General features: G+C 46.9%; 1 protein-coding gene and 1 long non-coding RNA gene across 6 annotated transcripts; one reads left to right on the top strand and one right to left on the bottom strand.

The window, feature by feature from the left end:
- Nucleotides 1–19,873: 19,873 nt before the first annotated feature.
- LOC142905400 (uncharacterized) lies at nt 19,874–28,150 on the bottom strand. Of its 4 annotated transcripts, none has more exons than XR_012929554.1 (5): nt 27,897–28,150; nt 25,040–25,120; nt 23,172–23,227; nt 22,720–22,836; nt 19,874–20,984 (listed from the first exon to the last, which is right to left on the bottom strand). It is a non-coding gene; the product is annotated as an uncharacterized LOC142905400 (long non-coding RNA). The 4 variants fall into 4 exon arrangements; XR_012929553.1 differs by having other exon boundaries at nt 19,874–20,829; XR_012929555.1 differs by having other exon boundaries at nt 19,874–20,829; nt 25,040–25,116.
- Nucleotides 28,151–28,948: 798 nt separating this feature from the next.
- LOC142905399 (uncharacterized) lies at nt 28,949–44,628 on the top strand. 2 transcript variants are annotated; one of them, XM_076051954.1, is made up of 11 exons: nt 28,949–29,108; nt 33,862–34,035; nt 36,185–36,326; nt 36,765–36,868; nt 37,432–37,585; nt 38,423–38,553; nt 39,313–39,517; nt 40,437–40,576; nt 41,134–41,338; nt 42,257–42,396; nt 43,162–44,628. In XM_076051954.1, the coding sequence occupies exons 1-11, from the start codon at nt 29,099–29,101 to the stop codon at nt 43,539–43,541; spliced, it is 1,785 nt and encodes a 594-aa protein (XP_075908069.1). In that variant the 5' UTR covers nt 28,949–29,098; the 3' UTR covers nt 43,542–44,628. The 2 variants fall into 2 exon arrangements, with proteins under 2 accessions (XP_075908069.1, XP_075908068.1); XM_076051953.1 differs by lacking the exon at nt 28,949–29,108 and adding an exon at nt 31,325–31,665.
- Nucleotides 44,629–67,519: the final 22,891 nt, after the last annotated feature.

Genomic DNA, 67,519 nt, shown 5'->3' with positions numbered 1-67,519 from the left:
CAACCGGTAAGATGGTTATAAACTGAGCAATCATTGGAAGGACATTATTAACCAGGTAAAGTCTTAACTGACTGTGATGTTTCCATCCTACCTGCCGATGTCAGCTGTTATTTCAGACTCTCTGAGTACATCACCAGGTTAAATGTCTTCACATTAACGGGCTAAGTGTTTCACTAACACAGCTACCATTGCCCCTCTCCCTCGATGTGGCGGGAGCTCTCGTTTTTTAACAGACTATAACTGGCTGTTATGTATCCGTGTATGTGTCTCTCTCTATGTTTGTGTCTCTCTGTTTGTCTCTCTGTGTGTATCTCTCTCTTTATTGCGTCTCTGTGTATCTCTCTTTGTGTCTCTCTGTCTCTCCCTCTGCGTCTCTGTGTGTCTCTCTGTGTGGGGGTTGTCTCTGTGTGTCTCTCTCTGTGGTTGTCTGTCTCTCTGTGTGTCTCTCTTTTTGTGTCTCTCTGTTTGTGTCTCTCTGTGTCTCTCTCTCTCTGTATGTGTCTCTATGTGTGTCTCTCTCTCTGTGTCTCTGTGTGTGTATCTCTCTCTCTGTGTGTCTCTGTGTGAGTATCTCTCTGTGGGGGTTGTCTCTCTGTGTGTGTGTCTCTCTGTGTGTGTCTCTGTGTGTGTCTCCGTATGTTTCTCTCTCTGTGTGGGTCTCTCTCTCTAAGTGGGTCACTCTCTCTGTCCCTCTCTATGTGTTTGTGTCTCTTTATGTGTGTCTCCCTCTCTGTGTATCTTTGTGTGTGTCTCTCTCTATGTGGATGTCTCTCTCTGTTTGTGGGTTGTCCCTCTGTGTGTATCTCTCTGTGTGTGTCTCTCTCCATGTGTATCTCTCTCGTTGATATGCTGGTCTCTCCTCGTAGTTGCTCCTGCCCGGCTCTGACATTGACATGCTAATCTTCTCATTGGCACAACCCCCGGTTGCTGGAGCCGTCTCACATTGACATGCTAATCACCTACATTTACATACAAATTCCATCTCTAGCTCCGGCCACGCACCCTTGGGTGAAGCCCACCTAGAGCCTATATAACCTCTTGTTGCAGCAGCTCTTTCTCATGCGTCAGCAGTTCTGCGGGGGCTGCTGCCCCCTGCCTCCTCCGTATCATTCATACTGCTACCCGACTGCTCTGTCGGGTTTGGGCTAACGCCTCCTGACTCCTCGTCCCCCTGTGCTCCCGCCTTTGTGGATGCTTGCGTAGGCATGCCTCAACCGGTAGGGCCGACGGCTTTACGTTTATGCACACTCTACGTACCCAGGCGCTACGCGGGTTCACTGGCGGCGTGCTGCGGTGAGCGTGCTCGCGAAGCACGACTCCGTCCCGCACGTGAACAACCGGGTACGCCGACGCGTGACTCCGCTCTGATTTAAAGGGGCCTTTAAACAGCCGCGCATATACGCGCACACCCGGCGCTTAGCTCTCTACCTCGCTATAGACAGCAGCCGCGCATGCACGTGACCGCAAAATAGTCGCACAGGTACGCGAGCGTTAAGCACCACCAAAAACAGTCGCGTAGGCGCGCGCACGCTGAACACTCCGCCTCGTAGTAAACAACCGCGCATGCACGCGAACACCAAGCACGCTCCCCCCTCCTCTTCACACTCACAAAGACCATACGACACAGTTTATCCCCCTACTAGTCATTTTATTTACCGCGAGTAACCCGTTTAACTACGCGTGATTGTGAGTCAGCAGGCCCCCCTAGCCTATCCTTCGGGAAACCTAGGCTCAATTCACCCTGCCTATAGCTCCACTTTCTACCCTCGAATAAATAACCCAAACTTACCTCTCTCTCTCTTACTCACGCTTACTTCCACTCTGCTGCGCTGGAAGCTGTAGAAGGGCGATCCGTAGAGGATTGAGCCTGGCTGCGCTGAAGCTCGTCACACAGACGACTCGAACGGCTGACTCCAATGCTCCGTGGACCGCGATGATTTTTGAAGAACTCTGGTCCCGCTACCCTAAGCCTCCGCGCATTTATCCACCCTAAAGGCATTCCGTTGCTCTCGCGCTTGCCCACCCGTGCTCTTTAATATTCGGATTCATGACCTTACCTAGAACAAAAGGCATTCAGATGCTTCCGCACCCATGCCTGCCCTGTCCATTCAGAGGCCGAGTTATTCTCGTCTCTTTCACATTCGGATCCGAAATCTTACCTGTAACAAAAGCGTTCCGCTGTTCCCACACCCCGTGCTGCCTTGTCCATTCAGATTTCGGAATGCTCCTGTCCCGTTGTTATTGGGGTCCTAATTCTACCTATAACAAAGGCGTATCGCTGTTCCCACGCCCCGTGCCGTGTGTGTGATTTCATCCGCGGTGGCTTTACTGACCCTGCCGTAACCATGTCATTATAATATTGGGTCACGGTGCCGCGGTGCGGGCCAGCATCGGTGGCAGGTCGCCCAATTTCCTGGCCGCAGAAAACCATGAAGCTTGATCCCATTAGGGGCTTCTGGATAAAAACCCGTCGGCCAGGTGACCTTCCCTCCCGGCTCTACGTGGGGTGTGTGTGCGTTCGTGCGGGGGGGGGGGGGGGGGCGGCGAGGGTGCGCCGCGTCGGCGTTGTCACCCCCCGGTGGTGGTGTCACTGCGGTGGGTACGGCCCCCGACGGAGCTGCTCCGCTGCGGCGGCACCACAGTTCTCCTGCTGTTTTTGTCTCACCTGATGACGGTTGCTTGTGTTGCTATCGAAACGTCGTGATCTATTAATTTTCTATCTACGTGACTTTACCGAAAGAACCAAAGCTTAAGTCTGCATCTGCAGCAATCGTGCAGATCGACGTTGTAGCGAGTGGCCATTGTGAGTCACCCCTCGTTCTCACCCCCACCCTTTCGTTCAGCCCCTCCCCCCAGTTCGGCACTGTATAATGCCGGGGGGGGGGTGACCTCGTGAGAGGATGGGGAGATTGACAGGAGGGGAAAGGAGCCCCCCTGTTGAGTGACAGGAGGGAGCCAGGAGGGAGATAGAAGCCGGCGTGGAGCAGCGTGGTGTGGCTGTGGAACACAAGGAGGCGGGTGCCTCTAACCATGCACCCTCATTGGGTGCTGCTGGTGCATCGAGAAACTTGACGCCGGACTGCCGAGAGATTGATAGAGAAGGAAAAAAACGCGAAAGGAGGGGTGAGGAGGGATGGCGCTCCATCTTCTACAAGGGGGGTGGGCATCTTCTACAGGGGGAGATAGGGGGTGAGTGGGGTGGGGGAGGCGGTGGGGTGGGTGGGATAAATGGATGGGTGTGGGGGTGTGGGTGGGCACCTATAGTGGGCACTTATGAAGAGTTGTATATTGGCGTGGTGAGCGCCTCAACCAGCCACATTTGTATTCTAAATACTGATGTTTACACAATGCACCAGGTGCTCATTTAAGGTGGAATCGACATAGGAAAGGCCCAAGATACCGTTCAGATATCATTCATTACAGATGAGGTCACTGGATTCATAGTGCAGTGCGGAAATCCCTGCACCACTGCTCCAAACACGTGGCAATTGCCATTCACCACGGCACTTGTGTGAGGCTATAGGTATTTCAAGGTCACGTGATGTGTCAAAAAGCCACACATCACTCGCTATTCGCCACTATGTGGAGTGACATAACCACGGCGCCTGTGCCAGACCAGGTGCACTTTGAGGCCATGTAAAGTGTCGAAGGTTCGCTGACAGGTCACCTGACACAACCAGGTGCCATGGTTTGACTGAGATGACTGGCAGATGCACCAGCTGATCCCCCCTGCTGTGCCAACTTGCTGTATTTTAGCCGCTCGGCATTCCGCTCGTCATTGTGAGCGTCGCTCCTTTTGACACCGCTGGTACAAGTCTTTGGCGAATCCACTCAGCTCCACACCCTCCTGTAACACATCAGCCCATCTATTTTCCAGCCAGTATTGTGCCCGTTTAGCCCCCTCTACCTGACCAAACGGAAGATGCTTAGGCATACAGTGGCTGGACATGCCGGCTACGTGACCCAGCTAACGCAGCCTTGCTTGCCACAGGAGCTCACTGATGGGAATGTTTCCAGATCTTTCGTGGATTTATGAGATCCTCACACAATACAACTTGGTTACACGCAGGATGGATCATAGCCAGGCCAGTCTGAATTTTCTACCTGGCATAGATGTTCCATTAGAGGGATCCATGTTTCACAAGCAGCATAGGTAAGGGAGGGCATGACTAGAAGAGAAGACGTGAAGCTTTGTGTAGAGCGATAGACCAGGACACTTCCACACAGCAGTATGCAGACAATGAGAAGAGAATGCCACCTAACTGATTCGGAGTGAGACCTCACCTGTCAAACCAGAGCTAGTCATAAGCATACTGCCCAGGTCTGGAAAACTCTCCACTCTCTCCAAAACTACTCCATCACCAGTGGGGAGTTGATGGAGTGGATTGTTAGATGGAACAAAATACCCAGGCAGATGCTTAGTTTTGGTGAGACTGATGGTAAGACGCCACCTCTTAGTGGCGCACTCCAGGTACAGCAGCAGTGCCTCCAACTCCTCCTCTGAGTGAGCAGCAATTACCCACGACAGCCTGGAACTTAAGAGCTTCCCATACCTCACCACCACACTCCCCCACCGCCTTCATTCTTTTGTTCAAAGGAAGTGCCACTCCTTGTTGTTTGGCAGTTTACTGCCCCGAGTGGAGAAGTGTTCACTCCTCATGACTGGAGCCAGAACCGATCCACTGGACCTCCTGTATTCCATAGAGGTCCAGGTGGTACCCGTCCATATCCTGACAGAGGAGTTGCAGCCTCTCCTCCACAACGAGAGTTTGTACATTTCATGCAGCCAATCGCAGCAATAACCTATTCCTGCAGGAACCCCAAAATGGGGGGTTCATTCCGTCTCTGCTAAATGGAGTTTGGCCAGTAGGCGTCATAAACACTTGTCCTCTGGGGCCACCAGCATGAGCTTATTTCAGCGTTTCCACCGTGGTGCTTGGTAGAACAAGTGCCAGGTGGAACGGTTAGCAGCCCCTCGCACACACATGTCCATACAAAGACGTACATACAAGTCCATTCACAAACATGAGCTAATTAGCAGATGAACGTTGTGTCCGTTTCACCCTACAGTAGATGTGTACAAAGACGTACATACAAGCGCATGCAAAAAAATGAGCTAATAGCAGATGACCGTTGTGTCCGTTTCACCCTACAGTAGATGTGTAGTGGGTCCAACTGAGTCGCAGACATTAACTTGGGAGAAACACTGTTTATTCAACACAACAGCAGCAACATAACATAACCTACGCTCAGGTCTTGAATGCCCATCTAGCCTTGTTACGGCAGAACTAGACACGGTTTGCTATCCCGGTTCGGACCACAAGCTGGGTTCCGGACCGCGTGGCTAGAGGCTTCTTCTCCCCGACGTGGATGTGCATCTTCGAACACCAACATTTAAAGAACCCCGAGCTCCTTACGGAGCTCCTGTTATATCCTCCTGGGCTGGGGCTGGCTCCGCCCTTAGCCCCGCCCACCTTCCAGGCTTCTTGGGCCCCTTCTCGAATGTTCCTGAGAGCTCTCCGGGACCACGTGACCACTCCTTGGCCCCTGTCCACCGGTGCCCCCCCCCTCCCCTCCAGTATCGTCCGGTCACGTGACAACAGGTCAGTCAGCGTTTCATGCCCCAGAGTAAGCCTGGCTGGCTGACGCTCGCTCTAGCTCCCTCGCTGGGAGCCGGCACACCACACTGCTCACGGGCCTTCATGCTAACCAGCGCTCACACAACCACCGCTAGTGTTGGTACTGCAGCCCGCAATCCGGGCTGCCCGCAAATGACAACATTACCGGCCGTGACTTCGCAAGTCCCGACACCACACAGTGACAAGTACAGTCACTACAGATGTGCTGTTCAAGGTGGGGAAGGCCAAATTGCTGGGCTACAAACTCTTCCAAATTTTGTCCATGCTGAACTCGATAAAGACTGGTACTGTTATACCCGTCAATATGTACAGGAACCTCATCCCAATGCTGGGGGAATGGTACGTATGATCCATGCCAACAGACAGAACCCTGTGTCCGTTATATTTGTATTTTCTTGAAATAACAAGGATACAGATATACCAAGAAAAGGAAACCCACTCCCAAATTTTAACAAATGAGCATTGCGGGAAGACATACTCGCCTTTTAACTGTATCACCACGCTATGCAGACATGTTATGCACCAAGCAGCCCCAGTATTGAATTGCACATTAACTGCAGTAGTATGGAATTTCACCATCCACAATTGGCTTGTGATTTCAGATGATGTCAGTGGTGTTTTTGCCTTACCCTTAGAATTTTTCTCTTCATCTTTTTGCAAATAAACACTAACTCGTGCATTTCGTTCCCATGCTCACCTGTTTAGTATATTTGAATTTGAAATAATCCTAGCACTACCCAGAGGAGGTTTTTAAAATATTTGGCATAGATATAAAATTCTTATCTCTTGATTGTCCATCCAAGAGAATCCTCCCTTGCACCATGAGCATCAAAACTGAAAGGTGGGCATTTCCTGAAAAGCGGGCATAGCCAAGTACCAAAGGTGCGGTTGGGATTAAAGGTAGGGTTGGGATTAAAGGTAGGGTATTGGGAGGTCTTATACCGCCTGTCTATTTTTATATTCTTTGGTTCTTTCAGTGAAGTCACGTAGAAAAACCCGATATTGTGTTATAGTCTAACTGGGGAAAGCAGTGGTTAGCGCGCCTTGCATTATGAAACTTGCGTCAGAGCTCAATTGCGAGCCAGGGTTAATATCATTGGTGAATGATATCTGACTTGGTTCCTGCACGCTCTCCCCTGTTCACCAGCACTGACTGGTGAGGTGGAGTGTGGTCAAAACAACCACCAAGACCCATGTGTCACGTGGAGGCATTAATCTGGCAGTGGATTCGCCAAGGGGCAGTGCATTATTTAAACCAGCAATGCGATGCGCGTCGTACCTTCAATCCCAGAAATCCGCAGAGGAAATAGTAGTACCAATGTGGCTGGCTTATGTCTATCACAACTTTATCCACAGCAACATTGTAATCGCTGCAAGAAAGAAGGCGCATCAACGTTAATTGCACCCAACACTTCGGTATCTGCTTCAGCTTTTTGCACATGTCCACTCTGGTGGACTGCTATGATGTATTTATATATACACATTCGGAGGGGGGGTTCCTTTGACTCCTATAATCACCTTTAACAAAGTAAATGGCTTTTTGCCTTGGTAATTCTTACTTGAAAGTTAAAGTAATGATTCTATTCGACTGAAATTTACTGAAGCAAAAAATATCACTTTCATAGTTTTCACATTTCTTAATCTGCACTGTCATCTAGTGGTTACAAAAATACAATAAAAACTTTTTTTAACACAAGGTGGCACTGCATGATTTATTTCGGGGGTTAGCACGTGACCACGTGTACAAACTTCGGTGGGGAACGTATCCAGTTTACGACTTAACATTCATAGGCCACTGCCACTTGGGGCCTACAATTTCGAAATTATATCTATCCACCATAGCAAGCATCTTAGCTGCATTGATCTAGAACTAGAGGGCCATGTGTTTGACTCGGATAATTTTTGCACATTCACTCAAACTTGACTTAAAGCTTTCGGGGACTGCAGGAATTCATATTCTTGGGTATTTCGGTAAGGCCACGTAGATAGGTTCAAAGAAAAAAACCAAAAATAACAAAACAACTACGACGTTTTGATCGCAACACAAGCAATCGCCATCAGGAGTTAAAAATAGCGGGAAAGCTGACCCAAGAAGAAAGAAAGACCCAAGAATATGTTCAGTCACTTCAAGAGCGTCTGCAATTAACTGAAACGGTGTGTTCATGTGTTGCTCGCCACAGGTATTTGAAAGTCCGATTTGGCCCACAGTAAAGAAAGGGTTCCCCACCGCGAGTCTAAAGCAATGTCATGCAGCTTACGGATAGACAGAGTTTTTGTTGGCCAGGTTGACAATTCCAGAGGTATTTTCAGCCACCGCTGTCACGATGTCTTGCTCAATGGCCATGGGCAGCACGGCATAGCCACAGTAATCTATCTGCTCCCCTTTGGGACAACAAAACACACCTGCATGTCAACATTCCTGCCCGTCCACGTGAGTGAGGCATGTGTGCAATTATTGCCATTAGCTGCAGCTTCCCTTCCCACTGCTGGTGGGATGACATCACTGCGTTGAGGTGGCAAACCCAGATTGGCACGGGGAACATTATGAGAGATTGTGGCGGAGTGAAGGTGCTGCACTGAGTGACGACCTCCGAACCCAGAGGTGACACCGACGCTTGGATGGACTGCTGCACCCACAGCACTTTCATTGCGTTCAGCTGACTTAGATTATTAAGTTGCCCCCATAACGACCTGGCGTCATGTGATATTTTGTTTATGCGTCGTAAACAGGTTTAACGGACTGAGCTCATAAGCATATGGGCCTCACGTGAAAATGTATCAGATTTTAACAAATGTGATGCATACATCTCAGTTGCAGGCAGGCAGACTTCCCAAACACATAATCTGGTTATCAAGTTGGCAAGTGCAAAGGAGAACGGCGGTAGTGGCTCTGTGCTATGAACCTAGTCACCCGAGTCCAATTCCTGGCCACGGTTAACATCAGTGGTGAATGACATCGGAGCCGGTCTAAATCAATCCCCTCCCCACCTCCCATTCAGCAATCTGTACTGACCAGCGTGGCACTGTATGGTCTAATAAGCCTCCATGATCAACATAGGGTGGGGAGGGTGTCAATCAAGCAGTGGATAGACAAAATGACTGTAATCTGCTTGTTAATAATCAGAATATCTATTTATACTGGAGGAATCCGATGAGCTATGAAGCTCATTTTCACAGATGTCCAGTAGTTTTCACAGATATCAGTAATGACTAATTGCATTACAAATCTCCATATATATAAAAGGTACAGTTGTGAATGTGTCTGTTCAAAATGTTTAGCGCACTTCCCGACATTCAACAAACTTGAAATTTGCCATGTGGGTACTTTACAGACTGTACACCATGCAAACATTATAAAAATAAACTTTTTTGGGGGGGGGGGGGGGAGCTCAATAATGCATTTATATTTTTTGCACGGCAAGTGAGCTGTGACGTCAAATCTGTCATGTGACCCGCGCATGTTAAAGCGTAACGCATTGTAGTGTAGTGGTTAGCGCACCGTGCTACGAACCCGGCGACCAAAGTTCGATTACCGCTCACGGCCACCACCGGTGACGATTATTTTTAGCGGTCCTCCCCTAGGTCGACTCAGCATCAAACGAGTAACTGCTCTGTTGTGTGAACATCGCCACCGGGGAGACAAAGGCGGCGGATGTATCACCACGCTATGCAGACATGTTATGCACCCAGCAGCACCAGTATTGAATTGCACATTAACTGCAGTAGCATGGGATTTCACCATACACAATTGGCTTGTGATTTCAGATGATGTCATTGGTGTTTTTGCCTTACCCTTAGAATGATTCTCTTCATCTTTTTGCAAATAAACACTAACTCGTGCATTTCGTTCCCATGCTCACCTGTTTAGTATATTTGAATTTGAAATAATCGTAGCACTACCCAGTGGAGGTGTTTTTTTTAATATTTGGCATAGATATAAAATTCTTATCTCTTGATTGTCCATCCAAGATAATCCTCTCTTGCACCATGAGCACAAAAACTGAAAGGTGGGCATTTCCTGAAAAGCGGGCATAGCCAAGTACCAAAGGTGCGGTTGGGATTACAGGTAGGGTTGGGATTAAAGGTAGGGTATTGGGAGGTCTTATACCGCCTGTCTATTTTTATATTCTTTGGTTCTTTCAGTGAAGTCACGTAGAAAAACAATAAGCAAAAATAAAGTGAAAAAAGTGATAAAAATAAAATAATAATAAAACAAAAATAACACTAATTTAGACTGTAGCCTGGTTCTTAATTGTAGTGAGTGTACTGGAAATCTATAATGTAGACTAGCCTGGTTATTAAGTTTGGTGAGTGTACTGGTAGTCTATAATGTAGACTATAGCCTGGTTCTTAACCTCGGTGAGCGTACTTGGCAGTTTATAATGTAGACTGTAGCCTGGTTCTAAACCTGATTGAGCATCCTGACAGTCTATAATGTAGATTTATTATTGGTTCAGTAATAAAAATAAAATAAAAACAAAAACCACAACGTTTCGATCACAACACAAGCGGTCGTAATCAGGAAAAGGCGGGTTAGCCTCTAAAGGCAAACTGTCTATAAAGGTTTAGAAATGGGCATAGCCCAAGTGTGTCGGCAGCATGGGCAGGGGCAGTTAATGTTAATGTAGAAGACAAGCAACTACACCAATCAAAGGGCCTCCAGGCAATCATTGCACCTCACTCCACACACTCATACTGCTGACTGTGGAGGTTTACAAGAAAACACAAATCAAGTCATGACCCAAAGTGGTTGACGACATCTTTCCAATGATTGGTGAGTTTATAACCATCCTCTCGGTTGAAATTGTGTCTGTATGTATGTGTAGTAGCATGGTTGGGCACTGTGTACATTTCCCATTCATCCTTACCTGTAGTAGCAGGCATGTGTCAATAGGGGGTGGTATACTGAATGGGTAAGATGAGTCGGCCCATTGGTCAAATAGGGCTGCCGGACCCAATGAGAGGGGCTTGGGGGGTATTCCAGAGCCCCCTAGAGAGTTCCAGAAAGAAGGCGTGGCTAGGGGCGGAGAGACCCTGAAACAGGTATAAAAGCCGGACCTCTAGACAGGTCCGGCAGTCATCGTCAAGCTGAAGACTGAAGACCTGCTTAGGCGAGGACCCTGGGAACCCCCGGACCCGACGTCCTTCTAAGGGCCGGGACCGAGTGGGCCAGTGGTTGGGACCCGAGGACCTTGGCTGGGTCGGGTCAGCTAGCCTCCTCTAGGACTCCTTAGCCGGAGGGCTGAGAGTACGTAGCCCCAGTTTATAGGGCACGCTAGCTCAGAGGCTATACCTCCCCAGGTATCAGGTGGTGGGGCCACTACCCCTTTGTGTTAGGGATCGTTACTGTTATTGGAATAAACGTGTTCCCTCTACAAGCCGTCTCAAGTCTCCTTGAACCCACTACATATGGATGGCTTCATGAACAAATCTTTGTCGATAGCCAGTAGGCTTGCAAAGTACCATCATCTTAGAGAAATCAATTTCGTCTGAGCCAGCTGCATTAAAATAATGATCAGCCACGGCAGAAGTATTGGTCCTACCGTGTTTCAAATCTGCCTTAAGCTCACGAACACGGTCCGAGACATGTCGTTTAGCTTCCCCAATGTAACTGCTGCCACAGATACAGCTTAGTTTGTAGACGCTGGGATATTGCATGTTAGGAATCTTGTCCTTGACAGATGGGATCAGATCACAAATGTAATGTACTGTGTTAAATCGGACCTGGATCTTGTGTTTGTTCATGATTTTGGAAATATTTTTGGTTACCCCTATGTATGGCAAGGTGGTGGTTTTGATTGGATCCTCAGATGGCTCCTTCCTCACGGTTCGGGTGATGGCTTTGCGGATTGTGTAGTCATAATATCCATTCGCCCTGAGAGCTTGGTGTACGTGTTTGAGTTCACTGGTTAGGTGTTCATGGTCGGAGATACATTGAGCTCTATGGTGTAGCGTTTTGATGAAGGAATTTTTCTTGGTTGGATGGTGGTGGGAATCAGGTTTTAGGTAGGCGTCAGTATAGGTTACTTTGCTGTAGACAGAATGGCTCATTGAGCCATCTGGTCTCTTTTTGATTAGGACATCCAAGAAAGGTAGCATGCCATCCTTTTCTACCTGCATGGTGAATTTGACGGATGGGTGTATGGAATTTATGTGGTTGAGGAATTGGTTCAGAGCTTCCGCCGGCCTCGCGGTGCACCATGGGACGGATGTCATGTCCTGCCTGGGGGGTGGCCATCAGCAGCCACCCCGTCATCATCGGAACGACTGCCGTCCAAGGGTGCCATCTTGGCCGCCGCCGGTGATGCCGCAACCACACCAACGGGGCCCAGAGCGCTGCTGGGAGGTCGGCTGCAGCCCGTGCAGCAACGCCTGTCGCCACTCCAAGTCTTTTCAGCTGCTGCGACTGGTCGGCCTTTCAGCGCCGGTTCACCTCCCACCTGGAGATGACCGGCTGGTCGGAGGCAGAGGCGCTCCGCGCCCTCATGGCCACGCTGGATGATAACCCCCTCGCCACGTTCATCACAATCCCGCCAGCAGATCGGTCTACGTTGCAAGGCACCCTCCGGCACATGCAGGCGATTTACGGACTGCCATCCGACTCCCGCTACCATTTCGACATCCGGAGGAGAGCAGACTCAGAGTCGGCGCTGGCGTTCCGCAGCGCGCTGCTGGCTCTGGCAAGGGCCGCTTACCCTCACATGGACCAAGAGGCCATCGACTTGCTGGTGCTGCAGAAGCTCCTGAGCTTGGCTTAGGAGCTTTGCATTGTTATGCCGTCGGCCGACGATATTGGCCCGGCCGACGCCTGCAGCTCCGAGGAGGGGCAACTTCCCGACCACGCCTTCGCTTCATCCTCGGCAAGTGCCTGGAGGTCCAATGACCGCCGACCTCGGAGGGACCCACACCAGCAGGAACGGACGACTCCACGCTTTGCCGGGTCGTCTTTCACCTGCTACAAATGCGACCTGTGGGACCACGTATCATCCGGCTGCCAAGCTCCCCGTCGCGGCAACCTCGGACCACGGACACAAGAATAGCGATCGCCCTCAGGCTCAGGCAAGTCGTGGCACCTCACGCACCACACACGCACACCATCACTTTCTTCGGGACGGGCATGCGTCAGGCGGTGAGGAGCTGAGTAATTGGGGTAACGATCGGGTGCTTGGACCGGGTCAGTGGTCCCAGTTGGCCCACAGGGTGGTTGTCGCGGCTGCAGGTTTCTCCACTGTAATTGGCTTCATAGAGGGGGTTGAGGTCCGGATGATGGTCAACACCGGCGCATCGGCAACCATCATCTCGGACCTCATTTTTTACATTCTACCCAGAAACTGTCGTTCATTGCGGCCAGTTGATGTACCGTGTTTCGCCACTAACGGGAATTCGTTGGGCATAATTGGGGGGCACCGATTGTCCTCGTTTTTAAAAACATGACGGCAGCCTCCGATTTTGCGTGGATTTTCGGCAGCTAAATAAAATCTCCATGGCCAATGCATATCCGCTCCCCAGGATGGACGGGTCGCTCGATGCCCTGGCAGGTGCGCGTTATTTTTTAATGCTGGACGTTTTGTCAGGATTCTGGCAATTGCCTCTTGACAAAGCGTCCAAGTCTAAGACGGCCTTCCGCACACCGCAGGGCCTCTTCGAATTTAACCGGCTGCCTATGGGTCTTCACTCGGCCCCAGCGACTTTCCAGTGCTTGATGGAGCTGGTCCTCGCTGAGCTCCAGTGGGATGCTTGCCTGATCTATCTAGACAATATTATTGTCTTTAGCCAGACTTTTGACGAGCACCTCGATCGAGTGTTATATATGTAGGTTATGAAAATTTGATGAAAATAATAAAAATTAAATGAAATTTTTGACAATGCGTAATTATCCTAAATTATGTTAATTGTTGTAATTATGCGTATAAATTATGCTAATTCGAGAGATAATCGTATTAATGTATGCGAGTGGTGGTGATTATGCTAATGCCAGCCGTTATGATAATCAAGCCCCGCCTCGTTGATGAGGGTCAGTTTTCAATCGGGATGAGACAATTAATCATATGAAGTTATGCTAGTGTGATGCATGTATGCCAGAGTAAGCTCCACTTCGTTGTTTAACTTCGTATTATCGATCGGTAATACAATTATTCTCGCTTTAACAATTACTGAGTGTATTAGTGTGTTATGTAAGGTCTCCAAGTTCATATCTCAATGCAGAACAGTTCTTATGCAGAATTCCGGAAAGAAACACACAATCACTTCTGCATTAATCAATTTTATTTTCTAACTAAACCTTAACTCTAGAAGATGCAACTCTCGACTTGGGATTATCAATACAGTACCATCGCAGTAACCATCACGATTGCGTTGTTTCCCTTTGGCAACGGCACATATTATTAATTTCACCGCGTAACGCGAGCTTAGTTGGTGAGAGAGAGTCGTTAAAAAAACATGCATACGCTATTCTAAACAAACCTGAATACTCTATTATGAATGATTATACTGGAATTTGCACACACAGTACCGGGTTCATTCATAGATCCATAAGCAACCCTCCAGGCAATTCTTGTCACGTTGTTTCACTTTGTAGCAGAGCAATTAATTATTACTACACGAGCATGTGGAAAATATGTCCTTAATATTATGCGACGGTATTCATAGGAAAAGGCAGTCAAAGACAGATATTATTCCCAAAGGCACAAATATATCGATAGATCCATCGGCAAGATTATATGATTACAGATATGGCTTGGAGTGAGGGTGGGCGATGGGGTGCGCGTCCTCCCCTGAGATCCTTATCTTGGGCCAAATTTTAATTAATTGTGGACCAAATCGCCTGATAAGGAAACCTGGTTAGACACGCTATTCCACCCCCCCCCCCCCCCCCCCGTGAGCGTAGCTCCGTGGTGAAGGTGTCAAGGATCAATTCGTATTGATGGATCTATTGGTAATTTATGCGATTAGAAGTACAACCCAAACAAAAGATTTGAGGGAAAAATTATGAATATACTTATAACGACGGATTGTTATCACTTGATCTGTCGCGATGTTTTCAAGGCCACTGATGGTTCACGTCTTAAGGATTAGGCTTTTTGTTCCTGACTCGTGTATGTGTGAGGGATATGGATTGTGATGAGTAGTCAGTGTTTGGAGTTGATTCTTTGCGTCAAGCAGACGCCTGGTTTGCTGTGTGGCGGGGGGCAGTGTGCGTCATACGTTTTAGTTGATTCTTCTCTCACAGTAGTCGGTTCGGGTTCGGCTGACGTAGGTTGACGAGTTAACACGTTGTTGTACAGTGAGGGAAAAACGTATTTGATCCCCTGCTGATTTTGTACGTTTGCCCACTGACAAAGAAATGATCAATCTATAATTTTAATGGTAGGTTTATTTGAACAGTGAGAGACAGAATAACAACAGCAAAATCCAGAAAAACGCATGTCAAAATGTTGGAAATTGATTTGCATTTTAATGAGGGAAATAAGTATTTGACCCCTCTGCAAAACATGACTTAGTACTTGGTGGCAAAACCCTTGTTGGCAATCACAGAGGTCAGACGTTTCTTGTAGTTGGCCACCAGGTTTGCACACATCTCAGGAGGGATTTTGTCTTCTCTTTGCAGATCTTCTCCAAGTCATTAAGGTTTCGAGGATGACGTTTGGCAACTCGAACCTTCAGCTCCCTCCACAGATTTTCTATGGGATTAAGGTCTGGAGACTGGCTAGGCCACTCCAGGACCTTAATGTGCTTCTTCTTGAGCCACTCCTTTGTTGCCTTGGCCGTGTGTTTTGGGTCATTGTCATGCTGGAATACCCATCCACGACCCATTTTCAATGCCCTGGCTGAGGCAAGGGGGTTCTCACGCAAGATTTGACGGTACATGGCCCCGTCCATCGTCCCTTTGATGCGGTGAAGTTGTCCTGTCCCCTTAGTAGAAAAACACCCCAAAGCATAATGTTTCCACCTCCATGTTTGACGGTGGTGATGGTGTTCTTGGGGTCATAAGCAGCATTCCTCCTCCTCCAAACACGGCGAGTTGAGTTGATGCCAAAGAGCTCCATTTTGGTCTCATCTGACCACAACACTTTCACCCAGTTGTCCTCTGAATCATTCAGATGTTCATTGGCAAACTTCAGACGGGCATGTATATTTGCTTTCTTGAGCAGGGGGACCTTGCGGGCACTGCAGGATTTCAGTCCTTCATGGCGTAGTGTTACCAATTGTTTTCTTGGTGACTATGGTCCCAGCTGCCTTGAGATCATTGACAAGATCCTCCCGTGTTGTTCTGGGCTGATTCCTCACCGTTCTCATGATCATTGCAACTCCACGAGGTGAGATCTTGCATGGAGCTCCAGGCCGAGGGAGATTGACAGTTATTTTGTGTTTCTTCCATTTGCGAATAATCGCACCAACTGTTGCCACCTTCTCACCAAGCTGCTTGGCAATGGTCTTGTAGCCCATTCCAGCCTTGTGTAGGTCTACAATCTTGTCCCTGACATCCTTGGAGAGCTCTTTGGTCTTGGCCATGGTGGAGAGTTTGGAATCTGATTGATTGCTTGTGGACAGGTGTCTTTTATACAGGTAACAAGCTGAGATTAGGAGCACTCCCTTTAAGAATGTGCTCCTAATCTCAGCTCGTTACCTGTTTAAAAGACTCCTGGGAGCCAGAAATCTCTCTGATTGAGAGGGGGTCAAATACTTATTTCCCTCATTAAAATGCAAATCAATTTATACAATTTTTGACATGCGTTTTTCTGGATTTTGTTGTTGTTATTCTGTCTCTCACTGTTCAAATAAACCTACCATTAAAATTATAGACTGATCATTTGTTTGTCAGTGGGCAAACGTACAAAATCAGCAGGGGATCAAATACTTTTTTCCCTCTGTAGTTGCGATGGTCGTCGGTAGATGGCGATCACAGCTCGCTCGTAGTGGCGGTTGTGCGCCGTCGGCATGGTGGCTGGCTCACAGTTGTGTCGTTGACGTGATGATTACTGGTTGCGCTATCTGGCGCTGGCGATACACGTTCGTTGCGATGCTCCTTTTGATGGTGCTGACTCGCACCGCGTAGCCTGTCACTAAACAGCGAGGCTCGCCATTATGGTGAGCTGTAGAGACTACTTCTGCGTCGGTGGTGGTTGATCTTCTGATGGTTGATCTTCTTCTGCAGGGATGAGTTGAGCTGGTCGGCTGGTTGCTGAGCTTGTCCGCTGGCTGATGGCTCCTCCTTACAAGGGCGGAGCTCCGTGATTTAGCTGTGTGTCGTGGTCTGGAGTGTGTGTGTCCGTATGTGTCAGTGTGTGTGTCATTTATGGCATGGTTCTGTTGCCCTCCTCTTTCCATAAACCATAAAAAAACAGATGTTACAAGTCGTCTCGAAGGCGTCTCTCTGTCTGCCTGTGCGAGAGGGAGGGCCAGTTCCCCCCCTGTATGACCTTTTCCTACACACAAAGGTTGGGTTAAGGTTTTTAAAGTTAACATTTTATTCCATCATAGTTTGGTATCGTACCACTTGCAGTTATGATTCTGTATGTGACTCAAGGTCTGTTGTGTTAGTTTTCCATCGTGGTTTTTTTTATTTTATTTCAAGGGAAAGTGCTCTCTTGAGCGTATGCATATTCTTATCACGTTCTGCGGGAAGACAAAGACGGCCGGGAGGCTCTCTCTCCGTTGCCGTCGGTTTACCATCGCTAAAATATCATTTGTTTTATGTTCAACAAGATTGTGATTCACCCCGTTATCCTGGCCCTTCCTCAGTTTTTATTAATTTTCGTCATACGTGTGTATGCTTTATCATTTTATTTCCGATATCCTGGGTTAAGAGGTAAGTTTCTTGATCCTGGGAATTCGTATTCCTTGGTGTTTGCAAGGTTATACAAACGGAATATAGTTAAACACGTAGGCTTTCGCGACCAATATTATTCATAATAAAGGTTTTTGGGTTAGATCGCGTTATTTATAAATGTGTCGTAACCCTCCACCACCCGACACAGCCAATCAGCAAAAAAGTGTCACGTTGACAAAAGACAAATAGTTCACTACTTTAGCCCACCGGTGTGTTGAAGAGTGAATCCACAACATTTACAATTTGAGTACGACGTTTCGCTGGTAATTACATCCAGCATCATTGGGCAATTCGCCAGAATGGTAAAGCCCTCGCTTGCTCCCGGTCTTAAATAGAGCAGCAGGGTGACGTCATCATTTAACTCATTTCAGGTGCAGTGATTTGAGGCGGAGGGGGGGTATTATAATTATATAATTATGTCTGGTTAATGCAGACATGAATCCTTGTAAAAAGATTTCAGTATTGTTGCCAGAAAAAAGGGGAAAAACTCTATTATTATATTTTGGTACTGGCAAAGGTCTAAAAATGTAGATGCTCACCCCGAGCCCTCATTACTTTGATAGTGCATTGTCTTTGAGCTGTACGCCTTTTGGCGTCATCTGGTCGAGCACCATAATGGTCGAGGCTCAAAAGAAAGTCGTCCCTTGGTGTGGACCAATCAGTTTCAAGGACAATGCATATATTATCATAGTATGTTTTTGTTTGCATTTTGACTGCAGGTATTGTGGTTAATGCAGACATGAATCCTTGTAAAAAGGTTTCAGTTTTGTTGCCAGAAAAAAGGGGAAAAACCCTATTCTTATCACCTGGTATCGTCAATAAAAGACATCTCACTGTCCCCAGGTGATGTGCTTGTTAGTTTCGATGTAGTTTCTTTGTTCACCAGAGTTCCTGTGTCCGATACCATTGCAATAATTGAAGATTTGGTCCAACAAGTATTGAATGCTGATGTACCGGCCCTGGTGAGACACTGCCTCACCAATACATACTTCACCTGAAATGAAACATCCTACAAACTGAAGGCACCTCAATGGGTTCTCCCTTTATCTCCGGTTGTAGCCAATATTTTCATTTTAAGAAATGAGACGGACGCCATCCAGGCATCCACTCTATACCCGTCCTTGTGGATGAGGTACGTGGATGACACGTTTGTCATCTGGCCACATGGCTGACCAGCTCTGAACCAATTCCTCAACCACATCAATTCCATACACCCATCCATCAAATTCACCATGGAGGTAGAAAAGGATGGCATGCTACCTTTCTTGGATGTCCTATTCAAAAACAGAACAGATGGCTCAATGAGTCATTGTCTACAGGAAAATAACCCATCCTGACGCCTACCTAAAACTTGATTCTCAGCACCATCCATTCCAAAAGAATTCCCTCATCAAAACGCTACACCAATAATTGCCTGGTGGGCCTTTGATTGGTGTAGTTGCTTGTCTTTTCCTACATTAACATTAGCTGCCCCACCCATGCTGCTGGCACACTTGGGCTACGCCCATCTCTAAACCCTTATATAAACCTTCTTTGGTTCTTTCGGTAAAGTCACGTAGAATGAGAATAAAATAATAAATTGATAAAATAAAATAACAATTTATTATTTTATTCTCATTCTACGTGACTTTACCGAAAGAACCAAAGAAGATGAATCATTGCAGTCACGAAAGCTTTAAACCCTTATATAAAGTTTGCCTTTAGAGGCTAACCCGTTTTACCGATGACCTTTTGTGTTGCGATCGAAACGTCATAGTTTATTTATTTATATTACTGAAAGAACCAATAACAAGTCTACATTATAGACTGCCAGTACGCTCACTCAGGTTAAGAACCAGGCTACAGTCTACATTATAGACTACCAGTACACTCACCCAGCTTAACCATTGCTACAGTCTACATTATAGACTACCAGTACACTCACTCCAATTAAGAACCAAGCTACAGTCTACATTAGTGTTTTCATTCACTTCATTATTTTATTTATCTAAGTGCCTGTTTTCTCCATTCTATTGCAGAGTTCAGCCTTTTAAAAATTATGTCACTTTTGTTTCTTGTGTTCATAGCACCACCATTGCCACTGCTGCTGATGCTCCGGATGCTGGCCCGTGCGACCAGGGCAACAACGTGCCCGCGGGTCCAGGGAGTCCCAAGACCCGCTGGCGAAGGGTAACAGACGGCATTGCCAACTCGGGGGAGGAGGGGGTAGCCAACAAGTATTCATTAAACGTTGGAAGCAATTATATGACGGAAACAGTCGCACAGTCGTTTGTCTGCGACACTGTGAATTATCAGCCGCAGCTAACATGAGTGGTGAGTGATATTTAGAATAGATTCCAGGTCGCCTCGTGAATCAATCCGTAGTGTCGAGCACGGTCACAAATGGTAAAACACTTCCCATGACTTCCGGGTATGACGGTTTTTTATTCATCAATGGATTGACAAAGGGCTGTATATTCCTTATTATTTATAATCTTACAACAGACTTAAACACAAGATCATGAGATAGTCAGAGTGTGGAAAGGAGGAAGATGCATAGTTTGTCGTGTAATATGAGTGTGTGTGGTAGAGCTCAGGTTCAAGTTTCATTATTTAGGTATAGCCCTGCTCTTGAGTCGGGTGCAACCGCAACAAACAAAGTATGAAGAGAACATCTAAAAGCGACGACACGCAACAGAAACATCCTTGATAAACCAGCAAATCTTCCAGAAAAAAAACCCACTGCATTACAACGCTGTGTGCAAAAATCCCAGTGTGATGCAAGTCAAACAATAACAACCATAAGACAATTTAGATTAAAGTTATCAGGCCAACTCCGCACTTCCGCAAGAAACATGGCTTAACCATGTTTTCAAAAACACCAAAATAAAGCTGTAAAAACAATCTAACAACAGTAATCAAAGGAACTGCGATTCAAATTTAACAATAAACGCTATACATAACATGTACGTAACGGTCAACCTAATGAATTGAGTCCTTGACATTAGCAGAGGTATCAAGATATAAAATTTATTAGAACTATGGCCGTGGTAATAACTATCCATTATTGATGAAGAAGCCAATGAACAACAGGATGGCTGGAATGAATCAATGATCGTCGCCGGCAATCAATTAAATTGCTTCGTGGTGGGTCCATTGAGCTGGGTTTGGGGCAGGAATTAGGTGACCATAACAAAGAAAATTCTAACGTTTACCAAAAGGTATTTTGAACATCGATGCAATCATCGCTTTGCTTATGTTTCCAATACTGACCACTGTCCGTTTAATCTCTCTCCGCTGTATCCCAGTGTCCCCTAGGAAGCTGTACATGCGACCATTGGATCGTCGAACTCACAGCAACGCGGTACTTCACAGGAAAACCTGTGTAGACGACAATAAAAAGGAGCAGTTAAAGACTTGCAGGTGCAGCAGCCACATCAGCAAAAAACAATTAAACTTAAATTCATGCGCATTGGCTACGAACGGACTCTGGAAATTGACATTCCAGAGTCCAGGGCGGGGTCGACTCAGGGCACCTGCTTGGGGCAGGAGGTGGAAAAGGAGGGGGTCACGGTGCAGTCCCGGAAGAAGAAAGTCCTCTCGGAGTGAGTAAAAGCAAGCGCAGTGAACAATCTGCAGATGAGTTGCCACTGTAGCTGCACAAACGCACAATCAGCAGACACGTGGCTAGCGGAGCGGGATGCTAGCACGGCACAATCAAGGGGCAGGTCGACGCCGCTGTCCAAACGGACGAGCTGGCCGTTGGTCCACCGTGGGATGCCGTGAGCTGGGACAACTCGGACAGCCGTTCCAGCAGCAGTGACAGGGACATGAATGGTGCTGAGAGTGAGCTGGGATTGACGTATCCCTTTTGACACCAAGGCTGTGCTCACCTAAGACAGAGGCGATTTGAGACGTCATCCCGGAATCAGACCAACCCTCCCATTGAGTTTTCATCCGTAGCCCGTCAAGCGAGCGATAATGGTCTGGTTTTCTCAGAGAAGAGAGAAATTGGTGAAGATCTGACATGATCGGCACAATAACGGCTTAAACCCTTGATCAAAAGGGGGTGGTTGGTGAGCCATGACGTTGCCAGAAACCCTGGAGTCAGGCCGAAGTGCAAGTTAAGTAACGAGTGATGAACACAACACAGGGATAAACAATCGTGAAAGGGCTGTATGGTTGTGGCATGGTTGTTGTGAATAGTGGAGGTTATTGAGTGGTTGTGGCTAGCTATGGTTCTTTGCTGTAACAATTGCGATAGCCTTTCTCACATTGTAAACACAAATTATGGTGAACATAATTTATTCCACTATAATCAACTGTGATAAATAGTTGATTACGACTAGCTACTTGCCCCTTATTCTGCATTCTATTGCAGAGTTCAGCCTTTTGACATTTTGCCGCTTTTTGTTTCTTGTGTTCACAGCAAGGAAGATGCCACTATGACTGCCGTGAGCACAGCCACCACCACAAATGTCACCGCCGCTGCTCCGGATAATGACCTCGCCACCAGAGCAAGCACGTGCCCACAGCCCAGGGAGTTCCACGACTCGCTGATGAAAAGTAGCAGACGGCATTGCCAACACGGGGGAGGAGGTGGCAGCCAGAATTCAATGATGAAACGTTTTAAACACTTATATGACGGAACCAGTCACACAATTGTTTCTTTGCTGCACTGTGAATTTTCAGCCACGGCTAACATGAGTGGCGAGTGATATTTAGAACAGATCCCAGGTAGCCTTGTGCACCCACCCGTAGTGACAAGAACAGTGACGAATGGTAAAACACTTCCCATGACTTTCATGGCAGTGCGGAGGCATTTTCCACTTAGTAATAGATTGACAAAGGGCTGTATATTTGTTATTATCTCAACACTTAAACACAAGATCATAAGATAGTCAGAGTATGGAAAGGAGGAAGATAAATAGTTTGTCCTCTAATATAATGCGTGTGCATGGTAGAGCTCAGGAAACGGTCAACCTAGTAAATTGAGTCCTTGACATTAGTAGAGGTATCAAGATATTAAATTTATAAGAACTATGGCCGTGGTAATACTATACATGTATTAGCCAATGAATGACAGGATGGCTGGTCGGAATCAATGAGCATCGCAGCATCAATCAAACAAAGTGCTTCGTGGTGGAACGCATTGAGCAGGGTTGGGGGCAGGAATTCGGTGACCTTACCAATGAAAATTCCAACGTTTACCAAAATAAATTTTGAACATCGATGCAATCATCGCCCTGTCCTCGTGTTTTTAATACTGACCACTGTCCGTTTCATCCCTCTCTGCTGTCTCCCACAGTGTCCCCTCGGAAGCTGCACACGCCGACCTCCAGGTGGACTCCCCAAAGCCACTGACTGTACAAGAGCAGCCGTGCAGTCCTGGAGCAACAGGAGAAGATCAAAGAATATGCACCAGAGCATTGTCATCATCAGCAGCAGCATATTCAGCGCAGCGTTTTGAGACAGCAGTCGGCACAGGAGCCGGCACAGGAGCCAGTCGCAGCGAAAATCCATAAGAAGAAAGGCCTCTGGAAGCGACCTAGGACATTCTTCCGCTGATAAATATAATTTTTCCAGAGACCTGTTCGCATCGGAAATGTAAATGTGATTGGCAAGTAGTTTTCGTAATGTATCAAGAGTTAAGATTTTAATGTACATTTTTATTGAGGTACTGCGTGCTGCGAATGACAATAAATATTCTGATTCTGACTTACCGCGAGTCCTGATGCTGGCTTTATTGTTGGAAGGGGTGCAATCAGTCAACACAATTCTACACACGGGGCAGGCATGCACACAGACACACAAAGACATAGACGAGGCACGCGCGTACAAATACCCGCCATTCGCCACTGAGTGAGGTGATGTCACCACGCCGCCTATGGTAGGCCAGGTGCATTGAGTCCACGTGGAGTGTCGAAGGCTCACTGACAGTAGGTCAAGGGATAGACCCAGGTGCAATGGGTTGACTGAGATGACTGACAGATGCACCTCCTGTGCCCCCTGCTGTGCCATCTTGCTGTGTTTTAGCCGCCTGCTCTCCGTTCGTCGTAAGCGTCGCTCCTTTTCCCTCTGTTGTTGTTGGAAGGCGACGGCCTCCAACTGCCCAGTGGCATCCTTCACGAGTCTCCATAGAGGCCGATCTTGACACCACTCGTACCAGTCTTTGGCAAGTCAACCCAGCTCCATAACCTCCTGTACCGCATCATTCCATCTCTTCTCTAACCCGTACCACGCCTGTTTAGCCCCCTTTATCCGGTGAATAGATGCCTGGTTAAGCCCATTTTGGATCGTAGGCAAGCAGGCCTGAATGTTTCTAAATCGGCGCAGATGTTCCATTAGAGGGGTCCATGTTTCACAAGCATAGAGAAGGGAGGGCATGACTATGGCTGAAAAGACCCGAAGCTTTGGGTGGAGCAACAGATCAGGGTTGTGATAAAATCCACAACCTCCTTGCATAGCAGACGAGGTAGTTGACATGTCGTCACCACAGCTGTCACTGCTAAACACCATTTTACAGTTTTGCTTTTCACGCTGTGAGACATGTTTCATGATTCATGTTATCTTCGCAATCATAATTGTAGCCTGTACGAGTACCTTCCTCCGTAAAACCCAATAAAAGTGGGTGTCACCACGCTAAACATGTACCAGGTCTACGCCTTGTTTATTTTACTTAAAATGTAACGTATTCGCGTCAAACTTGTCAAATGTACTAATTCCGTTATGAACGCTTTGTCGCAGAATTTAATCAGGCCAACATTTCTGGTCAACGGTGCCACAAAGTGTTCCATTGGTCCGTTTATTACATCGCGTTTCTGAAAACGTATTTATTGACAGAATTGTCAGAACAGATCATCAGGAAAACATTGTTCAGAAACATTTAATTTGCATGCGTTCACAGCGTAGGATTGTGATGAGGGTTCAGCAACTAAAAAGTGTATGGCTCCAAACAGCTCAAGGGGTCCTGGATGCATATGGAAAAAAAATAACAGCAGAGCTGTGCCAAAGATCTCAATTCACATCCTGATAACAATTAAAAAGCTCACCATTACAATGGCACTGTGCAAAACAAGTCACAACGTATTTAAGCATTTGTTTCGTGAAACTTTGTACTATTCTGTAAACTGAGTTAATAATAATTTACATTTATAAAGCGCCTTTAAACAATCGTTCTCAGGGCGCTATGCATGGGAAGCTGTAACATAATTTAATGTCAACCAAGGAAAAGTGAGAAAGACATTTTAAACAGATGCGTTTTTAGTCCAAATTTGAAATGTTTTGTCTTGGAAGTCCTGATCTCGAAGGAGCAACGAGTTCCAGAGTTTAGGTGCCGCAATTGCCAAGGCACCGTCACCACCCAAGTGTGACGCCTAGACCATGGGAGAATGAGCAATGCACAGTCTGAGAATTTTAATGATCTTGATTAAATGTCTGAAGGAGGTCCTGAATGTGGGGAAGAGAAAGTAAATTTCAACTGCTCCAGCGCATAATGCTTGTAGTCACGTGATGCACCCAAAATAAAATGTATCTGCTCAGGGCCCCCAATGGGCCCACACCGCCGCTTCCCGTTCCACATTCTCAGTACCGTAGTGTGCTCCGGTGTTGGTAGCTTGTAGAGAGCATCGCAAACATGTAGACACACCGGCGTCAGCGGGCAGCACGCTTCCTGGGACCAACACAGATGCAACACCACGTAGGATATGTTAACGACCTCGCCTGGTATACGGGAGGGGGAGGTGGGGAGGGTGGTGATGGGGGGTGGGGAGGGTGGTGGTGGGGAGGGTGGTGGTGGGGGGTGGGTGGTGTAGTTTTACATAGCAGCCCCCCAAACAAACGTTTTTGAGTGTTAAGTCGTTTGAGAGGGAAACGTACGGGCACAGGAGTATTTTATATGTATATGTCTTTGTTGCGTTATGCAGGAGGGCACACATGAGCCATGCATCCGGATCATAGTCCTTAAATAAGTATATTAATGTTTTCAGACACTTCAGGATGAAGTTAGTTTTACATTAGTGGTATTTAGTAACTTTGAAAAATTGGTGAACAGGTTATGGTGTTTTCCAAAATAAACAGGTGCGTCTTGGTTAAGTGATTTCTGATGAGATTTATTGTAAAGGTACAGTACGGGTTCATGTGTGTTGTGATCAGATTTTACTTTTCCAGTTTTTGGGCATGGAGAGATAGCTCAGGATAAACGTTATTTACAGGTTGTTTTTAGAGTCCTTGCGGCAGAGAGAATGCCCAGGAATATGTAATGTTAGCATTTCTCTCTGGGGTTGGCCTCATTTACAAACTATTCACGGCTGCACATGTGTACAGTATTAAGCTGCATGAGCGATTTAGCGCGGTTTTTTTTACTCATTGTAATTCTTCTTGATTTGAAGTGTTCGTGACTGCAAGGGTCCATACTCTTCGGTTCTTTTGATAAAGTCACGTAGGTAAAAATTAAATACATTAAATAAGATAAAACAAAAATGAAAACTAAATTAAATCACGACGTTTCGGAGGCAACGCAAGCTTCCTTCATCAGGTGACTATACTGAAAGAACCAAAGAGTATAGATAATTGTAATTCTGTCTGTCCACAGTTATGAGAATTGGGGTAGTGTTAGTAGAGTAGTAATGGGAAACGAAAGAGGGTATGAAGAATATATAATAGATGAACGATGGACGAATAGAGAGAGATAGGAGGAAGAGAAAGGGAGATGAGGAGGGGATTAAGAGTTAGAAGAGATGATAATGAGGAACAGATTAACTAAACTAGTATTTTTTTTATTTTACCAGCTAAGGCCGACTGAGCTATTAGCTATTTTTTCCAGAAGCCTCCTGGTCACAAATGATACCTCAACGAGGTGGCTTATGTGGAAATGTATAGAAGTCAAATACTCTAAACGCCTGTTTCTAAATGTAGAGGGGAAAACTGGAGAAGAATCCATGCGACCACGGGGAAAGAGACACCGCAAACTCCAAATATACAGCAGCAGGAGTCAGGGTCGGGATCGAACCCATGACCTCCTGTACACCAGGCGAGGTAGTCAACATCTCATAGCCACTGTGGTGATGAGAGACGCAGATTTCAAATATACAGCAGCAGGCGTCAGGGTCGGGATCGAACCCATGACCTCCTGTACACCAGGCGAGGTAGTCAACATCTCATAGCCACCGTGGTGATGAGAGACGCAGATTTCAAATATACAGCAGCAGGCGTCAGGGTCGGGATCAAACCCATGACCTCCTGTACACCAGGCGAGGTAGTCAACATCTCATAGCCACCGTGGTGATGAGAGACGCAGATTCCAAATATACAGCAGCAGGCGTCAGGGTCGGGATCGAACCCATGACCTCCTGTACACCAGGCGAGGTAGTCAACATCTCATAGCCACCGTGGTGATGAGAGACGCAGATTCCAAATATACAGCAGCAGGCGTCAGGGTCGGGATCGAACCCATGACCTCCTGTACACCAGGCGAGGTAGTCAACATCTCATAGTCACCGTGGTAATGAGAGGCACACAGATTTCAAATATACAGCAGCAGGCGTCAGGGTTGGGATCGAACCCATGACCTCCTGTACACCAGGCGAGGTAGTCAACATCTCATAGCCACCGTGGTGATGAGAGACAGATTCAAAATATACAGCAGCAGGCGTCAGGGTCGGGAGTTGTTAACACATCGCCACCGTGGTGGGTGGACGGCGAGGTGGGCTGCTGGGTGGTGGGAATTTAAGCATTGAATAAAGTTGTCCAACGTTTCAGCTGCCGCGCCGGGCTACAGAATCGGCCTCTGGATTGTCAGCCCGCGGTGCGCTGCCAACCATTACACGGCGGGAGATTAAAATTCACGCACAAGCAGTTGTACACACACCTGTAATCTGTGGTCCTCCGTCAACTTAAAATAAGTTTCCCCTCGCCTATTCAGTGCATTTATCACGGGGAAAAAATATCCCTGCGCAAACGATCGCTCTGCTTTGCAGAGTTTAGTAAGGTTATATTTTTTCGTGTGTATGTGATGTGTTCTCCTCGCATTGCACACGTGTTATCATGTTGATGCACGACCTTGCTATTCGGAACTTGACCGTGTATTGCTTTGTGCATGTTTATTTTGTTGTAACCAGGTTTCTGTAACGAGGTCCCCAATAAAAATGGAACATATATTGGCTGAATGAGTTTTACCCGTTGGCAAAATTAAACCAAATCTTGCCTGAATACGGACATGCAAACATTATCCATAATTGTTTTTTTTGGGTTCTATCGCGTAAATATGAATGTCGTTAAAGCCGCCTCACCCTACACAGATAATTAGTGAGGTTTGTCACGGAAACAGCAACACCGGTGCGTTTGGTGAGTAAACCCACGACATTTCCACGATAAAAAGACGCACAGGAGCATCAGCGATATCGGCAAAACACAATCACGTTCGAGTGTGTGTGTGTGCATCTTCTTACCTGTCAACCCATACGGTTCGCGCGTATTCGTGTACAGGGAAATTGAGTTAAAAAAATGTTGTGTTTCTTCCTTGTGATGAGACCCTTGTGGGATGAACGTTGAGATTTATAAGGGCACGGGGTGACCAATAAGGTCTGAATTGCTCTGTAATAAGGTAGGGCACTGATAAGGGATTAACAAATATGCATCTGTAACGATCGTTCAGATCGACTTCGTAGCGAGCGGCCATTGCGAGTCCCCGCCCCCTTCGTTCCGCCCCTCCCCCCCCGGGTCGGCACTGTCCATTGCGGGGGGGGGGGGTGACCTCGTGGGAGGATGGGGAGATTGACAGGCGGGGGAGGGAGCCCCCCTATTGAGTGGTGGGGGGCCGTCATCTACAGTGGGGGGCCGTCATCTACAGTGGGGGGGGGGCATCGGGGGATGTCGGCTTCACGCGAGTCTGCTGAGGTGTGTGGTGAGTGATGGTCGTGAGTGTAGTTTTACTTCGGAGCCCCTCAAACAAACGTTTTGAAGTGTTGAGTAGTTCGAGAGAGGGAAACGTACGGACACAGGAGGACTATTTTTTATATTTATATATCTTTGTTGCGTTATGCAGCAGGGCACACATGAGCCATGCATCCGGATCATAGTCCTTAAATACGTATATTAATGTTTTTAGAGACTTCAGGATGAAGTTAGTTTTACATTAGTGGTATTTAGTGTTTTAGATAATTTGGTGAACAAATGTAAGCCATCTGGCTACCATGAGAGATTCGTTCATGAGGCTATCCACATATACAAGCACAGAGACAATTTCAACTGAGAAGATGGATTCTGGCTTAGCAATCATTGCTAGGATTTGATCAACCATTTCAGGTCTTAATTGATTGTTTACGCTTACGGTGGCTTTCAGACAGCACACATTAATTTTTCGTCTCCCCCCTCCTCTTTTCAGAACATAGATGGACTCGTCCTTCTAAACAAATTGTCAAATCGCTGCCCGTGGCGCAAACGTTTTTTAATAAATAAATAAAAACACCGTTTGTAAATAAATAATTTATGCAAACCGCCACTTCTTTCAAATTTTTCTTGCCGTTGGTTTTCACACCTGATAATGCCCGTTTGTATTATGGTCGAAACGTCGTGAGAATTTTTATTGTTTTATATATTATATTATTTTATTGTTTCCCTTCAACGTGACTTTACAGAAAGAGCTAAGAATATGAATATAGGTGAGTCTTGGTTAAGTGATTTCTGATGAGATTTATTGTAAAGGTACAGTACAGGTTCATGTGTGTTGTGATCAGATTTTAGTTTATCAGATTTTGAGCAGGGAGAGATAGCTCAGGATAAACGCTATTTACAGGTTGTTTTTAGAGTCCTTGAGGCAGAGAGAATGCCCAGGAATATGTAATGTTAGCATTTCTCTGTGGGGTTGGCCTCATTTACAAACTATTCACGGCTGCACGTGTACAGTATTCAACTGCGTGAGCGATTTGGCGCGGTTTTTTAAACTCATTGTAATTCTAGATTTGAAGTTTTCGTGACTGCAAGGATCCATACTCTTTGGTTCTTTCGGCAAAGTCACGTAGGTAAAAATTAAATACATTAAATAAAATAAAACAAAAATGAAAACTAAATTAAATCACGACGTTTCGGAGGCAACGCAAGCTTCCTTCATCAGGTGACTTTACCGAAAGAACCAAAGAGTATGGATCATTGTAATTCTGTCTGTGGACAGTTATGAGGATTGGGGTAGTGTTAGTAGAGTAGTAATGGGAAACGAAAGAGGGTATAAAGAATATATAATAGATGACAGAAATATGTTGAACGAATAGAGAGAGATAGGAGGAAGAGAAAGGGAGATGAGGAGGGGATTAAGAGTTAGAAGAGATGATAATGAGGAACAGATTAACTAAACTAGTATTTATTTTATTTTACCAGCTAGGGCCGACTGAGCTCTATCGTTCCGTCCCTCCCCCCGGTTCGGCACTGTCCATTGCGGGGGGGGGGGGTGACCTCGTGGGAGGATGGGGAGATTGACAGGAGGGGGAGGGAGCTCCCCTATTGAGTGGTGGGGGGCCGTCATCTACAGTGGGGGGGGCGATTTACGGTGGGGGGGCCGTAATCTACAGTGGGGGGAGGGGTGACGACGTGGGAGGATGGGGAGATTGACAGGAGGGGGCCCCCCTAATATACAGCAGCAGGCGTCAGGGTCGGGATCGAACCCACGACCTCCTGCACACCAGGCGAGGTAGTTAACATCTCCTAGCCACCGTGATGATGATGATGAGAGAAGGGGTGATATGGGAGGCTATATAGAGGACTAAGATAGACGGCCAGTAAGATTGGGAGAGTAGCGAGGAGTCGTGACTAGAGGCAGGAGACGACGGGGAAGGCAGAGAGTACACAGTGGACGATGTAAATTGTGATCCACTCGTGAAATGTCCCGTTTAGCCGAAGTCAGTGGCCTCTTTTCAGTCCAGACACTCCCCTTTATGTAAAGTATCAGAAACTATCTAAAGCGAACGAAAGCGTGTATTTGCAAAACAACAAAAAACTATTTTAAAGACATCTATACATCACACCATTATTCTGCACACCGAACAGCCGCTTGGGACGTTAATCTTGCAGCACTAAACAATTCAACGGATATCGTCTTCCTAAGTTTGACTCATTTAGAACATCTATGAAGAGAGCGAAATGTTTTAAATTGTGACTGACAGGCAAAGCTCTTACAACCGTGCTCATTTTAACAACCGTGACATTTACACATACAGTATATTGCAAGTTAGATCGTACCGTTTTGTTGCCAACTGCTTTGCATTGTGGACCCGCGTTCAGTGATTGTGAAGACAAGGCTTAAGAGGTTTTTTTGGGTTAGATCGCGTAAATATTAAACCCGCAACCACCCGACACAGCAAATTAGTAAGGGTTGCAACGTAAACAGAATGTGGCCAATTCGTTACTGGTACAGCACACCGGTGTGTTGGAGAGCAAATACAGAACATTTACAATCCGAGTACGACGTTTCGCCAGTCATTACAACTAGCTTCGTCAGGCGACAGCCAGATCTGTGGAGAAATTCTATTTTGTTATTTAAATAGACGGATAGATGTGATGATATCTTGTGATGTGCAAAGGAGGGGGAGATGAAAACATGAATTATAATGGCTATCCGTTGCCGGTTGGGTTATTCATATGGTAATCAGCGTACATTATGCATGCACATAGTTGCGACTTTAACGCCACATTCATATTTACAAGGTCTAACCCAAAAAACCTATATTACAGATATTGGCCGCGAAAGCCTACGTGTTAAACCAAAGCTTAATGGAGCATATTCTTGGTTCTTTCGGTAAAGTCACGTAGATGGAAAACAATGAACTAATACAAATATATTTTTGTTTTATTGTGAAATAATATAAAATATTTTTTTATTTTATTGTTTCCCTTCTACGTGACTTTACCGAAAGAACCAAGAATATTAATTCCTGCAGTCGCGAAAGCTTTAAATCAAAACTTAATAGAGCAGTGAGCGGGCAGGATGTAGGGGGCGGGGCCAGCGTGGAGTGGGCGTGGCCTGCGGATGTGAGACGTCATAAATTTAGCACCCGCCCCCCACACGTGATCAAGCTCAACGGTGACGGCAAGCAATCATCACGCGCGCGCTGCTCGTCCACGTTATTGCTGGTTGACAAAACGGAAGCCTGTTGCTTGTCGAGGGCGGATCAAGAGTTTTAAACATGAAGCAAGGATTAATAATGAGGCTTCTCCGGGCCTACCTAAGTACTCTCTAACTTTCTATCCTCATCTTCATGTGTTTCTCTAAGTACAGTACATGCATTTCGACGTCTGTGTCTCTCTCTCAGTGTATTTGTGTGCATGTGTTTGTCTCTGAGTGTCTCCATGTCTGTATTTATCTGTGTATCCGTGTCTTTGTGTGTGTATGCATGTCTCTGGGTGTGTTATGCTTATTTTTGTGTCTTTATGTATGTGGATGATTTGTGTCTCCATGTTTGTGTGTCGATGTTTATTCGCGGATAATGTTTTTTTTCACATGACTCCTCTTTTCCTCAAAATTCACGGATAATAAGGTTCCATTCCACAAAAATGTATAGAATAATCCGCAGATAATCCTAGATAATGGGCGTGGCCTGCGGGTATGTGACGTCACATAATTAAGCCCCGCCCCCTCACACGTGATCTCACTTCACGGTGACGACACGCAATATCGTAATCACGCACGCTGCTAGTCCACGTTATTCCTGGTTGACAAAACGGGAGCCTGTTGCGTGTCGAGGGGTTTATTAAGGGGTTTCTCAGGGCCTACACACATACCGGCGCGCGTGTGTTTGTGTGTGCACATGTGTCTGGCCATGAAAACCACTGATAATGTTGCGTTACCTACAACATAACAGAGTGTCTGCACACACTCAATGTTGCTCAACCATATATCTCTCGTGTGTCTCAGTGCTTCCGTCTATATGTGTCTCTCTACATCTCTGTCTTTGTACTTTACCTTCCTCTCCTTATTTCTACGTGTGTTTCTAAGTCTAGTACCTGCATGTTGCTCAACCATATATCTCTTAGGTGTCTCAGTGCTTCTGTCTATATGTCTCTCGCCATCTCTGTCTTTGTACTTTACCTTTCTCTACTTATCTCTATGTGTGTCTCTAAGTCCAGTACCTGCATCTCGGTGTCTGTTTGTGTCTCTCGATCTCTGTATTGGTGTGCTTGTGTGTGTCTCTGAATGTCTCCATGTTTCTGTGTGTCTCTATATTTCTCCGTGTATCCATGTCGTTGTGTGTTTATTATGCATGTTTCAGTGGGTATGTTCTGTCTGTTTTTGTGTCTTTACGTATTTTCGCATGTGTCCATGTTTGTGTATCTGGATAATATGATGTATGTTTCGCGTGACTCTTATCCGCAAAATTCACGGATAGTAGGGTTACATAATACGATGTACTCTTGGATTCCTTCCATTCCTTGGCTGCTACACCACTAATATTTTCGACCTTCCGTAATTTCTTATGGTGACAGGTCCTGCCAAAGCCCACCAAATTGTTGTAATTAGTTGCATATGGGTGCCCGACCCTATGCATATCAGTAATCACATTCTGGAAAATACCAATTAATTTCAATTACCCATGAACCTGACGTTTTTAGACTATGAAAAGGCATTCTACTCAGAAATATCAATGTGCATATTCGGAGGGAAATCAGACAAGCTGACACTTTTCCCAGAATTATTCACAGTGAAATTAGGAAAATATTTAATTGGAGAAACATACACATACAGTAGAACCCCACTTAACGACCACCCCGGTTGACAACTAACGACGGACCTCAATAGAGCCCATTGTGTATTGTATAGTGTAGTGTATAGTGGCGGAGTGTATAGTAGTGTAGGGCCTCCATAGAGCCCAATGTGTTCGCTTACCGACCATTCCTATGTCAACGATGGGCGTACGACGAGCACGCAACTGCTCATTTCGGCCAATCGGCAAGCTTCAAAGTGATCTGACCAGGCCTCGGCCAATCAGTGATGTCTATTCATGAGCATTGGGAATTGTTTACATTTGGTGTTGGCTGCCTTTGAAGTGGAAACATATCTTTTGAATTCTTGGTGTACTTTATTTCCTATACTCGCTTCACGACCAAATCACTTAACAACCGGTTTCATAGAACCAATTACCGTCGTTAAGAGGGCTTCTATTGTTTTTATTAATGGAGAAAATATAAACCATCTCGTCATAAGAATGTGTAATAGCCTCCTTTGGCTCAGGGCTGTAAACGGGAGATGATCACTGCCCCAATTCTCATTTTAGCAGGAACTCAGTTTGGCCCAACATTTCTCATTCTCAGAGATGTTATTTTGAAAAATAACCACCTAAAAACTATGTCGCAAAAAAAACTGCTGTATTTATGCTACTCACCACTTTTTTCTAACTAACCCTATCCTTCCCTTCTCTATGGCTGCAGGATTCCCGCTTAGCACGGAACTGGAACCAAAGAATGTGCACATTGTTAAGACATATGTAATTATGGAGCAATATATCGGCTGGGGGCTGCATTTCGTACAGCGCGGAGAATATATACAACTGGTTTCACTTACTCCTGGAAGTTATGCTCAACGAAACGGAATACTGCAGCCAGGTAAGACACTGCACACATGCACGGGCCAAGCAAGTACTGCGATATGAGGTGTAGGGATGCCCATTATGTTTTTGATGTTTTTTTAAAACAACAGTACATCAGACGTGGCCAAGTGGTTCAGAGGTCAGAACACTGAACTGAGAGCCTTTGAGATCCTGAATTCAGATCTGGGTTTCAGCTGCCTGTGACTAAAACAGGTTTGGTCTCAGCTCGGTCAACAATGATGACATGTTTGGTAACATCACGTGAAATTTGGTGTTAAAATTATTCTGATGAAATTCGAGCACAGAGACTGATGGGGCAAGTTCTAATAGTGGGCACCTATGAAGAGTTGTACATTGGCGTGGTGAGCACCTCACCCAGCCACATTTGTATTCCCAATGCTGATGTTTACACAATGCACCAGGTGCTCATTTAAGATGGAATTGATCTCGGAAAGGCCCAGGACACCATTTAGATATCATTCATTACAGTTGATGTCACTGGATTTATGGTGCAGTGCGTAAATCCCTGCACCACTGCTCCAAACACGTGGCAATTTCCATTCACCACGACACTTGTGTGAGGCTATATATATTTCAAGGTCGTTGTTGTGTCCACACAACATCACCCGGTATTCACCACTAAGTGGCAGTGACATCACCACGGCGCCTGTGCCAGGCCAGATGCACTTTGAGGCCATGTAAAGTGTCGAAGGTTCGCTGACTGGAGGTCACCTGACACAACCAGGTGCCATGGTTTGACTGAGATACCTGGCAGATGCACCAGCTGACCTCCCTCCTGTGCCAACTTACCGCATTTTAGCTGCCTGGCACTCTGCTAGTCATTGTGAGCGTCGCTCCTCTGCCCTCCGTTGTTGTTGGAGGGCGACTGCCTCCAACTGCCTGGGTAGCGTCCTTCATGAGCTTCCTCCAAAGAGGACGATCTTGACACCGCTGGTACCAGTCTTTGGCGAATCCACTCAGCTCCACATCAGCCCATCTATTTTCCAGCCCGTGTTGTGCCCGTTTAGCCCCCTCTTATCTGGCCAAACAGAAGATGCTTAGGCATACAGTGGCTGGGCATGTCAGCTACATGACCCAGCTAACGCAGCCTTACCTTCCAGAGGAGCTCACTGATAGAATTTGTAAGCTCCTCACGCAATACAGCTTGGTTAAACGCAGGATGGATCATAGGCAGGCCAGCCTGAATTTTCTACCTGGCATAGATGTTCCATTAGAGGGATCCACGTTTCACAAGCATAGATAAGGGAGGGCATGACTAGCCGTCAAGCTTTGTGTAGAGCGATAGACCAGGACACTTCCACACAACAGTATGCAGGCAATTAAAAGATAATGCCGCCTAACTGATTCGGAGTGAGACCTCACCTGTCAAACCAGAGCTAGTCATAAGCATACTTCCCAGGTATGGAAAACTCTCCACTCTCTCCACAACTACTCCATCACCAGTGGGAAGTTGATGGGCTGAATTGTTTGATGGCACAAAATACCCAGGCAGATGCTTAGTTTCGGTGAGGCTGATGGTAAGACGTCACCTCTTAGTGGCACACTCCAGATATAGCAGCAGTGTCTCCAACTCCTCTGAGTGAACAGCAATTACCCACGACAGCCTGGAACTTAAGAGCTTCCCATACCTCACCGCCACACTCCCCCACCGCCTTCATTATTTTGTTCAAAGAAAGTGCCACTCCTTGTGGTTTGGCAGTTTACTGCCCCGAGTGGAAAACAGTTCACTCATGATAACTGGAGCCAGAACCGATATACTGGACCTCGTGTATTCCACAGAGGTCCAGGTGGTACCCGTCCATATCCTGCCAAAGGAGTTGCAGCCTCACCTCTGCAATGATAATTTGAACATTCCACGTGGCCAATCGCAGCAATAACCTGTTCCTGGAGGAACCCCAAGATGGGGGGGGGGGGGGGGGTGGGGTTCATTCCATCTCTGCCAAATGAAGTTTGGCCAGTAGGCGTCATAAACACTTGTCCTCTGGGGCCTCCAGCATGAGCTTATTTCAGTGTTTCCACCGTGGTGCTTGGTAGAACAAGTGCAGCCCCTCGCACACACATGTCCATACAAAGACGTACATACAAGCACATGCACAAACATGAGCTAATTAGCAGATGAACGTTGTGTCTGTTTCACTCCACAGGAGATGTGCTGTTCAAGGTGGGGAAGGCAAAATTGCTTGGCTTCAGACTCTTACACATCTCATCCATGGTGAACGCGATAAAGACTGGTACTGCTATACGCGTCACTGTGTACAGGAACTTCATCCCACTGCTGGGGCAATGGTACGTTCGATGCATATAATCACTAACTTATGCATTTCATTCCCATGCTCACCTGTTTAGTATATTTGAATTTGAAATTATCGTAGCACTAGTGGAGGTTTTTAAATATTATTTGGCATAGATATAAAATCCTTTTCTGTTGATTTTCCACGCAAGATAATCCTCCCTTGCACCATGAACACCAAAACTGAAAGGTGGGCATTTCCTGAAAAGCGGGCATAGCCAAGTGCCAAATGTGTGGTTTGGATTAAAGGTAGGGTATTGGGAGGTCTCATACCTCCTGTCGATTTAGGAAATTGGTTAGGTTCATTGGGTAGACAAGTCCTCGTGGCTGCTTGGCTAGTTGATTGTGACTAGCTACTTGCCCGTTTTCTCCATTCTATTGCAAAGTTCAGCCTTTTGACATTCTTGCCACTTTTTTTTGTCGTGTGTTCACAGCACCACCAATACCACTGCTGCTGTTGCTGCTCCGGATGCTGGCCATGCGACCAGGGCAACAACGTGCTCGCGGTGCAGGGCGTCCCACTACCCGCTGGGGAAGGGTAAGTAGCAGACAGCATTGCCCACTCGGGGGAGGAGGGGGTAGCCAAAATGTATTCATTAAACGTTGGAAACAATTTAATATATTTCTTATTATTATTTATTATCTTACCTCACTTAAACACAATATCAAAATATAGTCAATCATAGTGCGGAAAGAAGGAGGAAGATACATAGTTTGTCTTGTAATATGATGAGTGTGGATGGTAGAGCTCAGGTAACGGTCAACCTTGTGAATTGAGTCCTTGATATGAGCACAAGTATCAAGATGTGAAATTTATGAGAACTATGGCCGTGGTAGTACCTATACATTAATAATGAGGAAACGAATGAATGACAGAGGATTGCTGGCATGAATAAATGAGCGCCGCAACATCAATCAATCAAAGTGCTTCGTGGTGGATCCATTGAGCAGGGTTGGGGGCAGGAATTAGGTGACCTTCCCAAAGAAAATTCCAACTTTTACCAAAAGGTATTTTGAACATCGATGCAATCATTGCTCTGTGCTTGTGTTTCCAATACTGACCACTGTCCGTTTAATATCTCTCCACTCTTTCCCCCACAGTGTCCCCACGGAAACTGTCCATGCAGACCACTGGACCGTCTGCTCACAGCAAAGTGGTACTTCACGGGAACACTTGTGCAGACCATAATAAAAAGGAACAGTTTAAAAAAGACTTACAGGAGGAGCAGCAGCCACATCAGCAAAAGCAGAAAAAGTGAGTAAAAGCAAGCACAGTAAACAGTCTGCAGATGCGTTGCCACTGCAGCTGCACAAACGCACAATCAGCAGACACACGGCTAGCGGAGAGGGATTCTAGCACGGCACAATCAAGGGGCAGGTCGACGCCGCTGTCCAAACGGACGAGCTGGCCGTTGATCCACTGTGGGATGCCGTGAGCTGGGACAACTCGGACAGCCGTTCCAGCAGACACAGAGGAAAATTCGAGACGTCATGCCAGAATCAGACCAACCCTCCCATTGAGTTTTCATCCCTAGCCCATCTAGCGAGCGATAATGGTTGGTTTTCTCAGAGGAGAGAGAAATTGGTGAAGATCTGACATGATGGGCACAATAACACCTTAAACCCTTGATCAAAAGGGGGTGGTTGGTGAGCCATGACATTGCCAGAAACCCTGGAGAGTCAGGCCGCATTGTAGGTGAAGTAACGAGTGATGAACACAACGTAGGGATAAAAAATCGTCAAAGGGCTGCTACAAAGTGTTTTGAGGAATAGGTTAGCTTGCATAGTGATTATAACTTGGGAAAACCTCCAGCTCCATATGAATAGCAGTTGTGTACGGTTGTGTCATGGTTGTTGTGGATAGTGTAGGTTATTGAGTGGTTGTGGCTAGCTATGGTTCTTTACTGTAAGAATTGCGATAGCCTTTCTCACATAGTAAACGTAATTTATGGTGAACATAATTTATTACACTCTATTAAACTATGATAAACTGATAGTTGATTACAACTAGCTACTTTGCCCTTATTCTGTATTCTATTGTGGAGTTCAGCCTTTTGACATTCTTGCCGCTTATTGTTTCTTGTGTTCACAGCAAGGAACATGCTACCATGACAGCCGTGAGCACCACCACCAATGTCACTGCTGCTGCTCCGGATAATGGCCTCACCACCAGAGCAAGCACATCCCCACAGGCCAGGGAGTCCCATAACTCGCTGATGAAGAGTAAGTAGCAAACGGCATTGCCAACTCGGGGGAGGATGGGGCAGCCAGAATTAATTGATTAAACGTTTGAAACAATGATTTGACTGAAACAGTTTCAAAGTTGTTTCTGTGCTGCACTGCGAATTATGAGCTGCGGCTAACATGAGTGGTGAGTTATATTTAGAACAGATTCCAGGTTGTATTTTGCACCCACCTGCAGTGACGAGCACAGTGACGAATGGTAAAATACTTCCCATGACTTTCGTGGCATGGGGGAGGTGTTGGTAATGGATTGACAAAGGGCTATATATTTCTAATTATTTATGATCTTACAACAGACTTAAACACAAGATCATAAGATAGTCAAACAGAGTGTGGAAAGAAAGAGGAAGATAGTTTGTCCTCTAATATAATGTGTGTGCATGGTAGAGTTCAGGAAAGGGTCAACCTAGTAAATTGAGTCCTTGACATTAGCAGATAGATCAAGATATTAAATTTATGATAACTATGGCCATGGTAATAACTATCCATTATTGATGAGGAAGCCAATGAACGACAGGATTGCTGGCAAAAATCAATGAGCGCCGCAACATCTATCAATCAAAGTGCTTCGTCGTGGATCTATTGAGCAGGGTTGGGGGCAGGAATTAGGTGACCTTACCAAAGAAAATTTCAACGTTTGCCAAAAGGTATTTTGAACATCGATGCATTCATCGCTCTGTGCTTGTTTCCAATACTGACCACTGTCCGTTTAATCTCTCTCTGCTCTGTCTCCCACAGTGTCCCCTGGGAAAGACTTGCAGGAGCAGCAGCAGCCGCATCAGCTCAAGCAGAAAAAAACAATTCAGCTTGAATTCATGCGCGTTGGCTACGAGCGGACTGTGGAAATTGACATTCCAGAGTCCATGGTGGGGTCGACTCAGGGACAGAAGGTGGAAAAGGAGGCGGTCACGGTGCAGTCCCGGAAGAAGGAAGTCCTCTCGCAGTGAGTAAAAGCAAGCACAGTGAAAAATCTGCAGATGCTTTGCCACTGCAGCTGAACAAACGCACAATCAGCAGACACACGGCTAGCGGAGCGGGATGCTAGCACGGCACAATCAAGGGGCAGGTCGACGCCGCTGTCCAAACGGACGAGCTGGCCGGTGATCCACCGTGGGATGCCGTGAGCTGGGACAACTCAGACAGCCGTTCCAGCAGCAGTGACAGGGACATGAATGGTGCTGAGAGTGAGCTGGGATTGACGTATCTCTTTTGAAAGCTAGGCTGTGCTCACCTCAGCAGACACAGAGGCGAATTCGAGATGTCATCCCGGAATCAGACCAACCCTCTCATTGAGTTTTCATCCCTAGCCTGTCTAGCGAGTGATAATGGTCTGGGTTTTCTCAGAGGAGAGAGAAATTGGTGAAGATCTGGCATGATGGGCACAATAACGCCTTAAACCCTTAATCAAACGGGGGTGGTTGGTGAGCCATGACATTGCCAGAAACCCTGGAGTCAGGCCGCAGTGCAGGTTAAGTAACGAGTGATGAACACAACGCAGGGATAAGCAATCGTTAAAGGGCTGCTGCAAAGTGTTTTGAGGAATAGCAGTCCACTTGCATCGTGATTACAGCTTGGGAAGACATTCAGCTACATATGAATAACAGTTGTGTACGGTTGTGGCATGGTTGTTGTGGATAGTGAAGGTTATTGAGTGGTTGTGGCTATGGTTCTTTGTTGTAAGAATTGCGATAGCCTTTCTCACATGGTAAACATAATTTATGGTGAATATAATTTATTCCACTATAATCAACTATGATAAACTAATAGTTGATTACGACTAGCTACTTGCCCCTTATTCTGCATTCTAATGCAGAGTTCAGCCTTTTGACATTCTTGCCGCTTGTTGTTTCTTGTGTTCACAGCAAGGAAGATACCACCACGACTGCCGTGAGCACCGCCACCACCACCACCAATGTCACCGCCGCTGCTCGGGATAATGACCCCGCCATCAGAGCATGCACGTGCCAACAGCCCAGGAAGTTCCACGACTCGCTGATAAAGAGTAAGAAGCAGACGGCTTTGCCAACTGAGGGGAAAAGGGGGCAGCCAGAATGAATTAATTAATCGTCTGAAACAATTTTATATATATTTGTTATTATTTATGATCTTACAACACTTAAACACAAGATCAAAAGATAGTCAAGCAGAGTGTGGAAAGAAGGAGGAAGATACGTAGTTTGTCCTCTAATATAGTGTGTGTGTATGGTAGAGCTCAGAAAACGGTCAACCTAGTAAATTGAGTCCTTGACATTAGCAGAGGTATCAAGATATTAAATTTATGACTATGGCTGTGGTAATAACTATCCATTATTGATGAGGAAGCCAATGAACAACAGGATGGCTGGCATGAATCAATGATCGTCACAGCATCAATCAATCAAAGTGCTTCGTCGTGGATCTTTTGAGCAGGGTTGGGGGCAGGAATTAGGTGACCTTACCAAAGAAAATTTCAACGTTTGCCAAAAGGTATTTTGAACATCGATGTAATCATCGCTCTGTGCTTGTGTTTCCAATACTGACCACTGTCCGTTTAATCTCTCTCTGCTCTGTCTCCCACAGTGTCCCCTGGGAAAGACTTGCAGGAGCAGCAGCAGCCGCATCAGCTAAAGCAGAAAAAAACAATTCAGCTTGAATTCATGCGCGTTGGCTACGAGCGGACTGTGGAAATTGACATTCCAGAGTCCATGGTGGGGTCAACTCAGGGACAGAAGATGGAAAAGGAGGCGGTCACGGTGCAGTCCCGGAAGAAGGAAGTCCTCTCGCAGTGAGTAAAAGCAAGCACAGTGAAAAATCTGCAGATGCTTTGCCACTGCAGCTGAACAAACGCACAATCAGCAGACACACGGCTAGCGGAGCGGGATGCTAGCACGGCACAATCAAGGGGCAGGTCGACGCCGCTGTCCAAACGGACGAGTTGGCCATTGATCCACCGTGGGATGCCGTGAGCTGGGAGAACTCGGACAGCCGTTCCAGCAGCAGTGACAGGGACATAATGGTGCTGAGAGTGAGCTGGGATTGACGTATCTTTTGAAAGCAAGGCTGTGCTCACCTCAGCAGACACAGAGGCGAATTTGAGACGTCATGCCGGAATCAGACCAACCCTCCTATTGAGTTTTCATCCCTAGCCCTTCGAGCGAGTGATAATGGTCTGGGTTTTCTCAGAGGAGAGAGAAATTGGTGAAGATCTGACATGATGGGCACAATAACACCTTAAACCCTTGATCAAAAGGGGGTGGTTGGTGAGCCATGACATTGCCAGATACCCTGGAGAGTCAGGCCGCAGTGTAGGTGAAGTAATGAGTGATGAACACAACGCAGGGATAAACAATGGTTAAAGGGCTGCTGCAAAGTGTTTTGAGGAACAGAGGTCCACTTGCGTCATGATTACAGCTTGGGAAGACCTCCAGCTACATATGAATAACAGTTGTGTACGGTTGTGGCATGGTTGTTGTGGATAGTGGAGGTTATTGAGTGGTTGTAGCTATGCTTCTTTGTTGTTAGAATTGCGATAGCCTTTCTCACATGGTAAACATAATTTATGGTAAACATTATTTATTCCACTATAATCAACTATGATAAACTAATAGTTGATTACGACTAGCTACTTGCCCCTTATTCTGCATTCTATTGCAGAGTTCAGCCTTTTGACATTCTTGCCGCTTGTTGTTTCTTGTGTTCACAGCAAGGAAGATGCCACCACGACTGCCGTGAGCGCCGCCACCACCACCACCAATGTCACCGCCGCTGCTCGTGATAATGACCCCGCCATCAGGGCATGCACGTGCCCACATCCCAGGGAGTTTCACGACTCGCTGATAGAGAGTAAGTAGCAGTCGGCATTGCCAACTCGGGGGGGGGGGGAGGGGGCAGCCAGACTGAATTAATTAATCGTTTGAAACAATATGATGGAAACAGTTGCAAAGTTGTTTCTGTGCTGCACTGTGAATTGAGCCACAGCTAACATGAGTGGTGAGTGATATTTAGGACAGATCCTGGGTTGCGTTGTGCACCCACCTGCAGTGAAAAGCACAGTGACGAAGAGTATAACCCTTCCCATGACTTTCGTGGCATGGGGGAGGTATTTTTCAATAAGTAATGGATTGACAAAGGGCTGTATATTTCTTATTACTTATCTTACAACACTTAAGCACAAGATCATAAGATAGTGCAACAGAGTGTGCAAAGAAGGATGAAGGTAGTTTGTCCTCTAATATGATGAGTGTGTATGGTCGAGCTCAGGAAACAGTCAACCAAGTAAATTGAGTCCTTGACATTAGCAGATGTATCCAGATGTAACATTTATGACAACTATGGCCATGGTAATAACTATGCATTAGTGATGAGGAAGCCAATGAATGACAGGATGGCTTGCATGAATCAATGAGCGCCGCAGCATCAATCACTCAATCAAAGTGCTTCATGGTGGATCCATTGAGCAGGGTTGTGTAGGAATTAGGTAACTTTACCAAAGAAAATTCCAACGTTTACCAAAAGCTATTTTGAACATCGATGCAATCAACGCTCGGCGCTTGTGTTTCCAATATTGACCCCTGTCGGTTTCTTCCCTCTCTGCTCTGTCTACCACAGTGCCCGCTGTGAAGCTGTACGCACCAACCAGCAGGTGGACTCTCCAAAGCCACCTACTGTACAAGAGCAGCCGTGCAGTCCTCGAGCAACAGGATCTCAAAGAATATGCACAGTGGCAATATCAGCAGCAGCAGGAGCATATTCAGCGCAGCTCTTTGAGACAGGAGCGGGCACAGGAGCGGGCGCAGGAGCGGGCGCAGGAGCCATCGCAGGAGCGGACACAGGAGCCATCGCAGGAGCCGGCGCAGGAGCCGTCGCAGGAGCGGACACAGGAGCGGGCGCAGGAGCCGGCGCAGGAGCGGGCACAGGAGCCGATCGCCGCCAAGATCCACAAGAAGAGAGGCCTCTGGAAGCGACTTAGGACATTCTTCTGCTGTTGAATATAATTTTTTACAGAGACCTCTTCGCATCTGAAATGGATGTGGATACAGCCACATTTGTCGATGTGATTTGTAAATATTTTTCATAATGTATCAAGAGTTAAGATTATAATGTACATTTTTTTATTGAGGTACTGTTTGTTGCGAATGTAAATAAATATTCTGATTCTGACTTACCGTGAGTCCTGATGCTGGCTTTATTGTCGGAAGGGGTGCAATCAGTCAACACAATTGTACACACGGGGCAGGCATGCACACGCACACATAAAGAGATACACGGGGCACGCGCGTACAAATACCCGCCATTCGCCACTAAGTGACGGTGATGTCACCACGCTGCCTGTGGTATGCCAGGTGCATTTTGAGTCCACGTGAAGTGTCGAAGGCTCACTGACAAGTGGGTCATGGTATAGACTCAGGTACAATGGGTTGACTGAGATGACTGGCAGATGCACCACCTGTGCCCCCTGCTGTGCCATCTTTCTGTGTTTTAGCCGCCTGGCTCTCCACTCGTCGTGAGCGTCGCTCCTTTTCCCTCTCTTGTTGTTGGAAGGCGACTGCATCCAACTGCCCAGTGGCGTCCTTCACGAGCCTCCTCCAGAGGCCGATCTTGACAAGTCCACTCAGCTCCAAAACTTCCTGTACTACATCGGTCCATCTCTTCTCTAACCCGTACCATGACCGTTAATCCCCCTTTATCCAGCAAAAAGAAGCCTGGTTAAGCCCATGATGGATCATAGGCAGGCCATCCTGAATCTTTCTAATCAGCGCAGATGTTCTATTAGAGGGGTCCACGTTTCACAAGCATAGAGAAGGGATGGAATGACTGTGGCAGAGAAGACCCAAAGCTTCGTGTGCAGCGACAGATCAGGGTTGGGATCAAACCCACGACCTTTTTGCATAGCAGACGAGGTAGTTGACATGTCGTCACCACAGCTGGAACTGCTAAACACCATTTTACGGTTTTGTTTTTCATGCTGTGAGACATGTTTCATGATTAATGTTATCTTCGCAAACATAGTTGTTGCCTGTACGAGTACCTGCATCTGTAAAACTATTAAAAGTGGGTGTAACCACGCTACACGTGTACCAGGCCTACGGCTTGTTTATTTTACTTAAAATGTAACGTATTCGCATCAAACTTGTAAAATGCACCAATTCCGTTATGAACGCTTTGTCGCGGAGTTTATTGGGCCAACATTTCTGGTCAACAGTGCCACAAAGTGTTCCATTGGTCCGTTTATTACATCGCGTTTCTGAAAACGTGTTTATTGACAGAATTGTCAGGACAGATCATAAGGAAAACATTGTTAAGAAACATTTATTTTATGTGTTCACAGCGCAGGATTGTGATGAGGGTTCAGTAACTAAAAAGTGTATGGCCCCAAACAGCTCAAGGGGTCCTGGATGCATCATGGGTGGTGGGTAGGTGGTGGGGGGGGTGATTCGTGGTTGGTGGGGGGTGGGTGAGTGGTGGGGGAGCGCCATCTACAGTGGGGATGTGTGGTGCCACAACAGCGAAGCCGCTCCGTCAAAACCGGGGCCGCCGCTGTGCTGCTGCGACCAAGAAGCCACCTGCCTCCCGTCACAGCACTTCCCCCGCCACCCTCCCCCCCCCCTAAACACACACACACTCAAGTAGGGCCTCATGGGGAGGGGGGGGCAACTGCCCTGAGTTTTTACCCGAGAAGCCTCTTCGTGGGGGTGCTCCACGGTTTCTCAGGGTCAGGGAATTGGCAGCCCCGCCCCCCAGGCCAAATGGCACTGCGGCGCCGTGGCTTAACTTAGAATTAAATGACCACGGCGAACTCACTGAGAACCACAGTGAGGAGATGCCCAGGACACACGCGGACCAGCAGACAGGTGGGGAGCGGGGCAGCGCGGGTTAAGCGTCTCTACCTATGGTGCACCGCGGGTTAGCGTCTCTACCCTTGATGCACTGCAGATTAACGGCCCTACCCATGATGCACCGCGAATTAACGGCCCTACCCATGATGCACTGCGGATTAACGGCCCCAACCGTGATGCACCGCGGATGGGCGGTGCGAGGGCTGTGAAAGGAGCATAAAAATGGACGCTTTGGGGAAGCACAGGGCCACTTTTTTTCTACTGGAGATCAACAGGAGGGAGGATCGAGGAGCCGTCACCTCACTGTTACTCGCACGTCTGTGAGACGGGGCAGAGAACAGCCAGATTCTGTTTACAGGATCATCTATCTGCGACCTCCATCGCTGCGAGGTCGGACCGTAAGTACGAGGGAGAGAGGTAAGACAAAGGGACGAAATTCGGAGAAAAAATAGAGGACAGACAGGTCGATTAAGTATCAGGCAGTAGACAGATAGGTTAGACCTGTCCTGCTGGTCCGTACTGACACGCGCAGTCTAGTTCGTTTATTCGTGGGGAATAAACCGTCAGTAGGGTATAAACCGCGTCGTGTTGTCTCTGTGAGTACGGAGGGGCGGTTCGTGGTGTGGCGAGCCTGCCCGCGGTGATTCTTTTGTTTGCGCGTGAGTGAATAATTTTACCCACGTGTTTACGCTCGCACGGGTGTTTTCACTCGGGGCTTGACGCGCATGCCGGGGCAGCAGTAATGTGCTATTACCCTGGGAATTAAAGTACGGGTCCTTCGATCATTAAATTCACTAGTGCGTGGTGTGGTGAGCCTATGCATCGTGTGGTACTGATTGTAGTTCGCCCGCGCCAGTACGGGGGCGTGCAGAAGCAGCGGCGCTCACGGCACTCGCCACGCGTGTAGCGCGTAGAGATAAATTGGGGAGCGGGTATTCCGCAGCGCAGCCTAATTAGTTGCTTCCGAACGCCTGCGACGGTAAATAAAGCAAGATTACACAATTCAAGCACGAGATGCTGCTGGCGGTGGTTACCGCGTGAGTAGAGCTGCGCCGTGAGGTACACGGGCACCCACGGGCATAATCATACACCGGGTGTTGCAGTTGTGGTAGTGGTATGACTTTAACGGGGGAGTCGGGGGCCAACGTCCCCGACAATTCGGTGATGGCGGGGGACGGTAGCCCCCACAGATGCGCCATCTGGGGATGTCGGCATCACGCGAGTCTGCTGAGGTTTTTGGTGATGGTCGAGAGTGTAGTTTTACATAGGAGCCCCTCAAACAAACATTCTACAAACAAAATGAGGGTACCCCAATGGGTTCTCCCTTATCGCCAGTGGTAGCGAATGTTTTCATGGAGAAATGTGAGACAGATGCCATCCAGACATCCACCCTACGTCCTTCCTTGTGGAAGAGATGCGTAAATGACACGTTCGTCATCTGGCCACATGGCCTGCCAGCACTGAACCAATTTCTCAACCACATTAATTCCATACACCCGTCTATCAAATTCACCATGGAAGTGGAAAAGGATGGCAAGCTACCATTCCTGGATGTTTTGATCGAGAAGAGACCTGATGGCTCTTTGGGACATTCGGTCTATAGGAAAGCCACCCACACGGATGCCTATCTAAAGCCTGACTCCCACCACCATCAAGCCCAGAAGAATTCCCTCATCAAAACACTACACCATAGGGCCCGTTGCATCTCCGACCAGCACCACCTAGCTAGTGAGTTGGAGCACGCACACCAAGCCCTTAGGATGAATGGATACTCGGACCGTACAATCCGCAAAGCTGCCTCCCCAGCCATGGGGAGACAACCTTCTGAGGATCCAACCAAAACCATCACTTTACCATACATAGCAGGGGTTACCAAAAATATTTCCAAAATCTTAAACAAACGTAAGATCCAGGTTCGTTTCAACACAGTACACAAAATCCGTGATTTAATCACACCTCTAAAGGATGTGATTCCTGACATGCAATACCCTGGTGTCTAAAAACTGAGTTGTGGTTGTGGCAGCAGTGACATTGGGGAAACGAAACGACATGTCTCGGACCGCGTTCATGAACATAAGGCAGATCTGAAACACGGTAGGACCAATACATCTGCCGTTGCTGATCATTGTTTTAACGCTGTGGGCTCACACGAAATTGATTTTTCCAAAACGAAGGTACTCTGCAAACCCACCGGCTATCATCAGAGATTTGTTCATGAAGCCATCCAGATACAGTGAGGGAAAAAAGTATTTGATCCCCTGCTGATTTTGTACGTTTGCCCACTGACAAAGAAATGATCAGTCTATAATTTTAATGCTAAGTTTATTTGAACAGTGAGAGACAGAATAACAACAACAAAATCCAGAAAAACGCATGTCAAAAATATTATAAATTGATTTGCATTTTAATGAGGGAAATAAGTATTTGACCCCCTCTCAATCAAAAAGATTTCTGGCTCCCAGGTGTCTTTTATACAGGTAACAAGCTGAGATTAGGAGCACTCCCTTTAAGAGTGTGCTCCTAATCTCAGCTCGTTACCTGTATAAAAGACACCTGTCCACAGAAGCAATCAATCAGATTCCAAACTCTCCACCATGGCCAAGACCAAAGAGCTATCCAAGGATGTCAGGGACAAGATTGTAGACATACACAAGGCTGCAATGGGCTACAAGAACATTGCCAAGCAGCTTGGTGAGAAGGTGACAACAGTTGGTACGATTATTCGCAAATGGAAGAAACACAAAAGAACTGTCAATCTCCCTCGGCCTGGGGATCCATGCAAGATCTCACCTCGTGGAGTTGCAATGGTCATGAGAACGGTGAGGAATCAGCTCAGAACTACACGGGAGGATCTTGTCAATGATCTCAAGGCAGCTGGGACCATAGTCACCAAGAAAACAATTGGTAACACACTATGTCGTGAAGGACTGAAATCCTGCAGCGCCCGCAAGGTCCCCCTGCTCAAGAAAGCACATATACATGCCTGTCTGAAGTTTGCAAATGAACATCTGAATGATTCAGAGGACAACTCGGTGAAAGTGTTGTGGTCAGATGAGACCAAAATGGAGCTCTTTGGCATCAACTCAACTCGCCGTGTTTGGAGGAGAAGGAATGCTGCCTATGACCCCAAGAACACCATCACCACCGTCAAACATGGAGGTGGAAACATCATGCTTTGGGGGTGTTTTTCTGCTAAGGGGACAGGGCAACTTCACCGCATCAACGGGACGATGGACGGGGCCATGTACCGTCAAATCTTGGGTGAGAACCTCCTTCCCTCAGCCAGGTCATTGAAAATGGGTCGTGGATGGGTATTCCAGCATGACAATGACCCAAAACACACGGCCAAGGCAAGCAAGGAGTGGCTCAAGAAGAAGCACATTAAGGTCCTGGAGTGGACAAGCCAGTCTCCAGACCTTAATCCCATAGAAAATCTGTGGAGGGAGCTGAAGGTTCGAGTTGCCAAACGTCAGCCTCGAAACCTTAATGGCTTGGAGAAGATCTGCAAAAATGAGTGGGACAAAATCCCTCCTGAGATGTGTGCAAACCTGGTGGCCAACTACAAGAAACGTCTGACCTCTGTGATTGCCAACAAGGGTTTTGCCACCAAGTACTAAGTCATGTTTTGCAGAGGGGTCAAATACTTATTTCGCTCATTAAAATGCAAATCAATTTATAACATTTTTGACATGCGTTTTTTATTTTTTGTTGTTGCTATTCTGTCTTTCACTGTTCAAATAAACCTACCATTAAAATTATAGACTGATCATTTCTTTGTCAGTGGGCAACGTACAAAATCAGCAGGGGATCAAATACGTTTTTCCCTCACCATATATAAACACAGACAGAACTTCAACCGGTAAGATGGTTATAAACTGAGCAATCATTGGAAGGACATTATTAACCAGGTAAAGTCTTAACTGACTGTGATGTTTCCATCCTACCTGCCGATGTCAGCTGTTATTTCAGACTCTCTGAGTACATCACCAGGTTAAATGTCTTCACATTAACGGGCTAAGTGTTTCACTAACACAGCTACCATTGCCCCTCTCCCTCGATGTGGCGGGAGCTCTCGTTTTTTAACAGACTATAACTGGCTGTTATGTATCCGTGTATGTGTCTCTCTCTATGTTTGTGTCTCTCTGTTTGTCTCTCTGTGTGTATCTCTCTCTTTATTGCGTCTCTGTGTATCTCTCTTTGTGTCTCTCTGTCTCTCCCTCTGCGTCTCTGTGTGTCTCTCTGTGTGGGGGTTGTCTCTGTGTGTCTCTCTCTGTGGTTGTCTGTCTCTCTGTGTGTCTCTCTTTTTGTGTCTCTCTGTTTGTGTCTCTCTGTGTCTCTCTCTCTCTGTATGTGTCTCTATGTGTGTCTCTCTCTCTGTGTCTCTGTGTGTGTATCTCTCTCTCTGTGTGTCTCTGTGTGAGTATCTCTCTGTGGGGGTTGTCTCTCTCTGTGTGTGTCTCTCTGTGTGTGTCTCTGTGTGTGTCTCCGTATGTTTCTCTCTCTGTGTGGGTCTCTCTCTCTAAGTGGGTCACTCTCTCTGTCCCTCTCTATGTGTTTGTGTCTCTTTATGTGTGTCTCCCTCTCTGTGTATCTTTGTGTGTGTCTCTCTCTATGTGGATGTCTCTCTCTGTTTGTGGGTTGTCCCTCTGTGTGTATCTCTCTGTGTGTGTCTCTCTCCATGTGTATCTCTCTCGTTGATATGCTGGTCTCTCCTCGTAGTTGCTCCTGCCCGGCTCTGACATTGACATGCTAATCTTCTCATTGGCACAACCCCCGGTTGCTGGAGCCGTCTCACATTGACATGCTAATCACCTACATTTACATACAAATTCCATCTCTAGCTCCGGCCACGCACCCTTGGGTGAAGCCCACCTAGAGCCTATATAACCTCTTGTTGCAGCAGCTCTTTCTCATGCGTCAGCAGTTCTGCGGGGGCTGCTGCCCCCTGCCTCCTCCGTATCATTCATACTGCTACCCGACTGCTCTGTCGGGTTTGGGCTAACGCCTCCTGACTCCTCGTCCCCCTGTGCTCCCGCCTTTGTGGATGCTTGCGTAGGCATGCCTCAACCGGTAGGGCCGACGGCTTTACGTTTATGCACACTCTACGTACCCAGGCGCTACGCGGGTTCACTGGCGGCGTGCTGCGGTGAGCGTGCTCGCGAAGCACGACTCCGTCCCGCACGTGAACAACCGGGTACGCCGACGCGTGACTCCGCTCTGATTTAAAGGGGCCTTTAAACAGCCGCGCATATACGCGCACACCCGGCGCTTAGCTCTCTACCTCGCTATAGACAGCAGCCGCGCATGCACGTGACCGCAAAATAGTCGCACAGGTACGCGAGCGTTAAGCACCACCAAAAACAGTCGCGTAGGCGCGCGCACGCTGAACACTCCGCCTCGTAGTAAACAACCGCGCATGCACGCGAACACCAAGCACGCTCCCCCCTCCTCTTCACACTCACAAAGACCATACGACACAGTTTATCCCCCTACTAGTCATTTTATTTACCGCGAGTAACCCGTTTAACTACGCGTGATTGTGAGTCAGCAGGCCCCCCTAGCCTATCCTTCGGGAAACCTAGGCTCAATTCACCCTGCCTATAGCTCCACTTTCTACCCTCGAATAAATAACCCAAACTTACCTCTCTCTCTCTTACTCACGCTTACTTCCACTCTGCTGCGCTGGAAGCTGTAGAAGGGCGATCCGTAGAGGATTGAGCCTGGCTGCGCTGAAGCTCGTCACACAGACGACTCGAACGGCTGACTCCAATGCTCCGTGGACCGCGATGATTTTTGAAGAACTCTGGTCCCGCTACCCTAAGCCTCCGCGCATTTATCCACCCTAAAGGCATTCCGTTGCTCTCGCGCTTGCCCACCCGTGCTCTTTAATATTCGGATTCATGACCTTACCTAGAACAAAAGGCATTCAGATGCTTCCGCACCCATGCCTGCCCTGTCCATTCAGAGGCCGAGTTATTCTCGTCTCTTTCACATTCGGATCCGAAATCTTACCTGTAACAAAAGCGTTCCGCTGTTCCCACACCCCGTGCTGCCTTGTCCATTCAGATTTCGGAATGCTCCTGTCCCGTTGTTATTGGGGTCCTAATTCTACCTATAACAAAGGCGTATCGCTGTTCCCACGCCCCGTGCCGTGTGTGTGATTTCATCCGCGGTGGCTTTACTGACCCTGCCGTAACCATGTCATTATAATATTGGGTCACGGTGCCGCGGTGCGGGCCAGCATCGGTGGCAGGTCGCCCAATTTCCTGGCCGCAGAAAACCATGAAGCTTGATCCCATTAGGGGCTTCTGGATAAAAACCCGTCGGCCAGGTGACCTTCCCTCCCGGCTCTACGTGGGGTGTGTGTGCGTTCGTGCGGGGGGGGGGGGGGCGGCGAGGGTGCGCCGCGTCGGCGTTGTCACCCCCCGGTGGTGGTGTCACTGCGGTGGGTACGGCCCCCGACGGAGCTGCTCCGCTGCGGCGGCACCACAGTTCTCCTGCTGTTTTTGTCTCACCTGATGACGGTTGCTTGTGTTGCTATCGAAACGTCGTGATCTATTAATTTTCTATCTACGTGACTTTACCGAAAGAACCAAAGCTTAAGTCTGCATCTGCAGCAATCGTGCAGATCGACGTTGTAGCGAGTGGCCATTGTGAGTCGCCCCTCGTTCTCACCCCCACCCTTTCGTTCAGCCCCTCCCCCCAGTTCGGCACTGTATAATGCCGGGGGGGGGGGTGACCTCGTGAGAGGATGGGGAGATTGACAGGAGGGGAAAGGAGCCCCCCTGTTGAGTGACAGGAGGGAGCCAGGAGGGAGATAGAAGCCGGCGTGGAGCAGCGTGGTGTGGCTGTGGAACACAAGGAGGCGGGTGCCTCTAACCATGCACCCTCATTGGGTGCTGCTGGTGCATCGAGAAACTTGACGCCGGACTGCCGAGAGATTGATAGAGAAGGAAAAAAACGCGAAAGGAGGGGTGAGGAGGGATGGCGCTCCATCTTCTACAAGGGGGGTGGGCATCTTCTACAGGGGGAGATAGGGGGTGAGTGGGGTGGGGGAGGCGGTGGGGTGGGTGGGATAAATGGATGGGTGTGGGGGTGTGGGTGGGCACCTATAGTGGGCACTTATGAAGAGTTGTATATTGGCGTGGTGAGCGCCTCAACCAGCCACATTTGTATTCTAAATACTGATGTTTACACAATGCACCAGGTGCTCATTTAAGGTGGAATCGACATAGGAAAGGCCCAAGATACCGTTCAGATATCATTCATTACAGATGAGGTCACTGGATTCATAGTGCAGTGCGGAAATCCCTGCACCACTGCTCCAAACACGTGGCAATTGCCATTCACCACGGCACTTGTGTGAGGCTATAGGTATTTCAAGGTCACGTGATGTGTCAAAAAGCCACACATCACTCGCTATTCGCCACTATGTGGAGTGACATAACCACGGCGCCTGTGCCAGACCAGGTGCACTTTGAGGCCATGTAAAGTGTCGAAGGTTCGCTGACAGGTCACCTGACACAACCAGGTGCCATGGTTTGACTGAGATGACTGGCAGATGCACCAGCTGATCCCCCCTGCTGTGCCAACTTGCTGTATTTTAGCCGCTCGGCATTCCGCTCGTCATTGTGAGCGTCGCTCCTTTTGACACCGCTGGTACAAGTCTTTGGCGAATCCACTCAGCTCCACACCCTCCTGTAACACATCAGCCCATCTATTTTCCAGCCAGTATTGTGCCCGTTTAGCCCCCTCTACCTGACCAAACGGAAGATGCTTAGGCATACAGTGGCTGGACATGCCGGCTACGTGACCCAGCTAACGCAGCCTTGCTTGCCACAGGAGCTCACTGATGGGAATGTTTCCAGATCTTTCGTGGATTTATGAGATCCTCACACAATACAACTTGGTTAAACGCAGGATGGATCATAGCCAGGCCAGTCTGAATTTTCTACCTGGCATAGATGTTCCATTAGAGGGATCCATGTTTCACAAGCAGCATAGGTAAGGGAGGGCATGACTAGAAGAGAAGACGTGAAGCTTTGTGTAGAGCGATAGACCAGGACACTTCCACACAGCAGTATGCAGACAATGAGAAGAGAATGCCACCTAACTGATTCGGAGTGAGACCTCACCTGTCAAACCAGAGCTAGTCATAAGCATACTGCCCAGGTCTGGAAAACTCTCCACTCTCTCCACAACTACTCCATCACCAGTGGGGAGTTGATGGAGTGGATTGTTAGATGGAACAAAATAGCCAGGCAGATGCTTAGTTTTGGTGAGACTGATGGTAAGACGCCACCTCTTAGTGGCGCACTCCAGGTACAGCAGCAGTGCCTCCAACTCCTCCTCTGAGTGAGCAGCAATTACCCACGACAGCCTGGAACTTAAGAGCTTCCCATACCTCACCACCACACTCCCCCACCGCCTTCATTCTTTTGTTCAAAGGAAGTGCCACTCCTTGTTGTTTGGCAGTTTACTGCCCCGAGTGGAGAAGTGTTCACTCCTCATGACTGGAGCCAGAACCGATCCACTGGACCTATTGTATTCCATAGAGGTCCAGGTGGTACCCGTCCATATCCTGACAGAGGAGTTGCAGCCTCTCCTCCACAACGAGAGTTTGTACATTTCATGCAGCCAATCGCAGCAATAACCTATTCCTGCAGGAACCCCAAAATGGGGGGTTCATTCCGTCTCTGCTAAATGGAGTTTGGCCAGTAGGCGTCATAAACACTTGTCCTCTGGGGCCACCAGCATGAGCTTATTTCAGCGTTTCCACCGTGGTGCTTGGTAGAACAAGTGCCAGGTGGAACGGTTAGCAGCCCCTCGCACACACATGTCCATACAAAGACGTACATACAAGTCCATTCACAAACATGAGCTAATTAGCAGATGAACGTTGTGTCCGTTTCACCCTACAGTAGATGTGTACAAAGACGTACATACAAGCGCATGCAAAAAAATGAGCTAATAGCAGATGACCGTTGTGTCCGTTTCACCCTACAGTAGATGTGTAGTGGGTCCAACTGAGTCGCAGACATTAACTTGGGAGAAACACTGTTTATTCAACACAACAGCAGCAACATAACATAACCTACGCTCAGGTCTTGAATGCCCATCTAGCCTTGTTACGGCAGAACTAGACACGGTTTGCTATCCCGGTTCGGACCACAAGCTGGGTTCCGGACCGCGTGGCTAGAGGCTTCTTCTCCCCGACGTGGATGTGCATCTTCGAACACCAACATTTAAAGAACCCCGAGCTCCTCATGGAGCTCCTGTTATATCCTCCTGGGCTGGGGCTGGCTCCGCCCTTAGCCCCGCCCACCTTCCAGGCTTCTTGGGCCCCTTCTCGAATGTTCCTGAGAGCTCTCCGGGACCACGTGACCACTCCTTGGCCCCTGTCCACCGGTGCCCCCCCCCTCCCCTCCAGTATCGTCCGGTCACGTGACAACAGGTCAGTCAGCGTTTCATGCCCCAGAGTAAGCCTGGCTGGCTGACGCTCGCTCTAGCTCCCTCGCTGGGAGCCGGCACACCACACTGCTCACGGGCCTTCATGCTAACCAGCGCTCACACAACCACCGCTAGTGTTGGTACTGCAGCCCGCAATCCGGGCTGCCCGCAAATGACAACATTACCGGCCGTGACTTCGCAAGTCCCGACACCACACAGTGACAAGTACAGTCACTACAGATGTGCTGTTCAAGGTGGGGAAGGCCAAATTGCTGGGCTACAAACTCTTCCAAATTTCGTCCATGCTGAACTCGATAAAGACTGGTACTGTTATACCCGTCAATATGTACAGGAACCTCATCCCAATGCTGGGGGAATGGTACGTATGATCCATGCCAACAGACAGAACCCTGTGTCCGTTATATTTGTATTTTCTTGAAATAACAAGGATACAGATATACCAAGAAAAGGAAACCCACTCCCAAATTTTAACAAATGAGCATTGCGGGAAGACATACTCGCCTTTTAACTGTATCACCACGCTATGCAGACATGTTATGCACCAAGCAGCCCCAGTATTGAATTGCACATTAACTGCAGTAGTATGGAATTTCACCATCCACAATTGGCTTGTGATTTCAGATGATGTCAGTGGTGTTTTTGCCTTACCCTTAGAATGTTTCTCTTCATCTTTTTGCAAATAAACACTAACTCGTGCATTTCGTTCCCATGCTCACCTGTTTAGTATATTTGAATTTGAAATAATCCTAGCACTACCCAGAGGAGGTTTTTAAAATATTTGGCATAGATATAAAATTCTTATCTCTTGATTGTCCATCCAAGAGAATCCTCCCTTGCACCATGAGCATCAAAACTGAAAGGTGGGCATTTCCTGAAAAGCGGGCATAGCCAAGTACCAAAGGTGCGGTTGGGATTAAAGGTAGGGTTGGGATTAAAGGTAGGGTATTGGGAGGTCTTATACCGCCTGTCTATTTTTATATTCTTTGGTTCTTTCAGTGAAGTCACGTAGAAAAACCCGATATTGTGTTATAGTCTAACTGGGGAAAGCAGTGGTTAGCGCGCCTTGCATTATGAAACTTGCGTCAGAGCTCAATTGCGAGCCAGGGTTAATATCATTGGTGAATGATATCTGACTTGGTTCCTGCACGCTCTCCCCTGTTCACCAGCACTGACTGGTGAGGTGGAGTGTGGTCAAAACAACCACCAAGACCCATGTGTCACGTGGAGGCATTAATCTGGCAGTGGATTCGCCAAGGGGCAGTGCATTATTTAAACCAGCAATGCGATGCGCGTCGTACCTTCAATCCCAGAAATCCGCAGAGGAAATAGTAGTACCAATGTGGCTGGCTTATGTCTATCACAACTTTATCCACAGCAACATTGTAATCGCTGCAAGAAAGAAGGCGCATCAACGTTAATTGCACCCAACACTTCGGTATCTGCTTCAGCTTTTTGCACATGTCCACTCTGGTGGACTGCTATGATGTATTTATATATACACATTCGGAGGGGGGGTTCCTTTGACTCCTATAATCACCTTTAACAAAGTAAATGGCTTTTTGCCTTGGTAATTCTTACTTGAAAGTTAAAGTAATGATTCTATTCGACTGAAATTTACTGAAGCAAAAAATATCACTTTCATAGTTTTCACATTTCTTAATCTGCACTGTCATCTAGTGGTTACAAAAATACAATAAAAACTTTTTTTAACACAAGGTGGCACTGCATTATTTATTTCGGGGGTTAGCACGTGACCACGTGTACAAACTTCGGTGGGGAACGTATCCAGTTTACGACTTAACATTCATAGGCCACTGCCACTTGGGGCCTACAATTTCGAAATTATATCTATCCACCATAGCAAGCATCTTAGCTGCATTGATCTAGAACTAGAGGGCCATGTGTTTGACTCGGATAATTTTTGCACATTCACTCAAACTTGACTTAAAGCTTTCGGGGACTGCAGGAATTCATATTCTTGGGTATTTCGGTAAGGCCACGTAGATAGGTTCAAAGAAAAAAACCAAAAATAACAAAACAACTACGACGTTTTGATCGCAACACAAGCAATCGCCATCAGGAGTTAAAAATAGCGGGAAAGCTGACCCAAGAAGAAAGAAAGACCCAAGAATATGTTCAGTCACTTCAAGAGCGTCTGCAATTAACTGAGACGGTGTGTTCATGTGTTGCTCGCCACAGGTATTTGAAAGTCCGATTTGGCCCACAGTAAAGAAAGGGTTCCCCACCGCGAGTCTAAAGCAATGTCATGCAGCTTACGGATAGACAGAGTTTTTGTTGGCCAGGTTGACAATTCCAGAGGTATTTTCAGCCACCGCTGTCACGATGTCTTGCTCAATGGCCATGGGCAGCACGGCATAGCCACAGTAATCTATCTGCTCCCCTTTGGGACAACAAAACACACCTGCATGTCAACATTCCTGCCCGTCCACGTGAGTGAGGCATGTGTGCAATTATTGCCATTAGCTGCAGCTTCCCTTCCCACTGCTGGTGGGATGACATCACTGCGTTGAGGTGGCAAACCCAGATTGGCACGGGGAACATTATGAGAGATTGTGGCGGAGTGAAGGTGCTGCACTGAGTGACGACCTCCGAACCCAGAGGTGACACCGACGCTTGGATGGACTGCTGCACCCACAGCACTTTCATTGCGTTCAGCTGACTTAGATTATTAAGTTGCCCCCATAACGACCTGGCGTCATGTGATATTTTGTTTATGCGTCGTAAACAGGTTTAACGGACTGAGCTCATAAGCATATGGGCCTTACGTGAAAATGTATCAGATTTTAACAAATGTGATGCATACATCTCAGTTGCAGGCAGACTTCCCAAACACATAATCTGGTTATCAAGTTGGCAAGTGCAAAGGAGAACGGCGGTAGTGGCTCTGTGCTATGAACCTAGTCACCCGAGTCCAATTCCTGGCCACGGTTAACATCAGTGGTGAATGACATCTGAGCCGGTCTAAATCAATCCCCTCCCCACCTCCCATTCAGCAAGCTGTACTGACCAGCGTAGCACTGTATGGTCTAATAAGCCTCCATGATCAACATAGGGTGGGGAGGGTGTCAATCAAACAGTGGATAGACAAAAGGACTGTAATCTGCTTGTTAATAATCAGAATATCTATTTATACTGGAGGAATCCGATGAGCTATGAAGCTCATTTTCACAGATGTCCAGTAGTTTTCACAGATATCAGTAATGACTAATTGCATTACAAATCTCCATATATATAAAAGGCACAGTTGTGAATGTGTGTCTGTTCAAAATGTTTAGCGCACTTCCCGACATGCAACAAACTTGAAATTTGCCATGTGGGTACTTTACAGACTGTACACCATGCAAACATTATAAAAATAAACTTTTTTTGGGGGGGGGGGCTCAATAATGCATTTATATTTTTTGCACGGCAAGTGAGCTGTGCAGTCAAATCTGTCATGTGACCCGCGCATGTGAAAGCGTAACGCATTGTAGTGTAGTGGTTAGCGCACCGTGCTACGAACCCGGCGACCAAAGTTCGATTACCGCTCACGGCCACCACCGGTGACGATTATTTTTACCGGTCCTCCCCTAGGTCGACTCAGCATCAAACGAGTAACTGCTCTGTTGTGTGAACATCGCCACTGGGGAGACTAAGGCGGCGGATGTGGATCTTCGAACACCAACACTTAAAGAACCCCGAGCTCCTCACGGAGCTCCTGTTATATCCTACTGGGATGGGGCCCCAGAGTAAGCCTGGCTGACTGACGCTCGCTCTAGCTCCCTCGCTGGGAGCCGGCACCCCACACTGCTCACGGTGCCTTCATGCTAACCAGCGCTCACACAACCACCGCTAGTGTTGATACTGCAGCCCGCAATCCGGGCTGCCCGCAAATGACAACATTACCGGCCGTGACTTCGCAAGTCCCGACACCACACAGTGACAAGTACAGTCACTACAGATGTGCTGTTCAAGGTGGGGAAGGCCAAATTTCTGGGCTACAAACTCTTCCAAATTTCGTCCATGCTGAACTCGAAAAAGACTGGTACTGTTATACCCGTCAATATGTACAGGAACCTCATCCCAATGCTGGGGGAATGGTACGTATGATCCATGACAACAGACTGAACCCTGTGTCCGTTATATTTGTATTTTCTTGAAATAACAAGGATACAGATATACCAAGAAAAAGGAAACCCACTCCCAAATTTTAACAAATGAGCATTGCGGGAAGACATACTCGCCTTTTAACTGTATCACCACGCTATGCAGACATGTTATGCACCAAGCAGCCCCAGTATTGAATTGCACATTAACTGCAGTAGTATGGAATTTCACCATCCACAATTGGCTTGTGATTTCAGATGATGTCAGTGGTCTTTTTGCCTTACCCTTAGAATGTTTCTCTTCATCTTTTTGCAAATAAACACTAACTCGTGCATTTCGTTCCCATGCTCACCTGTTTAGTATATTTGAATTTGAAATAATCCTAGCACTACCCAGAGGAGGTTTTTAAAATATTTGGCATAGATATAAAATTCTTATCTCTTGATTGTCCATCCAAGAGAATCCTCCCTTGCACCATGAGCATCAAAACTGAAAGGTGGGCATTTCCTGAAAAGCGGGCATAGCCAAGTACCAAAGGTGCGGTTGGGATTAAAGGTAGGGTTGGGATTAAAGGTAGGGTAATGGGAGGTCTTATACCGCCTGTCTATTTTTATATTCTTTGGTTCTTTCAGTGAAGTCACGTAGAAAAACCCGATATTGTGTTATAGTCTAACTGGGGAAAGCAGTGGTTAGCGTGCCTTGCATTATGAAACTTGCGTCAGAGCTCAATTGCGAGCCAGGGTTAGCATCATTGGTGAGTGATATCTGACTTGGTTCCTGCATGCTCTCCCCTGTTCACCAGCACTGACTGGTGAGGTGGAGTGTGGTCAAAACAACCACCAAGACCCATGTGTCACGTGGAGGCATTAATCTGGCAGTGGATTCGCCAAGGGGCAGTGCATTATTTAAACCAGCAATGCGATGCGCGTCGTACCTTCAATCCCAGAAATCCGCAGAGGAAATAGTAGTATCAATGTGGCTGGCTTTTGTCTATCACAACTTTATCCACAGCAACATTGTAATCGCTGCAAGAAAGAAGGCACATCAACGTTAATTGCACCCAACACTTCGGTATCTGCTTAAGCTTTTTGCACATGTCCACTCTGGTGGACTGCTATGATGTATTTATATATACACATTCGGAGGGGGGGTTCCTTTGACTCCTATAATTACCTTTAACAAAGTAAATGGCTTTTTGCCTTGGTAATTCTTACTTGAAAGTTAAAGTAATGATTCTATTCGACTGAAATTTACTGAAGCAAAAAATATCACTTTCATAGTTTTCACATTTCTTAATCTGCACCGCCATCTAGTGGTTACAAAAAGACAATAAAAACTTTTTTTAACACAAGGTGGCACTGCATGATTTATTTCGGGGGTTAGCACGTGACCACGTGTACAAACTTCGGTGGGGAACGTATCCAGTTTACGACTTAACATTCATAGGCCACTGCCACTTGGGGCCTACAATTTCGAAATTATATCTTTCCACCATAGCAAGCATCTTAGCTGCATTGATCTAGAACTAGAGGGCCATGTGTTTGACTCGGATAATTTTTGCACATTCACTCAAACTTGACTTAAAGCTTTCGGGGACTGCAGGAATTCAAATTCTTGGATATTTCGGTAAGGCCACGTAGATAGGTTCAAAGAAAAAAACCAAAAATAACAAAACAACTACGACGTTTTGATCGCAACACAAGCAATCGCCATCAGGAGTAAAAAATAGCGGGAAAGCTGACCCAAGAAGAAAGAAAAACCCAAGAATATGTTCAGTCACTTCAAGAGCGTCTGCAATTAACTGAGACGGTGTGTTCATGTGTTGCTCGCCACAGGTATTTGAAAGTCCGATTTGGCCCACAGTAAAGAAAGGGTTCCCCACCGCGAGTCTAAAGCAATGTCATGCAGCTTACGGATAGACAGATTTTTTGTTGGCCAGGTTGACAATTCCAGAGGTATTTTCAGCCACCGCTGTCACGATGTCTTGCTCAATGGCCATGGGCAGCACGGCATAGCCACAGTAATCTATCTGCTCCCCTTTGGGACAACAAAACACACCTGCATGTCAACATTCCTGCCCGTCCACGTGAGTGAGGCATGTGTGCAATTATTGCCATTAGCTGCAGCTTCCCTTCCCACTGCTGGTGGGATGACATCACTGCGTTGAGGTGGCAAACCCAGATTGGCACGGGGAACATTATGAGAGATTGTGGCGGAGTGAAGGTGCTGCACTGAGTGACGACCTCCGAACCCAGAGGTGATACCGACGCTTGGATGGACTGCTGCACCCACAGCACTTTCATTGCGTTCAGCTGACTTAGATTATTAAGTTGCCCCCATAACGACCTGGCGTCATGTGATATTTTGTTTATGCGTCGTAAACAGGTTTAACGGACTGAGCTCATAAGCATATGGGCCTCACGTGAAAATGTATCAGATTTTAACAAATGTGATGCATACATCTCAGTTGCAGGCAGACTTCCCAAACACATAATCTGGTTATCAGTTGGCAAGTGCAAAGGAGAACGGCGGTAGTGGCTCTGTGCTATGAACCTAGTCACCCGAGTCCAATTCCTGGCCACGGTTAACATCAGTGGTGAATGACATCTGAGCCGGTCTAAATCAATCCCCTCCCCACCTCCCATTCAGCAATCTGTACTGACCAGCGTGGCACTGTATGGTCTAATAAGCCTCCATGATCAACATAGGGTGGGGAGGGTGTCAATCAAGCAGTGGATAGAGAAAAGGACTGTAAACTGCTTGTTAATAATCAGAATATCTATTTATACTGGAGGAATCCGATGAGCTATGAAGCTCATTTTCACAGATGTCCAGTAGTTTTCACAGATATCAGTAATGACTAATTGCATTACAAATCTCCATATATATAAAAGGCACAGTTGTGAATGTGTGTCTGTTCAAAATGTTTAGCGCACTTCCCGACATGCAACAAACTTGAAATTTGCCATGTGGGTACTTTACAGACGGTACACCATGCAAACATTATAAAAATAAACTTTTTTTTGGGGGGGGGGGGCTCAATAATGCATTTATATTTTTTGCACAGCAAGTGAGCTGTGCAGTCAAATCTGTCATGTGACCCGCGCATGTGAAAGCGTAACGCATTGTAGTGTAGTGGTTAGCGCACCGTGCTACGAACCCGGCGACCAAAGTTCGATTACCGCTCACGGCCACCACTGGTGACGATTATTTTTACCGGTCCTCCCCTAGGTCGACTCAGCATCAAACGAGTAACTGCTCTGTTGTGTGAACATCGCCACTGGGGAGACTAAGGCGGCGGATGTGGATCTTCGAACACCAACACTTAAAGAACCCCGAGCTCCTCACGGAGCTCCTGTTATATCCTTCTCGGCTGGGGCCCCAGAGTAAGCCTGGCTGGCTGACGCTCCCTCTAGCTCCCTCGCTGGGAGCCGGCACACCACACTGCTCACGGTGCCTTCATGCTAACCAGCGCTCACACAACCACCGCTAGTGTTGGTACTGCATCCCGCAATCCGGGCTGCCCGCAAATGACAACATTACCGGCCGTGACTTCGCAAGTCCCGACACCACACAGTGACAAGTACAGTCACTACAGATGTGCTGTTCAAGGTGGGGAAGGCCAAATTGCTGGGCTACAAACTCTTCCAAATTTCGTCCATGCTGAACTCGATAAAGACTGGTACTGTTATACCCGTCGCTATGTACAGGAACCTCATCCCAATGCTGGGGGAATGGTACGTATGATCCATGCCAACAGACAGAACCCTGTGTCCGTTATATTTGTATTTTCTTGAAATAACAAGGATACAGATATACCAAGTATAAGGAAACCCACTCCCAAATTTTAACAAATGAGCATTGTGGGAAGACATAGTCGCCTTTTAACTGTATCACCACGCTATGCAGACATGTTATGCACCCAGCAGCCGCAGTATTGAATTGCACATTAACTGCAGTAGCATGGGATTTCACCATACACAATTGGCTTGTGATTTCAGATGATGTCAGTGGTGTTTTTGCCTTACCCTTAGAATGTTTCTCTTCATGTTTTTGCAAATAAACACTAACTCGTGCATTTCGTTCCCATGCTCACCTGTTTAGTATATTTGAATTTGAAATAATCGTAGCACTACCCAGTGGAGGTTTTTTTTAATATTTGGCATAGATATAAAATTCTTATCTCTTGATTGTCCATCCAAGATAATCCTCCCTTGCACCATGAGCACCAAAACTGAAAGGTGGGCATTTCCTGAAAAGCGGGCATAGCCAAGTACCAAAGGTGTGGTTGGGATTAAAGGTAGGGTTGGGATTAAAGGTAGGGTATTGGGAGGTCTTATACCGCCTGTCTATTTTTATATTCTTTGGTTCTTTCAGTGAAGTCACGTAGAAAAACCCGATATTGTGTTATAGTCTAACTGGGGAAAGCTGTGGTTAGCGCGCCTTGCACTATGAAACTTACGTCAGAGCTCAATTGCGAGCCAGGGTTAGCATCATTGGTGAGTGATATCTGACTTGGTTCCTGCATGCTCTCCCCTGTTCACCAGCACTGACTGGTGAGGTGGAGTGTGGTCAAAACAACCACCAAGACCCATGTGTCACGTGGAGGCATTAATCTGGCAGTGGATTCGCCAAGGGGCAGTGCATTATTTAAACCAGCAATGCGATGCGCGTCGTACCTTCAATCCCAGAAATCCGCAGAGGAAATAGTAGTACCAATGTGGCTGGCTTTTGTCTATCACAACTTTATCCACAGCAACATTGTAATCGCTGCAAGAAAGAAGGCACATCAACGTTAATTGCACCCAACACTTCGGTATCTGCTTCAGCTTTTTGCACATGTCCACTCTGGTGGACTGCTATGATGTATTTATATATACACATTCGGAGGGGGGGTTCCTTTGACTCCTATAATCACCTTTAACAAAGTAAATGGCTTTTTGCCTTGGTAATTCTTACTTGAAAGTTAAAGTAATGATTCTATTCGACTGAAATTTACTGAAGCAAAAAATATCACTTTCATAGTTTTCACATTTCTTAATCTGCACCGCCATCTAGTGGTTACAAAAAGACAATACAAACTTTTTTTAACACAAGGTGGCACTGCATGATTTATTTCGGGGGTTAGCACGTGACCACGTGTACAAACTTCGGTGGGGAACGTATCCAGTTTACGACTTAACATTCATAGGCCACTGCCACTTGGGGCCTACAATTTCGAAATTATATCTATCCACCATAGCAAGCATCTTAGCTGCATTGATCTAGAACTAGAGGGCCATGTGTTTGACTCGGATAATTTTTGCACATTCACTCAAACTTGACTTAAAGCTTTCGGGGACTGCAGGAATTCATATTCTTGGGTATTTCGGTAAGGCCACGTAGATAGGTTCAAAGAAAAAAACCAAAAATAACAAAACAACTACGACGTTTTGATCGCAACACAAGCAATCGCCATCAGGAGTAAAAAATAGCGGGAAAGCTGACCCAAGAAGAAAGAAAGACCCAAGAATATGTTCAGTCACTTCAAGAGCGTCTGCAATTAACTGAGACGGTGTGTTCATGTGTTGCTCGCCACAGGTATTTGAAAGTCCGATTTGGCCCACAGTAAAGAAAGGGTTCCCCACCGCGAGTCTAAAGCAATGTCATGCAACATACGGATATACAGAGTTTTTGTTGGCCAGATTGACAATTCCAGAGGTATTTTCAGTCACCGCTGTCACGATGTCTTGCTCAATGGCCATGGGCAGCACGGCATAGCCACAGTAATCTATCTGCTCCCCTTTGGGACAACAAAACACACCTGCATGTCATCATTCCTGCCCGTCCACGTGAGTGAGGCATGTGTGCAATTATTGCCATTAGCTGCAGCTTCCCTTCCCACTGCTGGTGGGATGACATCACTGCGTTGAGGTGGCAAACCCAGCTGGGCACGGGGAACATTATGAGAGATTGTGGCGGAGTGAAGGTGCTGCACTGAGTGACGACCTCCGAACCCAGAGGTGACACCGACGCTTGGATGGACTGCTGCACCCACAGCACTTTCATTGCGTTCAGCTGACTTAGATTATTAAGTTGCCCCCATAACGACCTGGCGTCATGTGATATTTTGTTTATGCGTCGTAAACAGGTTTAACGGACTGAGCTCATAAGCATATGGGCCTCACGTGAAAATGTATCAGATTTTAACAAATGTGATGCATACATCTCAGTTGCAGGCAGACTTCCCAAAAACATAATCTGGTTATCAAGTTGGCAAGTGCAAAGGAGAACGGCGGTAGTGGCTCTGTGCTATGAACCTAGTCACCCGAGTCCAATTCCTGGCCACGGTTAACATCAGTGGTGAATGACATCTGAGCCGGTCTAAATCAATCCCCTCCCCACCTCCCATTCAGCAATCTGTACTGACCAGCGTGGCACTGTATGGTCTAATAAGCCTCCATGATCAACATAGGGTGGGGAGGGTGTCAATCAAGCAGTGGATAGACAAAAGGACTGTAATCTGCTTGTTAATAATCAGAATATCTATTTATACTGGAGGAATCCGATGAGCTATGAAGCTCATTTTCACAGATGTCCAGTAGTTTTCACAGATATCAGTAATGACTAATTGCATTACAAATCTCCATATATATAAAAGGCACAGTTGTGAATGTGTCTGTTCAAAATGTTTAGCGCACTTCCCGACATGCAACAAACTTGAAATTTGCCATGTGGGTACTTTACAGACTGTGCACCATGCAAAAATTATAAAAAAACACTTTTTTGGGGGGGGGGGAGCTCAATAATGCATTTATATTTTTTGCACGGCAATTGAGCTGTGACGTCAAATCTGTCATGTGACCCGCGCATGTGAAAGCGTAACGCATTGTAGTGTAGTGGTTAGCGCACCGTGCTACGAACCCGGCGACCAAAGTTCGATTACCGCTCACAGCCACCACCGGTGACGATTATTTTTACCGGTCCTCCCCTAGGTCAACTCAGCATCAAACGAGTAACTGCTCTGTTGTGTGAACATCGCCACCGGGGAGACAAAGGCGGCGGATGTGCATCTTCGAACACCAACACTTAAAGAACCCCGAGCTCCTCACGGAGCTCCTGTTATATCCTCCTGGGCTGGGGCCCCAGAGTAAGCCTGGCTGGCTGACGCTCGCTCTAGCTCCCTCGCTGGCAGCCGGCACCCCACACTGCTCACGGTGCCTTAATGCTAACCAGCGCTCACACAACCACCGCTAGTGTTGGTACTGCAGCCCGCAATCCGGGCTGCCCGCAAATGACATTACCGGCCGTGACTTCGCAAGTCCCGACACCACACAGTGGCAAGTACAGTCACTACAGATGTGCTGTTCAAGGTGGGGAAGGCCAAATTGCTGGACTACAAACTCTTCCAAATTTCGTCCATGCTGAACTCGATAAAGACTGGTACTGTTATACCCGTCACTATGTACAGGAACCTCATCCCAATGCTGGGGGAATGGTACGTATGATCCATGCCAACAGACATAACCCTGTGTCCGTTATATTTGTATTTTCTTGAAATAACAAGGATACAGATATACCAAGAAAAAGGAAACCCACTCCCAAATTTTAACAAATGAGCATTGTGGGAAGACATAGTCGCCTTTTAAGTGTATCACCACGCTATGCAGACATGTTATGCACCCAGCAGCCGCAGTATTGAATTGCACATTAACTGCAGTAGCATGGGATTTCACCATACACAATTGGCTTGTGATTTCAGATGATGTCAGTGGTGTTTTTGCCTTACCCTTAGAATGTTTCTCTTCATCTTTTTGCAAATAAACACTAACTCGTGCATTTCCTTCCCATGCTCACCTGTTTAGTATATTTGAATTTGAAATAATCGTAGCACTGCCCAGTGGAGGTTTTTTTAATATTTGGTATAGATATAAAATCCTTGTCTCTTGATTGTCCATCCAAGATAATCCTCCCTTGCACCATGAGCACCAAAACTGAAAGGTGGGCATTTCCTGAAAAGCGGACATAGCCAAGTACCAAAGGTGCGGTTGGGATTAAAGGTAGGGTTGGGATTAAAGGTAGCGTATTGGGAGGTCTCATACCGCCTGTCTATTTTTATATTCTTTGGTTCTTTCAGTGAAATCACGTAGAAAAACAATAAGAAAAATAAAGTGAAAAAATGATAAAAATAAAATAAAATAATAATAAAACAAAAATAACACTAATTTAGACTGTAGCCTGGTTCTTAATTGGAGTGAGTGTACTGGAAATCTATAATGTAGACTAGTCTGGTTATTAAGTTTGGTGAGTGTACTGGTAGTCTATAATGTAGACTATAGCCTGGTTCTTAACCTCGGTGAGCGTACTTGGCAGTTTATAATGTAGACTGTAGCCTGGTTCTAAACCTGATTGAGCATCCTGACAGTCTATAATGTAGATTTATTATTGGTTCAGTAATAAAAATAATATAAAAACAAAAACCACAACGTTTCGATCACAACACAAGCGGTCGTAATCAGGAAAAGGGGGGTTAGCCTCTAAAGGCAAACTGTCTATAAAGGTTTAGAAATGGG

This window comes from Petromyzon marinus, chromosome 53, assembly GCF_048934315.1.
Source record: "Petromyzon marinus isolate PM22_M1 ecotype Great Lakes invasive population chromosome 53, UKy_Petmar_22M1.pri1.0, whole genome shotgun sequence".
Taxonomy (NCBI): domain Eukaryota; kingdom Metazoa; phylum Chordata; class Hyperoartia; order Petromyzontiformes; family Petromyzontidae; genus Petromyzon; species Petromyzon marinus.
This window is presented reverse-complemented; position numbering and strand designations above follow the sequence as displayed.

Bases quoted from the DNA above. Each gene is read 5' to 3' on its own strand.
- LOC142905399 (XM_076051953.1), top strand. From the start codon at position 31,623: ATGAAGCAAGGATTAATAATGAGGCTTCTCCGGGCCTACCTAA. The intron at 31,666-33,861 runs GTACTCTCTAAC...CTATGGCTGCAG, and splicing joins GCTTCTCCGGGCCTACCTAA to GATTCCCGCTTAGCACGGAA. The intron at 36,327-36,764 runs GTACGTTCGATG...GTGTGTTCACAG, and splicing joins ATCCCACTGCTGGGGCAATG to CACCACCAATACCACTGCTG.